The following is a 59,768-nucleotide window of genomic DNA, read 5'->3' on the forward strand; positions in this document are numbered from 1 at the left end:
ACAGCAGAGAACGTGGAAGAGCTTCTGGTGGCTGCAGACCAGCTTCTTGTCACTGGCATAGTACGAGCGTGCTCTGACTTCCAAGAGGGCCAGCTGTCTCTGGAAAACTGTGTCGGCATCTGGAGGTTTGCGGACATCTACTGCTGCCCTGACCTGAAGCGCAAGGCCCATCTCTTCATCGTGTGCCACTTTGAGAAGATGCTGCACGTCTCACAGGAGTTTGTGGAGCTGTCCCTGCAGCAACTGGCGGACATCATCGAGAGGGATGACCTGAACGTGAAGAAAGAGGAGACGGTGTTCGAGGCCGTCCTCCGTTGGATCGACCACTCCCGTGAGGAGCGTAAAACACACATCCCTTTGCTGCTGCCCAAGGTAACTAATTGTATATCTGTATGTCATGTGTGTCATAAATGTCTTGATGAATTGAAAATGGGGGACCCTGATGTAAACAAGACTGAAGTCTTTCTCTGGTCTGCATCCCCTTAACAATTGTGTGTATTGAGCCGTACTGTATTGTAGCCATTCTGCAATATGTTAATAAAGTTCTCAATCAATCAATCAATCAATCAATCAATCAATCAATCAATCAATCAATACAGTGGTTCTCAAGCATTTGGGTCCAAACTGTTCCCTAGCAACAGAATTCCAGTGAAACCGTCTACAACCGCTGTCTAAGTTGTACCAGCTGTCTGCTTGTCTCTTCCCAGGTTCGCATGGGCTTGATGAGGCCTGACTACTTCCCCCCTGGCTCCGCCTGGCTCCGCTGGCTCGCACAGGTCCCAAAACCCCTGACCCGCCCACGCCTGCCCCAGGAGGTCCTATTGGCCATCGGAGGCTGGAGTCGCGGCAGCGGGACCATTCACATGGAGGCTTACGATATCCGAGCCGGTCGATGGATGGATGTGAGTGTTGAGGTGGAGAGTCCCCAGGCCGGCCACGGCACCGCTTATCTCCACGGTCTGGTCTACTGCGTCGGCAGCTGGGACGGCATAGAGCGTCTCAGCAGTGTGCGCAGGTTCAACCCCGTCACTCGCAGCTGGCTGCAGGCGGCTCCCATGCACTCACGCCGCTGTTACGTCAGCGTGGTCGCGTTGGGCGGCTGTATCTACGCCATGGGAGGGTACGACGGACACGTGCATCTGAACACCGCAGAGCGCTACGAGCCTGAAACCAACCAGTGGACAGTGATCTCACCCATGCTGGAGCACAGGAGCGCCGCAGGGGCAGCAGCCCTCCATGGCAAGGTGGGTGGAACTGAGGAACACAGGGTGGGTGGAACTGAGGAACACAGGGTGGGTGGAACTGAGGAGGGTGGGTGGAACTGAGGAACACAGGGTGGGTGGAACTGAGGAACACAGGGTGGGTGGAACTGAGGAACACAGGGTGGGTGGAACTGAGGAACACTGGGTGGTAGATGAACACAAGGAACGTTAGATCAGAAATCATAAATGTCTTTATTGCCAAGTAAGCTTGCACAAACAAAAAATTTGTCTGGGTCCTTTGGTGCATCAACATTAACAGACAACTAGACAATTCCGCACGGGGGAAATTGTGAAAGTGTGGCTGTGCACCGCCGGCCAACGGGAGAGGGTCTCTCTGACAAACGGTTCAAAAGATACAAAAAGGGGGAGGAGCCAAACTATGGGCATGGTCAACATAGACCAATGAAAGAGGACATCCCTACTGAGTACAATGGCACAACCTCCCGAAAAAAAAAAAAATTAATACGTTTTTTTTTATATTTTTTATTTTTCATAAAAAAATAATTTTTTCCCGAAAAATTTTAACAACTCAGAAAAGTTTTAATACGTTTTTTTATATATATTTTATTTTTCATAAAAAAAAAATTTTGACAAAAAAGTCAAAAGTAGTTTTTCAGTCCCATTTCGGGGAAAGTGGTCCAGGGTGGTCGGATCTGGAGTACTGGCCCCTTTTTAGAAATCAGACTTAAGTGTTGAGCTCCAGGCTCTGAAAAACAACTTTTTTGACTTTTTCGTCAAAAAAAAATTTTTTTATGAAAAAGAAATATCTAAAAAAAACGTATTAAAAAAATCTTCTGAGTTTTAAAAAATTTTCGGGAAAAAAATTATGAAATAAAAAATATATAAAAAAAAATAACTTATTAAAAAACGTTTCTGAGTTTTTTTTTTTAAATGTTCAGGACTAAGGGGGTGTGGCCTAAGGGGGTGTGGTCTACGGATCAGGGGAGTGGTCAACATCGACCAATGAAAGAGGATATCCCTACCGAGTACAATGGAACAACCCGCAAGTGTCGACGACAAACGGTTCAAGAGATACACTAAGGGGGTGTGGCCTAAGGGGGCGTGGTCTACGGATCAGGGGAGTGGTCAACATCGACCAATGAAAGAGGATATCCCTACCGAGTCCAATGGCACAACCCGCAAGTCTCGCCGACAAACGGTTCAAGAGATACACTAAGGCGGTGTGGCCTAAGGGGGCGTGGTCTAAGGATCGGGGGAGTGGTCAACATCGACCAATGAAAGAGGACATCCCTACTGAGTACAATGACACAACCCGCAAGACAGAGGGCGCTGTCAAGCAATTCAGTACTGCTACACAGAGGGCGATTAAGGATTAACTCCATGAGAGGTCATTGGCAGGTCAGCTGTAGCCATGAGCCATGAGCCATGAGCCACACACCTGTTACCTAATTAGGCACGAATGACTTGCACTTTCGATCCAATGTATTTCAATGAGGGCAGATGCATGACTGCATTATCACGATGATTAAAAGCAAACGATAAGAGATGAAGCGTTTTTACTTTCAGATGAGCACTTCAAGGGGTATGTGAAGGGTTGTGTGCGATATTGTGGCATTCCGTCGACAATTGTGGCCCCGGTGATGATCAGAACACAAGGGGAGAAAAGCGATAAAACCTGCTTTTTCTTAGAGTGGGAACACATTGGTGTCTATGGGGAGGATAAGTTTCAAAGAAATGGTCATCAGTTGAGATAGAAATGTCCAATTCCATTTATTTTTCTTTTGTGAGCGAGGCGATTTTTCTACGTCCAAAATGTAGGTCACTGTCGCAATTTACCCAAGGTGGTGGAAAAAAAGTATTTCACCTCTTCCACTCTAAATTGCCATTCATTCCCAATGGGACCTACATTTTCCCGCTTAAAGTCGATTTGTAGCCAAACGGTGCTGTGAAACTTTCCGAAAAGCAATAGACACTCGAGTTGGAGCAAGCCGTCGTTTTGATACCTTTTATATGTATGGGGCGCGAACGTTCTGGGAGGAGTTTTGTTGGCAAAATCGGCGGAATAAAGAAGAATAAAAAGAGTATAGATTACTATAGTGTGGTTGCAACCTGGCTTCGCCAGGTCACCCACACTAATTAAAGTAGAATGAAATAAAATGGAATATATAAACTAAATTAGAATATTCTTTCTTATTACAGGTTTACATCTGTGGTGGCTTCAACGGGGTGGAGTATCTGCTCACAGCTGAGTGCTACAGCCCAGACACTGACCAGTGGACTCTGATCGCCCCCATGAGCAGCAAGCGTAGAGGAGTGGGAGTCGCTGCGTACGGAGGACAAGTCTATGTGGTAGGTGCACATGGAGACAAAAGCTTTATACTACATATTTTTATAGATATGTATCATTTGACTTGCAATGCTGCTGTGATGCCCTCATTTGCCTAAGTGGATTAATAACGTGTCTGCCTGCCTTAACCACATACTAAAACATTCCTCTCATGTGTCCTGTCCTCAGGTAGGAGGGTTTGACAGTGAAAACCGCCTGCGTAGCGCAGAGGCCTACAGCCCTTTGACTGACTCCTGGCGCACCCTGCCCACCATGCTCACCCCCCGCAGCCACTTTGGCATCGGGGTGTTGGACGACCTGCTCTTCGTGGTCGGAGGCTACAATAACTTCACCACCCTCTCCAACGTGGAGTGCTACGACCAGAGCAGCGACAGGTGGACTGTAGCCGAGGACATGGAGATCCCGCGCAGTGGCCTAAGCTGCTGCATAATGCATGGCCTGCCTAACATGAGCCAGTACGCCACTCCCCGTGGCTCCCTGTAGTGACCCCTGGTGGAGGAGGAGCAGGAGGAGGAGGAGGAGGAAGAGCAGGAGCAGGAGGAGCAGGAGGAGGAGGAGGAGGAGGAGCGGATCAGCTCCTAAAATAGACTGCGCTTCATTTGACAGAGTTGTAGAAATGAGAGAATGGAGGCGTTATTATACCTTCATAATAGTAACTTTTATTATTATTGATTTTATTTTATCTAAGCCTGCTCTCTGCCCCCCCCCCCACTACACACACACACACACATATTTTAATGTACATTTGTTGTACCCTAATGTATAGTTATTGTGTATTGTCTCATGCCAGTGTCAAAGACTTATTTCAATGTTGTGCTAATCTGATGGACACATCAAGTCACCTGAATCTGTTCTGAAGGACTTTCTGCGGTCTCAAACTGGAGAGAGAGAGAGAGAGAGAGAGCAAGAGAGAGAGAGAGAGAGAGAGAGAGAGAGAGAGACCCCCTTGAGAGATGCCCACTCAGCCAGATGGTTCTGGGACTCTGCTCACAAACACAAGCAGAGCCACCAGACGGAAACCGCACTGGACTAAACCAAATTATAAAAAAGAAAACTACTACGACACACTGGAAAGAATCAGTGGCCCTAAACAGAGAGTACACAGTGGCAGAATACCTGAGCACTGTGACTGACCCAAAACTAAGAAGATCCTTGATTAGGTACAGACTCAGCGAGCACAGCCTAGCCATCGAGAAAGCCCTGGCTCCCAAGAGAAGACAGACTGTGCACCCACTGCACACAAGAAGAGGTGGAAACCGAGCTCCACTTCTTAACAACCTGCCCACTATACCAAGACATCAGAGACATAACTCAAAACCAGGGGTGTAAAAAGTACCCCGAAATTATACTTAAGTGAAAGTATGGGTACCGTCTCAAAATCATACTCAAGTAAAAGTCAGAGTATCTGGCTAAAAACACACTTGAGTAAAAGTCAAAAAGTTTCTACTTTTAAATGTACTTAAGTATGTCGTATATTCTATGTACATATTCTAGGTTAATCACAGTGTACACAGGTTGCTAAACTGGATAGAAGAAGGATAGACATTGTGGAATGGTTCCCCTTTGACTCCACTAGCCAGAAGGGAAATAACGCTTGTAGTCAGGACAACCGAACTAGAATTCAACTCACCCAGAGGCCCAAAAGGTGGAAAGTCAGGTTATGGCATACAGGGATTATTATCATTTCATCAAGCATGATGAATAAATGGTTATTGATGCTTTCACATTCAAACAAGTCTTTACACACATATTCACATGGTTATTCAATGAAAGGACTGTACTGAGAAATACATGTTCGACCCCGGTCCAGTGCAATGACCTTACAAACAACAGTGGTTATAATCATGTTTTTTTTTTTTTTTTAAACTTAAATTTTTTATTAACAGTTTTTAGACAGACAGCACTTACAAAAAATAAATAATAAAAAATAAAGAAACTAGCATCACAATAAAAACAAAAAGAAAAAAACAGTGCACATAAATATTTACATGGGTATCATGGTTAGTTGTCTGGTTCCCCTACTGTTGTTTTCTAGGTATTTGATACAAAGGCTGATTGTGTATCTCCCTTAAACAGGCATAAACAGGTAATTCCTACTCAAAGATGATAAATGCTGACTAAGGCTTGTATGTGTGATCTGGGTCCAGAGACCTTCCTTGAGCTTCTTTCTTCCCTTATCCTTCGTCCTTTCTTTTTTTTTCTCTCTTGTTTATTAACTTTCACTTTACCTTTTGGTTCACCCATACACAAACCACATCATCCCTGAATATTTAATATCACACCGTTAAACAGACATAAATAATAAGGTATAAAAGCATTCAGCAATTGTAATATCCCAAAAACAAAATAGAAAATACTAACTAAAGCACAGGTGTGTGACATGGGTTCATAGACCCTCCTTGAACATCTTTCCTCCTTTACCCTTCGCCTTCTTGTGTTGCATTTGGTTCTTCCTCTGTGATGTCGTTCTCGTTCCTTTTATAATCCTCCCACTTTCCCCATCTTTCCCCAAATTTCTCTTCCTATAACCTCAGCATGTGTGTTATCCTTTCCATATCCTGTATTTCTTCCACTATTCCTACCCATTTTGCTATTGTCGGTGGGTCTTCCTTGTACCACAGTCTCGTTATTGCTTTTCTGGCCGCTATCAACATTATCTTTATTAAATATTTGTCCCCCCCTTGTATTCCCTCGTGTGTCAGGTCTCCTAAGTAAAGCACCAGTCCTGTTTGTGGTAGCCCGTATCCTAATATTCTGATCATTGCTTCCCCTATCTCCTCCCAATACCCCTTCAGCTTCTGACATCCCCAGAATATGTGCGTGTGATTTGCCCCCTCCTTCCCACACATCCTCCAGCATGCTTTTTGTGTTGGTGCATATTTTCCCTTCAGCTCTGGGGTTATAAAGAATCTGATTATGTTTTTCCATCCAAATTCTTTCCATATTCTCGATCCTGTTGTTGAATGTTGTACCTCGCATATGTTCCCCCATTCCTTCCCTGTTATTCCTATCTCTAGTTCTCTCTCCCATTTCCCCCTTATATAATCGGTCGTGTGTCCCTTGCTGGTCATTATAGCCCGGTATATTGCTGATATTACTCTTCCTTGCCCCCCTTCGTATGCCCATACTATCATCTTTATTATTCCATTCTGTTCCTCGTCTTTGGCCCCCCTTATTTCTTTGTTGTAGTAGTCTCTAACCTGTAGATATCTGAAGTGGTCCCTGTTTTCTAGTCCAAATTTCTCCTTTAATTTTTGTAGTGTCTGCATTTCTCCCTTCTCTATCATTTTGCATATCGCTGTTGCCCCCCCCCCCCCTCTCCCACCTTCTGAATCCATGGTCTAACCTCCCTGGTTTGAATCTCTTGTCATGTGCTACCCATCTCAGGACCCCTGACTGCTTCTCCAATTTGTGTGTTTTTACTACTCTGTTCCATATGGTCAAGGTGCATTTGGTGATTGGATCTAATAGTCCCTCTTTCTTTAAATAGTTCCCTATCTCCCACCAGAGCTTGTACCTTGTATCCCTCCCCTTCTTTTTCAATGTCTTTCCATCTTGCCTCATATCTGTCGTTACACCAGCACGTCACTGCTCTCAGTTGTGCTGCATAGTAATAATCTTGTAGGCTGGGTACTGCCATCCCTCCCTCTTCCTTTGGTAGTTGTAGTGTTTTATATCTGACCCGTGGTCTTCTCCCCGCCCATATGAACCTCGATATCAGTCTGTCCCACTCCCTGAATTGATTCTGTGGTATTTGTATCGGTAGTGACTGGAATAGGTACAGTAACCTTGATAGTATGTTCATTTTAATGACCTCTATTCTTGAATTGAAGTCCAAGGGCATTACTGTCCATCTCTCTAAGTCTCTCTTGATGTTCTGATTTATCTGTGTATAATTCGCCTCAAACAGTTTCTCCACCCCTCTCGTGATGTTCACCCCTAAGTATTTAATCTTGTCCATGTCCCATCTTATCCCGTACTGTTCTCTAATTTCCGTCGTTGGGGTATAGTTCCATGCTAAGGTCTGTGTCTTTGTCACGTTTAGTTTGTATCCTGAGTAGTGGCCATATTCCTTCAGTAGATCCATCAGTGCCGGGAAGCTCTTTTCTGGTTGCCTCATGTATACTATCACGTCGTCTGCAAATAGGCCTAGTTTATATTCCGTTCCCTTTATCCTTACTCCCTTGATGTCCTCGGTCTGTCTGATCAGTTGTGCCAGTGGTTCTATGAAAACGGCGAAGAGCGTCGGTGAGAGACAACATCCCTGTCTGGTAGCCCTCTCTAATCTGATTCTATCCGTCAAGCTGCCATTCACCTTAACCCTCGCTGTCGGTTCTTGATATAGCGCCTTGATCATCTTCATCGCCCTCCCGTTCAGTCCGAACCTCATCAATGTTTTATATAAAAATGTCCAGCTCACACTGTCGAACGCTTTTTCTGCATCTAGGCTAATCAGTACCACGCTACCCCCTTGTTTTTGTATCTCCTCTACTATGTGTAATGTCTTTCTCACGTTGTCCTGTGTCTGTCTCCCTTTAATAAATCCAGTTTGATCTTCATCTATAATGTCTGGCATAAACGTCTCAAATCTTTTTGATATTATCGATGTATACATCTTGTAATCTACGTTAAGTATGGACACAGGTCTGAAACTACTACATAATTCCCTATCCTTCCCTTCCTTCGGTATCGTGGTGATTATGGCTTCCTTCCACGAGGGGGGCATTTTCCCCTCTTCCATCGTGTGTCTGAACGCCGCCCCTAACATGGGTGCTAATTCAGTTCTAAATGTCTTGTAGAATTCCGATGGGAATCCGTCGCTCCCCGGAGATTTGTTGTTTTTAGCTCTACTAATTGCCTCTTCCAGTTCTTGTTCCGTAATTATTTTATTTAATTCTTCATTCTGTTCTTTCCCTATCGATGGTAACTAGCTTCTCCAGATATGTTTCTATTTCCTCTTCTCCCGCTGCTTTTGGCTGTGTGTATAATTTCTCATAGTATTCTCTAAATGTCCTCTCTATTTCAGCTGGGTCCCTCAATATTTCATTAGTCTTTGTATCCCTTATTGTGTGTATCGTGTTCAACTTCTGTTGCGTTCTAATTCTCCTAGCCAACAGTCTGGTCGCTTTTGGTCCCCCTTCATAGTACGTTTGTTTCATGAACTTCGCTTTCTTTTCTATTTCCGTCAATAATTCCCTATTTATCCTGGCCTTTACTTCTTTGATTTCTCCGAGCGTTTCCTGTTCTTTTGATATCTGGTGTCTCCCCTCTAGCTTCTTCAGCTTCCCTATCAGATTGTGATATGTCTCCGTTCTGGCCTTCTTCAGCATTGCTGTTTTTTCCATCAATTTCCCCCTTATCACCACCTTCAGTGTGTCCCATAGAATGTTCGGGTCTACCGCCCCGTTGTCATTTTCTTCCTTATATCTGGCTATCTCCTCCTTGATCTGACTCACCACCCCCTTGTTATTTAATATTCCTACATTTAGTCTCCAAATCGTGTTCCTCCGTCTCCCTTCTAGATCTACTGTCAGATATATGGCACTGTGATCCGATATGTCCGCCACTCCTATACTGCTCTCCCGTGCCCTGTAACTGTCCCCCGTCGTCATCAAAAAGTAGTCTATTCTCGCATATGTCACGTGCGGGTGTGAGTAATGTGTGTATTCCCTGTCCATGGCGTGCATCCCCCTCCAAACATCTGTAATTCCCATTTCCGTCATCTCAATATTCATATATCTACTGATTGGTGCCCGTCCTTTTCTAGTACTCGTGGTAGGTCGTGATTCAGTACTACATTAAAATCTCCCGCGCATATCAATATCCCTTCTAGTTCCATCACTATCATATCAAAAATGGTCTCATATAAATCCCTCTCACTCTCTGGGGGTGCATAAACATTTACTAACGTAACCATTTGGCCCTCCATTTTCCCCTTCACCAGAACAAACCTTCCCTCCTTGTCTCTTACTTCCTTGATCAATTCAAATTTGACTGTGTTTTTGATTAACGTGATTACTCCTCTCCTCGGGTTTTGTTCAAAGGAACTATAGTATGCATTTTCATATCCAAATCTCTTCAGTTTCTCATGACCCTGTGCTACCAAATGTGTCCCCTGCAGAAAAATCACTTCCATCTCACTTTTTTTACATTTCAACATCACTTTGCCCCTTTTTATCGCATTATTCATTCCATTAACGTTTAACGACATCATTTTTATACCTTTAACCCTTGTCATCTTTCTTCTTCTTTCGTCTGTCAGTCCCCCCCATGTCACACTCATTCCCCCCTCCGGTTGGAGCCTCCGCTCTCTTCACCGAATACATATAATGATTAACATAAATAAAAAACATAAACTTTACATAAAGTGCTCCCAAGGCGTTCGGGGGGTCCCTGTGTCCCCCCCTGTCCCCTGCTGGTGGGTGAGGGGTAATTGCCCTCCTAGCGAGGGGCCCCCTCCTGACGGCTTGGGGGTTTGAAACCCTTGCCCCCAATCGCTCGTCATATTTGTCCAGCTTTCTTACTGTTTTTTTTTTGCTTTCGAGCTCCTGGTCAAAAGCGCTCTGTCCTTCCTTTTGATCAAAGACCCTCTTTTCTTGGTCCCTCTCAATGTGACTCATATGTTTCATTGTCCCTCCTTCCTCCCATATCCGTGTGCGGTGTCTCCCGTGTACCCCTTTTTACTTTCTTTTCCTCTCCACTATTTTCTATGTGATGTCCATTTATCCCCTTAATCCCTCCCAATCTATGTATCTGTTTCAGTATGTTCTGTGTCTCGCCTATCAAACCTAGTTATATTTCCATTTATTTCCTCCATCAGCTTGTGTATTATGTGTCCATGTATACGTTACGTTCATTTCTATATCCTGCCTCTACCTGGGAATGTGTGCTTATGCATATGTTATTTCAGTTTCTATACTTTGTCTCTATTTGAATAGTTTTTTCAATCTCTTGTGCGTGTACTCATCCGTTCGCCTCCTCCCGCCTCCTCTCCGTCTCTGGCCTCCTCATCCGTCTCCGTCCTCGCTCCGTCACGTTTCACCTCGGCCTTCTCCTCTCTCCTCTCTCCGGTTTCGGTCTCCCGCTCTGATCTATCTGCGGGCTCCCTCCAATCTCTGCTGCAAGCTCCGTGTCTGGTCCTCCCGCCTCCTTCCTTCTCCGTCCTCCGTCATCCGCATCCCTCGTCGTCTCATCTCTCGCTCCGCTTCTCGTGCCGTCGCGTACGTCGCCGCCCCTTCCTCCCAGTGAATCCTTAGCGAGGTCATGGGTGACTGGAATCTCATTCCGTTTTCTTTCAGAGTTTTCTTCAGTCCCGCGTAGGTCCTGCGTGTTATCGCTACCGCTGTCGAGTAGTCGTGATCAAATGATAGTCTTTTCCCTTCGATTTCAATCTTCTGAGGTCCACGCGGTTCTGAGTACCAATTCCTTAACCTCGAATCTCAGAAAGTTAATAATGACCGCCCTCGGAGGTCTGTCCGGTTGTGGTCTCGGAGCCAACGCCCTGTGGGCCCTCTGTATCTCCATGTTTTCCAGTCCCGTTTCCTTCAGTTGTTCTTTGATAAGCTTTTCCACATATAGGGTCACCGATTCCCCTTCGACTCCTTCTTTCAGTCCCCATATTCTGATGTTATTTCTCTGTGACCTCCCCTCCATGTCTGACATCTTTGTCTCCATCTGTTCTTGTTTCTGAATCACACATGTTAATACCTCGTGTATCTCCGTGTTCCATTCCTCCGCGTGTGCCGTCCTAGTCTGTAACTCGGTCACGTTTCTGTCCTGTTCCGCCATCTTCTCCTCCACCCTTTTGAGTTCTGTATTCATTTCTCCTCTGAAGTCCTCCTGTTCCTTCCTCAATTCCTCCCGTAGCTTCCCAATATCATTCCTTATCGTGTCCGTGTTCAGTTTTATCGCCGCTGTTATGTTCTCCAGTATCCCGGCCTGCATGACCACGGCCCATCCTGGCATTCCCGTGTCTGCCTCAGCGGTACCTCCCCCTTCTTCCGCCTGTCTTTTCTCGGCTTCGCTTCGGGGACTCTGTTTCTTCAGATTCTCTCCTTCTCGTATGTTCTCCATTTCTATTTCCTTCACAATCGTTGTCTCTTCCTCACTTCTCGTGTGCATTTTCATTTTGTATTACTTTTCGGGTCTTTTTTTATCCGTTTTTTCGCTCATTTGACCAGGAGCTCTATCGCACGTGTGTTACCCGTCTGCTCTCATACCGGAAGTCTATAATCATGGTTTACTTACGTATTGCAAAGTACACTCTCAGGCGGCAGCGGTTGGAGGCTCAGACCTGGGGGGTCTGGCCTAATGTGATTTAACACTGTTTCTCTTTTTTATACTAGACATGACATCACGGGTTTGACTATCTTTAGCCAATCAGAGTTATATTCAAATATGTCTTGTACCAATCAGGTGTCTTGATACTAAACCAAGAGGCCTGGGTCTGCCTCTTCCAAATATGGTCTTTTGCTGTCTCTTGCTATTTTCCTCTCTGGGCTGCCCCAGAGACCTCCATTGTCCATATATGGGCGTGTTGTCAGCCCAAAGGGGGGTCCTGTGGTCTGTGGCTCTTCTGTGACATCTGGTGAGGAGGTTTTCCTCAGAGCCTTTTGCATGTGTAGCCGTTAAACAATAGAACCTTTTCTAATTTGTATCTTTAATGTAATGAGTTACATATACATCCAGCATTAAACCAATGTAGTCGTTGTCTATAGTTTGATACCAAATAATCCATATGAAATAATCACAAGTCTGTATTTTCCAGACTATTTATATAAACACAGTTTTAACAGAGAAGTAGCAGAATTGTTCCATTCTCTTTATTGCAAATGACATTCAAATATCCCCTGACATCTCATAAGTCATATTCTAATGTAATATTCAATGTGTATGTAATTTCCTTCAGTTGGCACCAAGCACTAATGTGCTACAGATAGTTAAACCTTTTACCTTGATTAATGAAGTATGAATGACATGTTCCTATATGTATCGTGTGGAATACATGATATACAGTTATTACAGTGAATATCCCAGAATCTAACACTTTATAGATATTTATATGTTGTCTCCTTTTATAGTACAGTTTTACACATTAGTCCTGTTCCAAAGAGGCACATCAATTTCCATTTCGCCTCCTGTTTCACTGATACCATGCTCACACCCTGGAATGTGGTGTTTATTTACACAGATTAGCAGTTTGCTAGTGGGGGTTGGTTCCTGTTTCTGCTGTCCTAACCGCGTGAACATTTAAGGCAACCAACTTGTGTTTAGCTTTTTCTCTGATTGGCCATGACCCCCCGCCCCTTTTGCCGCAAGCGCGGGTCCCAAATGAAATGCGGAGCTGTAATCTTTGTCCGAATTGAATCACGTGAATACACAACGCATTTTATCAAAACAACTACGCGATTCACTCGTCACTGTACATCAGTGGAGGCTGCTGACTGATTAACTAGAAACTGTACATTGTAACGTTATATAATGTATAATGTTATTTCGCTTCACGCGTCACTGTACATCAGTGGAGGCTGCTGACTGATTAACTAGAAACTGTATGCTGTAACGTTATATGTTATTTCGCGTTTTTAACGTCATAAACCAACTACCAGATTCACTCGTCACTGTACATCAGTGGAGGCTGCTGACTGATTAACTAGAAACTGCACATTGAGGGGGTTTGAATCACGCTACATCAGTGGAGGCTGCTGACCAGATTATTATTATATTAATTTGGCTTACTGTTACTGTATTGTTTGTCTTGTTTCATGGGCTGCCAAAATGTAATATTTTGCACCAGGGAACTTGAAGGTTCATGCACAAGACAAACAATACAGTAACAGTAAGCCAAATTGATTGTTCATTATTGTTCTGTGTTTAACAATATCTGAGATATTACATTTATACATTCATATATATGACATAACTGTAGCATATAGATTGATAGGCCAAGTTGTCCTGAAAAAAAAATGGCATATCACTTAATTTTGCAATACAGGGTTGAGGTTACACACATGTGCGTTGTGCATGAACCTTCAAGTTCCCTGGTGCAAAATATAACATTTTGGCAGCCCATAAAACAAGACAAACAATACAGTAACAGTAAGCCAAATCTAACAATCTTGAACACATGAAAACCCTGAAAGAAGTCAAACCATCAGCTGATCACCGGCACAGGTACTCATCCATGTTGGGAGCACTGCATGATGAATTTTCAAGGCGTTTTCAAGATTTCAAAAAGGTTGAGGATGAAATGCAGCTGGTTTCCTCTCCCTTTACCTGCAGTGTTGATAGTTGTTCAGCTTGAACTCATTGGCCTGCAGTCTGATTCACTACTGAAAGAGCACTTTAAGTCAGCATCACTGCTAGAGTTCTACTCTGCTCTCAAGGAGGAGAACTTTCCAAACATGAGGAGACATGCTCAGAAGATGTTGGTTCTCTTTGGATCCACCTACATGTGAACAGACATTCTCAGTCATGACGTTTACCAAATCCAGGTACAGATCCTCTCTCACTGATGAACATCTGTCAGCTGTGCTTCGCATCTCCACCTCAGACATTCAACCTGACTTTGATGGACTTGTTAAAGCTCAAAAGAGACTGGATTTCTCACACTGAATGAAAAAAAAAGAACTGAAGAAATCTAAAATGTGGGAATATAACAAGTGAAATGGGACACTTGATCCTTTCCTTTTTTTCTGCACAGTAAAAAAAAAGAACTGAAGAACACTAAAATGTGGAAATATATCAAGTGAAATGGGACACATGAAATTTTTTTTTGCACAGTTCTGAAAACATTAAATGTTTAATATAGGCATGTAAAGTCAAAAAGGCTACACAACTGGGACACTTTTCTTTACACAGTTCAGTCACATGTCTTGTTTATTTTGGCTACAAAGATGATGTGATGTCTTTAGAAAGCTAAGAAAAGCCTTGTTTCAATAGTATATGAAACTCAAAATGCCCTTTGTTATTAATGTGACTGAAAATGAGTTAAATGTTTCACATTTTTCTATTTGAATAAATTATATTTTTGAAAGCTAACCTCACATTTTAATTGCCAAATAATAACATACACTCTTACCAGCGGTCAAAACAATGCCATTTACTGCTTTTTATATAGAAATAAAATGTATATTATGCATAATTGAGTTCGGAATTTTGGCCCGGCCCTCCAAAATATTTTCAGTTGCTCATTTGGCCCCCTGGGAAAAATAATTGCCCACCCCTGCTCTACAGGAAGGGACAGAGCAGACTGTTCCTGAGAGGGCTCAGGTCTTTCGATGCAGATGTTCTACCAGTCTGTGGTGGCTAGTGCCCTCTTTTTCGCTGTGGTATGAATGAATGAATGAATGAATGAATGAAAACTTTATTTAACAGATTGCAGAATGGGTACAATACAGTAAGGCTCAATACATACAATTGTTAAGGGGATGCAGACCTGAGAAAGACGTTTGTCTTGTTTCCATCAGGGTCCCCCATTTTCAATTCATATAGACATTTATGACATACACAACATACATGACATTTATGGCATAGGGACATATAGGTATTTAGTACTGATACATTTGTGACATAAACGGTATTCAAATATACAGTACTGTTACCCCTAGATCCTGACAGAGTATTTACATATGATGGGGAGGGGACTGTACATTAGGAGGGGGTGGGTGGGTGGGAGAGAAATATACATACGGCGGGGAGGGAATATATACATGCGGTGGGGAGGAGACTGTCTATTAGGAGGTGGTGGGGGTTTTGGGCATTTACGGTGGCCAGTTTCGAATTGCAGCCTCCCGTAGGTGCTCTTTAAGAGCGGTTTTGAATGTGGGCAGGGATTCACATTCCTTTACAGCTTTGGGTAGGGCGTTCCACATTGTTGTGGCATAATTGCGAAACGTGTTTAGTCCCTTGTTTGATCCGAATCTGGGTTTAACATGATTTGTTGAGCTTCCTCTGGTGTAGTGGTTGTGGTATTCACTGACCTTTGGGAAGTATTTTGACATGTACATGGGCACCCCGGTCGTATAGTGTATCTTGTAGACCAGGCCCATTGCAAGTTGCTGTACTCTGTCGTCTACTCTAAGCCATCCTAGGTTGTCAAAGTGGGCAGGGGTGAGGTGGGTTCTGGGGTTCAGGTCAAGTAGTAGTCTGACCAGTTTGTTTTGTGATGTTTGTAATTTTGTTTTAAGCGCCTAACGTGTATCTTCAATGATTCTATTTACTAAAGTCTCAGGATCGTATAGTGGATCGCTACCGTATCTCTGCTATTGTACTCACACGTTTTGTTCAAATGTCTTATAAATGATTTGGAGTCGGAGCCAGGCTCTACGGTACAAAGACAGTCTCGCCGTCGTTTATTGGAAGATCCAACAGCTTAAAGTTCTTGCCAACTTCTCTATGTCTAAAACAGCGTCTGCAGCACGTCTCGATTGGATAGTTTTCAGCGCAGGTTGGGGGTCGTCTCAAGATGATGTTCTCCGTGCCTCGACGTGGTCTCCTGGTCTCCGTGCGCGCTCCTTTTGTCTCATCTGTGGTACATTATATAGGACTCACAAGACCCCCCCCCCCCCCCAGTAATCGAGTCTCCGGGATGTGATGTCACATGCCAGAGACTCCAGCATTTCTCTGATTGGTTTAACATGAAAGAACTGAACTCTGACCAAATAAGGAATTTACATGACTATTTCAAACGCTTCTTCCTTCTAATGAAAACGGACTAAACAGTTATTTGTTTGATCAAAATAAATGAATGAATACTTTGCTACCAGATTGCAGAATGGGTACAGCACAGTACAATACACACAACTCTTGCCAACGGGATATAAATTAGCAACCACCCTTTTGGATAAGTTTATATCAGGCCCGCTCCTTTTCAATTTCCTAGTTTTTAACCTTTTTCTTACTAAATGAACACACACTACTTTACTAAATGCTCTTTACTGTTACATTCCAGATTGTGCTAGACTATCTAAATCCTATAGTATAATTCAGATTTAGATCATTGCGGCCACAGTTTTCTTATAACAACCTGTATAATGTTTGATGCAAAACTCCATATCTCTTTTATTTCATAAGCAATGTGTTTAGGAGAAAAGGCCATACTGTTGTTTTACTTATTTTAAGTTCTAAATCCTGTTTTATTTAATTTAGTCTCTCGCTGGTAATGGTCTTTAACTACATTAACTAGAATCTTATTTCCTTGACAATGATATGTTTAATCCTATGTATGGCTTTTTCCTTTGTAATCGAGTCTGGTTATTCCATTTCTCAGTGGTCAATCAGTCTACTTTTTAGTGTCATTGTGCTTGCTTTTTCTTGATGTGTCTCCTATAGTTATCTGTTGATTAATAACTTGCTTATTTAGAGTTTCAACTTTCTGCATTTGTAAGACATAATCTGTTTGGACCAGCTGCATGTTATTTCCTCCTCCTAAGAGTCTATCTCCTACTCAATCTGAACCACCAACTGTCTTACTGTTCTTAAACTGTCACAGGGGGGTGGCATCTTCCGTTTTACCATTAGCATATAGTGGAGGGACCTATTTTATGACCTTTTAGCAAGAATGTCTGCCCCTCACCCTATTATTAACCCAACTGCTGACATGCTGATTCCTATCCACTATAGAGATGCTGTCTTCTTAAATTTCATTACTTAGCACTATTGTACATTTTTGATTCAATTAATTTACGACAGTCCCTTCTCTGAGGGGTCTACCCTCATTATGTAACCAGTAAATTTTCAAAATCAAAAATGATATAATTACCATAAAATATTTAAAAAAAAAAATTAAATTCTCCAAAAACTTAAAAAATCCAAAATTTCACTTACCTCTTCTTCTTGCACAGTTTATACACATTTATCAGTTATTATTATGACATCTAGTCTAGGTCCGTCTCTCTATGCAAAGAGATGATCGTACCATTCTCAACTTCTTTTCGTTTAAGACTATATTTATCCATGTAATTACCACCTGTGTCTATTTGTGTAATGGACTCTGCAAGAAAAGATTTACCTCACCCCAATATAAGACTAACAGTTCTAATAAAAAACGAAGGAGACTTAAACCATAAACATATAAACACTGAATTTCTCCTTCGCAAAAGACCTTCTGAGGTCTACTTCCTTTTAGCTGCAATTCTACCAGTTATCCTCACTGAAACCTCTGAGGTCTATTGATAACCCTTTTTGGCCGTGGCTCTTTCGTTGCAGTTGCGCTAATCGCTCTCTCCTCCAGCGTCCTTGGTTCCGCTGTTGGTACTCCGCCAAAATCCACAGAGGAAAAATCATCATTTTCCAATTCCAATTCATGATCTCCTCTGTCTGGCTCCTGCAAAAATCCTTAATTTCCCCTAGCGGGACCATCATGTTCGCCCCGGTCTGGTTCCCCATAATCGTCTTCATTTTCCCCTTCGTCGTGCATTTCCTCCTGTTCTTGATCAATGAACAGGGGTTCGGATTCCAATTCTTGCCCGTCTTGCAGGGCTTTTACGCAATGCGAAAGGTGAAACCACATTGAAGATCCTTTTACCTGTAGCGCTCTTTCCGTAGCTCTTACGACCTCGTACGGTCCTTCCCGCCGCGCGCCATACCACTTGCGTCTGAACACTTTGACATAAATGTAGTCCCCTGGTACTATCTGGGGAGCATTCCGCCTATCCTCCTCCTCCTCTGTCTCTCGTTTACTAGAGACATAATCATAGATTGCCCCGTGGAGCTTTGACATGTACTTCACGTACTCACGCATCTCGTGGTCTAGAATATCCAAACTCGGACCTTTTCCTGCTGCGCGCAATCCGGGCACAACCATACATCGGCCAAACAACATTTCGTGCGGAGTTAAACGCAGGCCCCGGATCTCGCTTGATCTACATGCCATCAGTGCCAACGGTAACGCGCTCAACCAACTTAGACCGGTGTGTTGACAGATCTTAACCAATTTGTTCTTAAGTACCCCGTTCATGCGTTCCACAGCCCCCTGGCTCTGAGGGTGGTAAACGGACCCGAAACGCTGTTTTATCCCCATCTGTTGGAGTACTAAACGTACAGTTTTGTCGACAAACTCTTTTCCATTGTCCGACGCGATTCTATCGGGAATTCCGTAACGGCTTACTATCTCACGGCATAAGAACTTAGCCACTGAGGCAGCATCCTTATGTTTAGTCGCGCAAGCCTCCACCCACTTTGAAAATCGTCACACCACGACAAGAATGTACCTTTTTTGGTTAATCGGTTTTATCATGTCTACATAGTCAATCACAAGTTCTCTCATTGGGCCATTTGGGGTGGGGATGTGTCCCGGAGACACAACGATCCCTCTGCGCGCATTGTTCTTCAAGCAAATTGCACATCTACTTATTACACAATCAATCTGCCGTAGCAGGTTTGGCGCCCAAAACCCATACTCCTCTATTTTCCTACTCACCTCTCTCCGGTGTGCATGACAGAACTCATGCGCAGTTTGGATCAGCAGTCCGACCAGGCCCGTTGGTGCAACCACAAGTCCTTCATGGTTCCGCCACAAACCTGTCCCATCCCTACTAGCCCCCATTGCTGACCAGAGATTTCTCTCCACCTGACTCGCCTCTTCCTGAAAGGTCAAAACATCTTTGTAAGTAATCTTATCTTCCAACTCCACCTCATGTGTGATAACCAATACCTTACCTGCTCTGTCCGCACCTGTCACTTGCTTGGCAGCAACATCCGCCATGTTGTTACCTCTGGTCACCTTAGACTCATCAGACTGATGGGCAGCACATTTGATAATCGCAATTTGTTTGGGTTTCATTATTGCTTGCAACAAATCGGTTATCTGACTACAGTGTCTTATGGCGGTACCATCTGCTCTCTTAAAACCTCGCCCTTTCCACACCGCTCCGTAGAGAAAACTGATATTCTGTGCGTAGCTACTGTCCGTATAGATATTACAGCTCTTGCCTTCTGCCATTTTGCACGCTTCAGTCAGAGCGACTAGTTCCGCCAGCTGAGCTGAACAGGGTTGTGTCAAGGCTTCGGCCTTTGCTACGACAAACCCATCACCTTGTGATTTTACTACAGAGTAACCTGCTTTTAGGTCCTCTCCAACTCTGTAACATGAGCCGTCTGTCCATAGTTCCAAATCAGGACTGCTAAACGGGAAAGCCTGCAAGTCAGCTCTAAGTCTGGAGTACCTCTCAGCTTCCTCCACACAGTCGTGAGGTTCTCCATCCTCAGGCTTAGGAAGGGTCTGCGCTGGGTTCACTATGGAACACCTAGTCAAAGTAACATCTTCCTGTTCCAAAATCCTGTAATAATTTTTCAGACGGGGTATCGTTAGTGCAGATTTACCAGATTCCAACAAATTTTGGATCGCATGTCCTACCATAATATTGACTGGATACCCCATCATGATACTTGCAGCTTTCTCGTACATCAGGAAGACTCCGGCGCAATCTCGGTAGCACGGAGGCATTCCCATTTCCACCTCTGAATAGGCGATGGAGTAGTATCCTATTGGTTGTGGATGGATCCCCACTCCGGTGTTTTGTGCCAGTACTGCGCATGCATACCTCTGATCTGAAGAGGAAGAGACATACAGTATGAACTGCTTGGTATAATCAGGCAAAGTCAAGGCCGGGGCAGCTAACATACGGGTCTTTATGGTCTCAAATGCCCTCAGGCCCTCCTCAGTCCAGGTTACTTTAGCACTCAACTTATCATTTCCGCAAACTTTTATCATAGCTCTTAAAGGCCCTACTAGTTCTGTATAATTCTCCACCCAAGTGGAACTATACCCGACGATTCCCAAAAACATCATCATCTGTCTTACAGTCACTGGCTTTGGAGCTTTCTTAATAGCCACCAAATGTTCCTCTGTAATAGCTCGATGGCCTTTTGAAATCGTTTGACCTAGATATGCTACTTTAGGTTGACAGTACTGCAATTTTTTCAAAGACACCTTGTGTCCCTTCTCTGCTAGTAGTTGCAATAGTTCGATAGATTCCTTATGACATGTTGTCTGATCGTCGGCACACAAGATAATATCGTCCATATACTGAATGACTCTGGATTTTAATCTCAGGTCTAACCCGTCCAGATCCTCTCTCAAGATCTTGTTAAAGATGTGTGGGGAATGCTTTAATCCCTGTGGGAGCCTAGTGTACTCATAATGCTCATTCTTATAGGTAAAACCAAAAAAATGCTGGCACTCTTTGCTCAAAGGTACGCTAAAATAGGCGCTACACAAATCTATAACCGTAAAATACTCAGCTTGCGGCGGGATGAATGTCAGTAGTGTGTGGGGATCTGGGACATCGGCGGGATAGTCAATTAAAACCTCATTGACGGCCCTCAAGTCGTGTACCAGACGGTACGAGGTGTCAGGTTTCTCCACTGGCAGCAACGGCGTGTTGCTCTTGGGGCTCTTTGTCTTTCGTAGTACTCCGGCTTCTAGAAGTCCTTTGATTTGTGGCTCGATTCCGGCCACCGCTTTTTCCTTCAGTGGGTACTGACTTTTCCAGGGCAGGGTTGCTCCTGGTCTAAGCTCCACCCTCACTGGTTGAGCAGATTTGATCAGTCTAATGTCGGTGCTATGTTTTGACCACAGCACTTCCGGTATGGCCCCCATCATCTCCTCCTGGAGGCTCAATTTCTGGGGGTTTTCTTCTACTGTCTCCTGTGACAGCTGCACCGTCTGGGGACGTCCCATCCCTGTGCCTTGAATCATTATTTTGATGAACCGTTTGTCCGGGCTTATCCATATGAGTCGGTTCTCCGTCGTCTGTTCGAACTTTATTCCTTCTGCCTCTTTCATCATCCTTCCGATGTGTTGTTGGTCGCACGAGTCGGTCACTTTTAACGTCACGTGGGGAACGCTGTCTGTGATCTCGTGTTCCTTTTGCAGATAGTTGCTCCGAGCAAGCCGTATTGCTGCTCCTTGGGGACCCATCACTATGCTGGTGGCGTTGAGCTGCACCTCCTCTGGTTGATTTCTCATCCACTCCTCGGCTTGTCTTTCATCCGCATCTTTATAGTACTGTAGGGTGCAATGGTATGGTGTCTCTGGGTTCTTTGCCGCTGGCATATTGGCGGTGATGAATGTCTCCCATTCCAACGCTGGTCCGAGCAATTCCTGGCTTAGGTTCCCCAACCAGTATACTTCCGGGGGTCGGGGGTCTGTTCTTTGCATCATTTCGTTGTATTGGTCTTCTGGGACGTCAATCACACAACCATCAGGCGTGCATAGAATGTTCATCCCCAACATACCAAGGCCGTCTCTGCCCAGTAAGCCAATGGGTGCGGTGTCGGAGACCAAGATGGAAACCGTCGCCTCTTTGCCTCTGTACTTCAGTGACAGGCTCTGTCACTGGAATCAGCTTCTTTATCCCTTCAAATCCAATGGTCCGTACATATCGACTGGACATGGGCAGGTGTGTCGCATCTTTAGGTTGGACCACAGTGTACGCCGCCCCGGTGTCTGCCATCATCCTGACAGATTTATTATTCACCGCTACGTGCACTATCGGTTCCTCCCTTAAGTGTGACAATGACAGCTGGCACCCCCCCATTGAACTCTCTGGGCCTCGTCAGAACTCCTGTTCCGGCCCTCTGGACGGATTCACTGGGCCCCTGTTCTGTTGCTGGTTCTGGTCTTGCATCTGGTCTTGGTCTTGGTTCTGGTATTGGTTGGGTCCGTACCACTGCTCCTGGGATCGGCCATAACCTCTTCGGCCACCTCCTCTGTTATTTCCTCGACCCCTGCTGCTGGGTCCTTGGCTTCGCCATCCTTTTTCACAGTTCCGGGCGAAATGTCCGATTTCTCCACAATGCCAACACTCCGCCGACGCTGGCCATTCCAGGGGTCCGCTTCTTGGCTGTCCATTTCCTCTTCGTGACTGCCCGTTTGATCCCCTCTGATTTTGTTGTTGAGTGGGTGCCGGTGCTTCCTGTTTGGTGGGCTGTGCTGTTTCCTGGTTGTTCAGTTGTCCACTATTCCCCGTCTCGGCTCTGGGTGGTGTGGCTTGTACCAGGGCTTGGAGGTACTCTACCATCTTGATGGCCTCGACCGGCTGTTGGTACATGAGCTTTCGCTGACTTGCCGTTTCTTTGTCTTTGGCCTGTTGTTCCTTCTTCCTGTGCAGCTCCACTTGATGGCTCACGTTCTCCAGGTATGCATCTAAAGGAAGGCTTCCCAGGCACACCACTTCGTTCAGTTTTTGTCTCACCTCATTGGAGAGGCCCTTCTGTATTTTCTCTCTTAGCATCGCCTCTCCCATTGGATTTTGTGCAGGGTCTTGGCCGGTCATGTCTCTCCAGGTGGCGTAGGCTTGTGCCACATACTCTCTGGGGGGGGTGTCAGGTCCCAACGCACCAATGTGGATCTTATCTGGATGCATCAGGGTGTGATAGGTCTCCCGCAGGACCCGCCACAGTGCTCCTCGGTGAGCGGCGAAGAGGTCCTGGTCGTGAGCTCCAGACACTACATACCGCACCATGGCAGCCTTGGTTAGTAGTTCTTCCATGCCAGCGACTCCTACTTTGTGAGAGAGTAGTCGCTTGACATTCCCGATAGCCAGCTGTTGGCCTACCATTATTTCCTCCAGCTTGGCAATCCATGGAAAAGCCCCATTCTGGAGGGAGGGCAACTTCTCCGATATTTGGGACATGTCTGAAGCATTCCATGGCTGGTACTCCAATCCCTGATGTCTTATCATCAAGGGTTGTATGTTGACTGTAGGCTCTCGGGTACTGGATCTGGTCACTCTTTTTTCTTCCGACCTTTTCAACGCTTTGATTTCATCCTTTGCTTTCTTCATTTGTTCTTCCAATTCTTGTCGTGCTGTGGTGCCCCTTCTCCAGCGTTCGGCGCTTGCTTGGTATCCCGCGGACTCAGTGTCTTGGTCATCGTGGTAGGACTGTATCTGTGCTTCCATCTCTCGGTTTTCCTTACTCATTCCATGATGTCGTCGCTTTAATTCCTCCATGGTATCCGTCAGTTTCAGCAGCTGGTCTCTTTCTTCGAGGGTAGGTGCGGGCACGGAGAGTGGGGTAGTGAATTTTGGAGCAGGTAACCTCTTCGGCGTCACTCCTCTGAGGGGTCTCTCCCTTCTCTCCTCTTCCTCTCGTTCTCTGTCTTTCTCCTGGTACCTGTTCAGGGGCTCCCATGTCTGTTCCTCGTCCTCTGTGTCTTCCCAGTATTCGTGGGTTGCGGGGGGAGAGGGCCGGCGACGGCTGGGAGCTTGTCTTGACCTCTCCTGGGGATAGTCTCTTCTGTGGCTGAGACTCCTGTCGTATAGACTATCTATTTGGTCGTCTAACTCCCTAATGTCTTCGCTTCGGCGTCCCTCTCCTTCCGCCCAGATAATTTCTTTCTTTGCGGCAGTGAGCGGTTCATGTATGCATCGATGTCTCTCTTCGTCTCGATATCTCTCCGCCGCCCTGGGATAAGGAATACTGTGGGACTGAACGTCTCGCTCCCTTCTTCTCTCCCCCTCTGTTTCGTCTGCTTCAGGCGTTAGGGTGATTGTTGTCACTGCCCATCCCATCTCTGTTCTACGGCCACTATTGTTGGTTATCTTGTATTGGCTATCCATGTCTATCATAGGCAGGATAGGGTAGATTGGTTCCTTATTCCTGCTGACATAAGGTGGAGGTGCTATATTTACCTCAGTTGCTCTTTGGGAGGTGACTATTGTCCTTTTAGGGGCCTGGGGAGTGATCAGGATGGGAGCTAGCTCCTCTGTCGGCAGGGCCTCCTTATTGACAGTCGAACTGTCCTCAACCATACTCTTCCTTCTCTCAGCTTCCCGAGCGAATTTTGATAAGGCGTCCATTTCTTGCATGCGTTTTTTCCCTCTGATTGTCATCTTTCCCACTTTTTCCTCCCCCGTTCTATATGTCCTAATTAGAGCATGCAGATCTGATATTATTTCTAAATCAAAAGAGCCCTCAATAGGCCAGGGTTTTGTGATTTTTGGCCATCTTTTATTCCATTTGGTTGATAATTCAATAATTCTTTCCACATAGTAAGGATTGTCCTCTGTGTAAGGATTATTTTTAGCAAGCACTTGTATCGGGTTATCCTCCATCCAACCAATTGGTGTACTCACATCTTTATTCGCCTCTTTTGTCATTTTTCTATATGCGTTTCTTCTTCTCATGTACTAGAGGTTTTTAATTCCTCTTTCTGTGTCCTATTTTATTTTTAAAAATGGCAGCAGGCAAGAGTGATCTTTGTATTCCCTGTCTAAGTGTAGGTGTCTATGCTTTTGTGACTATCTCCTACTCGAACAACCGCTAACGGTACTTGTAGCCCTGTCTATTCTCTTCTTTCCCTGTTCACTGGTGATCTGTAGTCTTACCTGACTTGCGGTGCCCTTGTTGCCTGGCAGAACTGCTGAAAAAATAGAGCACAAAATACAACAGTTCTTTTTAATTTTTCAACTGGAATTTCACTTTACTCCGTTTTTTCAGTATGAATATATCTTCTATCTAATATTCATACCACATCAAATTTTTGAGAGATTTTTTATCAACAGTATGAATAATCCTTTACTTAATTCATACAATTTTTTCAAATTTTTGAGAGATGTTGTGATTGACAGTGGTGTTTGCGTTTCCGGTGTCTACTCCCTTATTTCCGCTTCTATGTTGATCCCTCCTTCGTTGAATTTCCGCTTTCCGATGTTTTCCCCGTGGTCCCGCTCCAATATTCTGTTTCACCTCGAAAATCACAAATTTTTTGATTAGTGTCTCAGCCCTTATTACACTTTTCATTCAATCATCATGTTTCCATTTTTCAATACTACTTCCCCCCAGTGGACATTTGTCCTCCTCAGACACGTGTCCACTAACATTTGTTTTTACGCACCTTCCGACATCACTCCCTGCACGCCGCGAGGCCCCACCCTCTGTTTTCCGAAGCGTCCATTACAGACTCCCCACAGAGGACAGGATAACCTCACCACAGGTACAAGGTAGTTAACGCCCAGGCACCCCACCTTGTCACTAACCCCAGGAAGCCCAGCGCCCTGCCACACGGTCATGCATAACCGTACAGACTCAGCACCAGACCCCAGGGACCTAACAACTCAACACATTCCTCCTCCGTGTACCTACTTACGGAAACAAAACTCATTCACAAAAACAACATTATTTTTACAATATCCCCAGGCACGTCCCCCAATACCATACCCCTCTGCACACCCCATCCCCCACCCATCGACCCAGACTGTCCAGCAGTCCAGATCAAAAAATGACAGACAGGGCGTACTCATGGTACATTGGCACCAACGGAACGCCCACCTCCGCTCGGCCCCCTTTCTCACCCTCCTCTACCGCCATCATCTTAGTCATAACAGGTGCAGCCGAGCGGAGTGACTTCTCCACCGCCGGACCGGCTGCGCAGAGAGTCCTAATCAGATACCCAAAGCATGCTCTAATCACCGACACACACACGACCAATACCACAAATATCACCACTGCATAGAGAACGTACTTAACTATCACCCAACCTATATACCCCATCCAACCTTGACCCCAGCCCTCCCACGAGTCCTCCCGCGCGGGCTGCATCTCCCTAGTAATATTCTTCAAATGTTCTATAACCTCTGGCATCCCTACTTCGTCATTTTCGGGCACATACGTGCAGCACTCCTGACCTATTAACGCACACGTACCCCCTGAAGCTGCCAACAAAAAATCCGTAGCCGCCCTTGTCTGCATCTCCATTAACCTTAATGACCGCATTTCCTCATTTTCTAGGCTAAATCCCTTTGTCGTTGTGATCGTCATCTCCTCAAACAATGCAGCTAAATGATCAATCTCCTGTCCATTAGCATATGTCCCATACGCAGGATATGCCACCTTAAAAAAAATATCTGCACTCACAGCTCGCGCCTTCCTAGCCCCAGGGTGCGTCGGCAAAACATCAGTTATTCTCATCGCCGGTACCAGATATCCCAACGCACACCTTCCTTTCCAACCCGCCGGTAACGCCGCATACGCATTTTCACCACAAATCCAATACGTACCTGGGGGAGCCCGTGCAGCCACCTTTGCAGCCCCCAGGCTCACCCCCCCTACACAATTCCCTAGCGTGCCCACATATTTACCATTTTCGCCGTCCTCACATCTCGTAAACTCCTCTGGCCTAACCGCCACCGGAATAGGCGTAACATCCAACTTAGCCTGCTCCGCCACCGCCCCTAGCAATCCCTTTGTTTTATGATACACCTCTAACCTCTCCTCACTCACTCCCTTACATAGGAAGGGCAGATTAAAACCCTTCAACACAGAGTTATGACACTCAGTGACTGGGTGGGCCATAAGCGGTAAACCGGCTGCAGAAGACTCTGGCGCTAGGCCGCACACATAACAATCAGACTTATTCGCACTTTTCGCCACTTCCCTTGCTATTTTTATAAACATATTCGTGTGAGGCTCACGCAATTCCCGCTTGTCCACATCTATATTTATAAGCTCCGGCCCCTGGGGCCAAAAATAAAACAAAACTCCTGCCGTAAATAACACGAACACCGTCACCAGAGTGCCCAACACCAACACGCACTCCGCACGCCTAGACAAACCAACCATCCTTTTACCGGCCTGCTCTCCTCCGCGTTATCCCTGCTTCCCTCCTCCTGCTGCGCGTTTTCCCACTCTCCCTGCAACGCCCCACAGACAACAACCAACAACATCCCTCATTACAAACTGTTCACCATACAACATATAACCCCTTCCCATTCTCCCCCTAACCAACCCTCCAATATATCCCTAATAGGAGAGTGGAAAAGAGGGGGTGGGAAGGCGCCCCCGGGCCGGGGAGGGGGACACACACTGGGAAAGGCCCGGGAGGGAGGGAGCACACCCAACTCCCCCAGAGGAGAGGAGACCCGGCAAGACCAGAGTACGTCATGCTAGACAGGAAGGGAGGGAACGTCCCGTGAGGGAGTATACCACTAGGGAGGGAGTGACGTACCTAGGAAAGGAGCTAGGACAGGAGGGGAGGGAGAAAAAATACTCGACGAGGGGGGCAGAAACAACAATACCACCACATACCACAACACTACAACACAACCTATCCCTAACTGGAGGTCGGCGGTGCCTCCTAACCTTCCGATTTCGGTGGAGACCGCCAGCCAAATCTATCATGGGTCTTCACCAGTGTTTTAAAGGCTGCCTCCGCCTCTTTTTGACTCAAAGACACCCCCTCTGCTCCCTCTCCCCCCTTAACCATGCGACTCCGACCCATCACCAGACTAGTAGCAAACTGCCTCACGACAGCCTCCATGGTGTAAGCGCTAGACCAACCACTTGGTGTCAACAATTCCATACATATGACCCCACCCTTACTCACATAACCATGTTCTAATGGCGGAGAGAGCACCCGCATGAACGGCGGAGAGAACGGGAAATCCTGAGGGAAAGAGACACCCAGCAATATAAACTCCGTCTTAGTCTCCTTCATATCCTGCCACAACAAGGAGTCCACATCCAACTGAAACAACCTAACCTCCCAGCTGAACAGATTATCCTCAACCAACTCCACTGTAATAAAACCGCCGCCCTGTCGTCTGATCTCCTGAAGTTCCCTCATAAGCCTCTTTGACCGGACCAGGGCACCCCGAGTCATTGGTGATGATGTAGATGGCGTACTGGTTCCCCTCATTCTTGCGATCGTCCTTGCGAACCAGCCCTGTGGTGCAGACCGCCGTTCCACCGTCTGGCCTTTCACCATCTTTCACTAGTCAGATTAGTCAAGCATTAGTCAACCTCAATTGCTCAATTAATCCCCACATTCAACACCCATACCTGTTAGTACCCTAGACCCCGCCTACAATGTCTCAGACCCCAGACCGGATCCCTCAAAAGGGACCCAGAAATAAGGAAAGAAAGCCAGGGCAGAAAACAGCGTGTGGGGGGGGGGGGGGGGGGCAAAAAGCGCACTATTACCGCACGGGGGCACACACCACTCCATGGAGAGAACTGATATCTCAATCCTACAGCGGGGCGGGGGGGCATATACCATAGTATAAACGGGAATGAGGGAACGAGACACTAGGAAGGGAGGGGAGGGAGGCACCTAGGGAAAGAGGGGAGGGTGCATCAATGTAGGGAGGGGGGGGTACTCCTAGGGAAGGAGCCACGTAGGGAGGGGAGGGGGGGTTCACACTAAACTTCCAGTATCACCACACCTCTGCTGCTGTGCACACTGCACCACATAGGGAGGGAAAGAGACGTGAGTGAGATTTGGAAGAGAGAGAGAGAGAGACGGAGGAAGGGAGAGAGAAGTGAGGGAGACAGGGAGGGAATGGAAAGGAGAAAGGGAGAGGAAGGGAGGGAGGGGAGAGGAGAGGAGAGGAGAGGAGAGGAGAGGAGAGGAGAGGAGAGGAGAGGAGAGGAAAGGAGAGGAAAGGGGAGAGGGAGGGAGGAGAGGGAAGGAGGGAGGGAGGGAGGAGGGGGGAGGGAGGGAGGGAGGGAGGAGAGGAAAGGAGGGAGGGAGGGAGGAGAGGAGAGGAGAGGAGAGGAGAGGAAGGGAGAGGGGGGGGGAGGGAGGAGAGGGAAGGAGGAAGGGAGGGAGGAGGGGGGGGGGGGGGGGAGGAGAGGGAAGGAGGGAGGGAGGGAGGGAGGAGGGAGGGAGGGAGGAGAGGGAAGGAGGGAGGGAGGGAGGAGAGGAAAGGAAGGAAGGGAGGGAGGGAGGGAAGGAAAGGGAGGGAGGGAGGGAGAGGAGAGGGAGAGGAGAGGAGAGGAGAGGAGAGGAGAGGAGAGGAGAGGAGAGGAGAGGAGAGGAGAGGAGAGGGAGAGGGAAGGAGGGAGGGAGGGAAGAGGAGAGGAGAGGAAAGGAGAGGAGAGGAGAGGGGGGGAGAGGGAAGGAGGGAGGGAGAGGAGAGGAGAGGAGAGGAAAGGAGAGGAGGAGAGGAGAGGAAAGGAAGGGAGAGAAGGGAAGAGAATGAGGGAGGGAGAGAGGACGCAGGGGCGAGAGATTGACAGCACCTCGCACATTATACCAGGGGGACCGTGGAAACAATAGGCTATAATAATTTCTTAAGACAATATCGCCCCCTGCTGCCCTTTTTCGCACATCACCCCTATTGCACCACAGTACCCCCAACATCCTGCAGGAGGCGCCCCCATCCTTCTAACAATACGTGCGTCATCACGCAGCCACACCTCCACAACGCCAGCCCACGTGCCCACTCAATTTTAACCCCAACTCCCAGAATCCCCTGCACCGAATTGTAGTTCGTCTTGTAGGCCGGCCTCCTACAACGTCGTCACCGGAATTACGTCACGTCCCCAATCCTGAGATCTCGTTGACCACCAGAATAGCACCACGCGAGGCTTTGTCACGGGACTTTTCATTTGTTTACAAAATATCTGTTTCTCATTCATTCCTAACCTTCTAATTCAACTCATCCCCATTCTATTTCATACAACGCCACAATCACACACATACTCTCATCCAGCATCATAATAATCTTTAGCCCTGGGCAGCTTAATACAGTATGTAGCACTTCACATTAGCCCTCGGGTCCCAAACGGCAACCTCAGCAGTCCCCGCCGTAGCAACCCGCGGCGCCCATGTTACACCGGCATTACATACTGAATTAATACCTAGTCAATTTACATCCCTAAACCACATAGTTATATATCCCTACACAGGTCCTTATTAGCCTCGCTACTAAACAGTGCTTTATATACTAACCCCAAACGCTTCTAAGTGCCTTTCTTTTAATTCTATTATAAGCGCAGTTATCCCACAAGTGCCTTATTTCAAGGGTCACTTTCCCCCCCCCCATCACTCCTCTTCTCAAACCTCTCAATCTTCATATTTAGCGCCGTTTGGGGAGCTTTATCTGTCTCTCCCCCAATCGACCAAATACCTCCTTAATAATTCGTACTAAATGGCGAATTCTTTAAGCAGATTGCGTCGGGTCACAATACAACAGATCCGTATGAAAACGTCTTTTTAAACTCGTCTGTTATACGTGCCGATTCTAAGAGTGAAGTCCGCGAATGATGGCGCGGAAAAAAAGCAACAACCTCTTGGACGACGCGGCCCGAACGAACACAATCTAGTCTATTACATTTATGATTGCGTCCGTTTCCAACTGACCGCGACCTCACCTCCTTTTTCAAGCGCTTAATTCTTCATCACAACGGCCGACACCAGTCCAATCTTGTGAGAATTGGAACCAAATCTCGGCCGCTTTGATGTCATTAGTCGCTCCGTTTCAACCCTCGATTCACCGCTGCCCAAATTCCACCCTCCTAAATCCATCTCCCTTGCTGCAACTTACCGTTACTCTCCGCCGTCGTTGGATGTCCGTAGAGTGTATACAGTCATTGAAAACGTCGTTGCTCTGCTCACCGAGAGATCTTGATCTTCGAAGGATGGTATAGTGGATTTTTCAGCTCGGGAAAACGGCTCCAGATTAACGTGTATCTTCAATGATTCTATTTACTAAAGTCTCAGGATCGTATAGTGGATCGCTACCGTATCTCTGCTATTGTACTCACACGTTTTGTTCAAATGTCTTATAAATGATTTGGAGTCGGAGCCAGGCGCTACGGTACAAAGACAGTCTCGCCGTCGTTTATTGGAAGATCCAACAGCTTAAAGTTCTTGCCAACTTCTCTATGTCTAAAACAGCGTCTGCAGCACGTCTCGATTGGATAGTTTTCAGCGCAGGTTGGGGGTCATCTCAAGATGATGTTCTCCGTGCCTCGACGTGGTCTCCTGGTCTCCGTGCGCGCTCCTTTTGTCTCATCTGTGGTACATTATATAGGACTCACAAGACCCCCCCCCCAGTAATCGAGTCTCCGGGATGTGATGTCACATGCCAGAGACTCCAGCATTTCTCTGATTGGTTTAACATGAAAGAACTGAACTCTGACCAAATAAGGAATTTACATGACTATTTCAAACGCTTCTTCCTTCTAATGAAAACGGACTAAACAGTTATTTGTTTGATCAAAATAAATGAATGAATACTTTGCTACCAGATTGCAGAATGGGTACAGCACAGTACAATACACACAACTCTTGCCAACGGGATATAAATTAGCAACCACCCTTTTGGATAAGTTTATATCAGGCCCGCTCCTTTTCAATTTCCTAGTTTTTAACCTTTTTCTTACTAAATGAACACACACTACTTTACTAAATGCTCTTTACTGTTACATTCCAGATTGTGCTAGACTATCTAAATCCTATAGTATAATTCAGATTTAGATCATTGCGGCCACAGTTTTCTTATAACAACCTGTATAATGTTTGATGCAAAACTCCATATCTCTTTTATTTCATAAGCAATGTGTTTAGGAGAAAAGGCCATACTGTTGTTTTACTTATTTTAAGTTCTAAATCCTGTTTTATTTAATTTAGTCTCTCGCTGGTAATGGTCTTTAACTACATTAACTAGAATCTTATTTCCTTGACAATGATATGTTTAATCCTATGTATGGCTTTTTCCTTTGTAATCGAGTCTGGTTATTCCATTTCTCAGTGGTCAATCAGTCTACTTTTTAGTGTCATTGTGCTTGCTTTTTCTTGATGTGTCTCCTATAGTTATCTGTTGATTAATAACTTGCTTATTTAGAGTTTCAACTTTCTGCATTTGTAAGACATAATCTGTTTGGACCAGCTGCATGTTATTTCCTCCTCCTAAGAGTCTATCTCCTACTCAATCTGAACCACCAACTGTCTTACTGTTCTTAAACTGTCACAGGGGGGTGGCATCTTCCGTTTTACCATTAGCATATAGTGGAGGGACCTATTTTATGACCTTTTAGCAAGAATGTCTGCCCCTCACCCTATTATTAACCCAACTGCTGACATGCTGATTCCTATCCACTATAGAGATGCTGTCTTCTTAAATTTCATTACTTAGCACTATTGTACATTTTTTATTCAATTAATTTACGACACGCCTTTGAGGTGCTTTGGTACCATGAGGTGCATGCATAGTCATAGTACCCTTGAATGAGTGCTCCTGCCAGAGTCTTCAGGGTATTCTTGTTTACCAGAAAGGAGATCCGGTACAAGAATCTAGTTCGTTGGTTGACTTTTTTTATTACATTGGATGCCATTTTGTCACAGGAAAGATTTGCCTCTAGGATGGAACCCAGGTAGGTAATTTCGTCTTTCCTTGTGACAATATTGTCACCCACTGTAACTGAGAAGCCGTCGGTCTTGCTGAGTTTGTTATTTGAACCGAAGAGAATGGACTCTGTTTTGCCCATGTGTAATGATAGTTTGTTATCAGCGAGCCATATGCAGATTTTGCCTAGTTCCGAGCTGAGGGTTTTTTCAACCTGCAACTTGTTCTTGTCAGAGACCAGCAGGGCTGAGTCGTCCGCAAACAGGAACAAGTTGCAGTCACAGGCTGACGACATGTCATTTGCATAAATTAGGAAGAGTAGTGGTCCTAGTATGCTTCCTTGTGGAACACCACAGCTCACTGTGAGGGGGGGGGATAGAGTACCGTTTACCTCTACCATCTGTTCTCTCCCCTCCAGGTAGGATTGCATCCAGCTCACTGATAAGCTATCAAAACCAATTGCTTTTAGCTTGTCCATTAGAATGGAGTGATTGACAGTGTCGAAGGCCTTTTGTAGGTCCAGCATGACCATGCCGCAGTATTTGCCCACGTCCACCTCTTGTTTGATGTGGTCGTTCAAATAGAGGAGGCATGTGTCAGTGGAGTGGGACGTTCTAAAGCCAGATTGGAATTCGTAGATTAGATTTTTTTCCGCCAGGTACTTTTCGACCTGTTCGTAGACTATTTTCTCCATGACTTTCGAGATGGAGGTAAGAATAGAAACAGGGCGGTAGTTGCCTGGGTCTAATTTGCTGCCCTTTTTGTGCAGAGGGGTCACTCTCGCAATTTTGAAGTCCTTGGGGACGTGCCCCTGTTTTATAGAGAGGTTTATGGGGTGACTGGGGTGATGGCGGCTGCTGCGTCTCTGAGGAATTTGGAGGGGATGCTGTCATGGCCAGTGGCCTTGTTAGGTTGGAGGGCGCTCAATTTTTTGAGTACCTCATCGGTTGTTACCATTTCAAGTTTGAAGTCGTCTTTGTGGACCCCTAGGTTTTTGTAGTATGCTACTATGTGCTGGGGGGGGGGGCGCAACACCAACACAGACAAAATAAATAAAGTGGTCAAGAAAGCGAGCTTTGTGGTGGGAGCTGACCTGGACAGTTTGGAGGTGGTGGCAGAGGGGAGGACAAGGAGGAAGCTGTACGCTATCCTTGAGAACCCCTGCCTCCATGATGAGCTGACCACAATGCGGAGCATGTATTGTATATTGTATAGTAGTGTAGGAACCAGTTTCTCAGGAACTTAGCATGTAATTTTTTATCATGCACATCTTGTGTCTTACCTATTTTCTTTTTTCCCCCCTATGCCTATTTTTATTATTGTATTTTGCACAATCGATGCAGGCATGACCACCCGCATTTCACTGTATGCCCTGGTATGTATGTGACAAATAAACCTCTTGATTCTTGATTCTAATCAGATGTATGTACAGAGTTGTAGTATTATTATATGTACAGTGATACAGGTATAAAGACACTGTAGTAGTAAATCATACTGGCCAGCAGCGTAACTAGTAAGATAATGACACAGGCCTATTGAGTATGTACTTTTTTCTGTTAATACTTAAACATATTCACATTCCCTTTGTAGTTTTACTTGAGTAGCATTTCCAAGGACTCTTTTACCAAAGTACTAATCTATTAGATTAATTTCGTCAATGAATGATTTTTTTTGACAACTGTATGTGCTTCACTGATGGAGTAGTAGTGCTCTTTGTAAATGTTTATCTTTTTCTTTATTGACAATAATCCAATGAGGATCCTGAAGTAAAAGGGTAAAGTCAACCAGGTGTCCTTGCATGTCTAGATACAGTATATATATTCTCACCGCATATATATCTACCCACACCTGTCTATATTTACCTGCACATAGTCCTTGACCTTTACTATATATTTTTTTTTATCCACTTTTTCTCCTCCTTTTTCTATTTTTCTCCCATCCCAATTTCGCCTCGCCAATTCTCCCTTCAATTCTCCCCTCCCCTGTCTCGAACGTTGCTAGACCATGCCTCCCACTGGTCGGCTGCAATGTGGACGAAGCCTTGCATCACGTGTCCCCTCCGGTACACTAGGAGGCAGCCGTCGCATCTTTTCACCTGTACAGCGCGATCTCTCAGCGGCGAGGAGTAACGCGTGGGAGGCTCACGCTGCCCCCGTTGCTTCCTGATTCTGCTGTACAGGCGCACCAACCGACCTGTAGGAGTCGCTGTCCACAATGTCCGATCCCCACCCACCAGCTTTCCCACCCCTAACACTGCCAATTGTGTTAGTATGAACGACCAGCCAAGCTGGTAGCAACGCAGAGAGCTGGGCTCGAACCCAGCATCTCCTGCGTTAGTGGCGAGCGCCTTGCCCACTGTGCCACTTAGCCGCCCAACCTTTACTATATATGTACATATCCTACTCTTACTAGTTACGCTGCTGGACAGTATGACTACTACCATACTGTCTTTATACCTGTATCACTGTACATATTATACTACAACTCTATACATACATCTGATTAACACTGCACTGACTAGTACTCATTTGTAATGTTGTACCCAGTTTAATCACCTGTACATTGTTTGGATGCCAAACTTATTTTTGCTGTATAATGACAATACATTTGCATCTAATCTAATATATATATACACCCTCCTCTTTCACAAGTCTATGCCTGACGAAGTCCAATGTAAATTAAAAGGTAGGTGATTAACCACTAATGGAGCTTTTCCTATTCATTGACTTGCCTTGTCTGTCCAATGGTTTGTGTGCACTGTGCAGACATGACCTTGCTGTAGAATACAAGCTGCCTAGTATTTCAATGCAGATCTGTTTCAGTTCATTTCAGTGGATCAACTTCCATTCCAGACTTGCAGGGGTCCTGTTGCTGCAATATACACAGCTCCTCTCATAGCACATCTGTTATGTAAAAATAAAAATAAAATAAAAAACACATCTGTTTTTGAAATGTTTTTCCTAAGATTATGGGTTTAGGTCAGCTCTGATTGCATTTGTTTTATCAATCTACCTACAAATCCTGTTTGAAAGGTTTTTTGTCTCTTTTTCTCTTGTTTTATTTTCCATAAAAAATGTTCGCCTTTGCTGATGTTTGCTGTTTTTAACATGTCTGTAAAGCACTTTGTAACTTTGTTTGGAAAAGCGCTATACAAATGAAATGCATTCATTCATAGCCAGATACTGTAGGAGCTGTTCATTTCAGAAAGGGGGTCCAACTCTTGACTTGAACATGATTAACGTGCGAGTCCCAGATAATAAGAAATTGTTTATATAGATGTGATGAATGAAACGAGCCAAATGGTTAACAACACTAGTATTTGAATCCGCTTTTCAGCCGTGTCCCAACAGAGTACTCCATACCTGAACACCACTGTGTTGCCGGTTGTGATTACTGTTTTGACCGTTTTTGGTATATTTAAAACTCGTATTAGTATTAGTTGTCACACTACTTACTTACTGTAAATTAATTTCCTGTCAACCTTCTCCAGCACAATGTATCAGCATTATGCAAGAGTGATGTTTTATTCATGTCTGAATAATGGATTGCAGTTTATACAGAGACTGGATGTAAATGGAAAACTACCTCCCCAAAATTTTTTTATATACCCAATGTATCAAAATTCTTGTGGAGAACAACATTTTGAGTATCAATCAATAAAATCAATCAAACAATCATTAAATAAAACAAACAGTTTATTCTTGTGTTTTTTTTGCTTTGAATTTATCTTTTGTCTGTCCTTATAAGAATAATATGCCATTTGTATGTCATGTCATCTGTACTTTCAATGTTATTTAAAATAAACAAAGTAATCTGTGCAGCAGTGATCAAAATAATATGGTTGTACACTCTAAGCAGGTCCAACTTTGGAGACTTCAGTCACTGATGAGGTCTTCTCACCCATCTCTAACATCTTCTTCATACAGTTTATAAACCCTGGTCTTGTGTCATCGTGACCGACTTCCGGGGCCCGACCCACCAGTTGAGAAACTGAGACAGAAGGTAGACATCACTCACACCACCGTTGGCACAACCCGCCAGTCACCGCGGTCTGCGAGCAACATTAGCCTCCTGTACGGTATGCTTGTGTTGTGTCAAAGTTCCGACGTTCCTTGCCAAATTCCCAAACAGGTCTCTGACATCAAGGCCACCTAATCATCCCTTCCCCTTAATTGGCCGATATTAATCCATCTCCCGAGTCGTTCAGCCATTGTGTAGTGTGATGTGTGCCGGGTGCCAGAGTATGGTACTAGCCATTGAGCCTGCGTAGCCCAAGGTTGGGTGCTACCAGTGGTAGTGAAGGAGGCAATTTACCTAACCCTACGTTGTAAAGCGATTTGAGTCTGAGGAAAGCGCTATATAAATGTAATGAATTATTATTATTATTAAAGTTCTGTGGATGGTTGCTTCATGAATGGGGACAAGTTCTGTGAGGAGATATTTAGGTTTTGAATTCACAAAGATCCTACATAAACACTGGCACATCATCAACTCTGATCCCAAACTCCAATCGGTCTTCAAGGAACCTCCCACCGTAGTTTACAAACGCCCCCCCAACCTGAGAAACCAACTAGTGAGATCCTACAGCCCACCTACTGCGCACAGACCCACGTTCCTAGATAACACCCCGGATGGGAACTACAAGTGTGGTAACTGCACAGTGTGGGTATATTATTAAGAGCAAGACCTACACACATCCACTTAATGGTAAAACCCTCAGAGTCCGTGGCTTCATCACGTGTAGCTCCACTCATGTCATCTACCTAATAAAATGTCCATGTGGCCTGAGCTATGTAGGCAAAACCAACCGGCAACTCAAGACACGCATCAGCGAACACCGTAGCAACATCAGATGTGGTGATGAACATAACCCGGTTGCAGTACACTTTAGACAGGCAGGACACAATATCAGCACATTAAGATACACAGGCATTGAAAAGGTAGAGAGACCAGCGAGAGGCGGAGACCATGGCAAACTACTTTTGCAGAGAGAGACCTACCATATACACACCCTTCAGACTATGGCCCCTCTTGGACTGAATGAAGAGTTTGACATTAAACCCTTCCTGTAAATTCTGTCTGGTTCTGTTTTTTAATTAATTTTTCTGTTTTTTAAGTTCTTATTATATATTTGTTTCTCTATTTTGCATGTGAAGGTGTGTTACATCTAACTACTAATTACGTACTACTGTTATTGTAACTATGTACCGTATGTTCTGGCACTTGAGCTGCAGTATGTTTTGTAAATTTGTAGCCTATAGGCTAATTGATTTGAACCTTGACCTGGTTCAACCTTGACCCCTAATATGTATGTATATATACCCCACCCCTTTTCACATGTTGGTGACACTTGAAAAAGGCCACAGGCCGAAACGTTATGTTAAAGTATATTAAACTTGGGAAAACTGCAGACGGTGTGCTGACTTTTTTTTCTCCACAACTTGAGATATTTAGCCCCATGGCTCTTGGACTCTGAGCATGACATTCAAGTCTTTGCTAGTTTAGTGTGCCTTACTTTTTCTTAATAACCAGTGGTTCATATAATGAAGGAAAGCAGACATATTCAATTCTAATGTTTCACAGCGAGCCTCTCCCTTCTTTTTTTTTTATACTTAAATTTTTATTTCCAGTTTTTTGCTTTACAAACAAAACATCCACATACAATAATACAATTGGCGGTCAAAATTATAAACGACAGTACAATAGAATTCGATAGATAAGAACTAAAAGATATAGCCGATATTAGAAAAATTAATATCGAAATCGAATGACAAGTTGACCTAAAATAAATTCACTAAAGGGGAAAAGGAAAAAACACAGCTAAACAAAAACAAAGAAAAGAGAGAAACAATAAATAAATACAAAAAAAAAATACAAAAAAGTGACATGGGTTCTTTGGTACCTTCATAGTTTATTTTCATTTCGTTTTTTCTTCTCGTCTCCTTTTCACTCTCCTGTGATGTCGTTTCTTTTTTTCCTATACTCTTCCCACTTCTCCCATTTTGATTCAAACTTCTCGTCTTGTAGCCTCAGCCTATATGTGATTCTCTCCATTTCCTGTATCCCACCCACTATCTCTGTCCATTGTTCCCTCGTCTGTGCTTCTACTCTATACCACATTTTCGTCAGTGCTTTCTTGGCTGCTACTAGTAATATCTTAATCAAGTATATATCTTTCCCCTGCATTCCTTCCTGTGTTAAGTTCCCTAAATACAATACTTGTCCTGTCTGGGGTATTTCATATCCTACTATTTCATTTATTATCCCTCCTATCTCTTCCCAATAGTTCTTTATTATCTGACATCTCCAGAATATGTGTGTGTGGTTTGCTATTTCCTGTCCACATTTTCTCCAGCATGGTTTCTGTGTTGGTGTATAGTTGCCCTGTATTTCTGGTGTTATAAAAAATCGAATTATGTTTTTCCACCCAAACTCCCTCCATATCCTTGACCCTGTGGTTGTGTGTTGTATCTTACATATGTTATACCATTCTTCTTCTGTTATCTCCGTTTCTAATTCCTTCTCCCACTTTTCCTTTATATATTTGGTTGTGATGTCCTTGCTGTCCATTATTGCCCGATATAGTGCTGATATCCCCCCCCCCCCCTTCCTTCCTTCGTATGCTTTTACCATTATCTTAATTATCCCATTCTGATCTTTGTCTTTGTCTAGTTTTATTTCCTTGTTGTAGTAGTCCCTAATCTGTAAATATCTAAAGTGGTCGCTATTCTCTAGTCCGAATCTTTCTTTCAATATTTGTAGAGTCTGGATCTCCCGAGCCTCTCCCTTCTCTGATCGGTTAGAGCCTCTCCCTTCTAACCGATCAGAGAAGCTCAAAGGGATTACATTCAATAATAAACAATAAAAAAAACATAATTGAATGCTCTAGTCTAAATGGTCCTCACTTTGCGAAATAAAATTATGTTCTTATTTAACGTAATTCATACGTTTTCTAGTTTCATTTAAAATACCTCACATTATATAGCAGCCTGAAGAAGGCCATGTAGGCCGAAACATGGACTTTTAAAAGATTTTTCTAAATAATGTAAGCCACTTATTAACACTTTCAGTGCCACTCACGAGATTTCTCTGTTTTTTTTATAGGTGGTTGCATGCCACTCACGAGATTTCTCGGAATTATTATTATTATTATTTTTTTTGCGATCTGAAAAATTATTGCATCACCCGAGCCTACCCGAGTATAGCCGAGGGGCGCCGGCGATCACTGTGGAAAAAAGCGCCCCCTGTCGTCTCCCAGATGACATAAGTGATTTTGGAATGGACTCAATGAAAATGAATGGGGAAAAAAATCCGGTACTCCACATTTTCCAGTTCACTGATCCAGCCGGGGTTACTAGAGTTCATTCTGGAGCCTCAGATCCCCACGGATCATGGAGTTCTACTGTATCGCGTTGGATCCATACACGTATCGATTTTTTCGAATGGTGATCAGGAATTGGAATATACCAGTTGGATACCATCTGATGTCAGGTAAGGACTCTATGTTATCAGTGGTAGGATAATCAGAGTAAGTTTGATGAAGTTATAAGCTGTTTTGTGAAATGTCTTCTTTCGGTTTCACTGTAAAAGTCCGTGAGGAAATCAACGGAGCGATTATCAGTGCGCGGCCGTAATGTGCGTGCGTGCACGTATAATATTGATCATCTAGCGTTTATTTGAAAACGATTCATAAAAAGGCCGACGAATATCAACGTTGTGGAATATTCCACTAAAAGACGATTTTCATAGAATGCTCCAGAATGAGCTGTTTTTTATATCAAAACGGGGGCTTTTCTAACTGCTCTGAAACGGCAACGACGCGATAAAAAAACAATCTGCCTTCACAGCACTGACTGGAAAATAGTCTTTGATAATGCGATGGGCAGATTAGACACATAGCCATAATTTAAAACATAGATTAGGCGATATTAACGTTAACATTGGCGCCGATGGTGGCATTCAAGCGGTAAAACGGAAAACCAGGCGTGGCGCTGAAAGTGTTAAAGGCTTTTTAAAAACTGTAGAGCTGCCTTGGATCTCAACCTTTCTTACATTATATAGCAGCTTTAACTTTATATAATTTACTTTACATAAAAAGGAGGCTCCAGGTTGACTAGTGAGAGACAGCGTTTGTTTGCACAAAAGGCAACAAGGTCCAACTTAGAAAATGACAGTAGAATAATTATAATATTCCAATTGTCCATAAGTTCCAATGTTTACAGTTTACATGATGGTGCATCTTAACACCATAAAGTGGCCTTCCCTCGTGTCTGTAAAGACCTTCTTGCACCAAAACCTGCACAGTGTATAAAGATGTCAGAGGTCTGTCATTTAACTTTAAGTTAAGATAATGCCCTTCAATGCATTTGGAAAGCTCAGAAAACTTAGAAACAAAATAACCCAGAGCCATAGATAAGAATATATCATAAGTGTATAACAAATTGTATACTAGTGTATATCCTTCTCGGAGTTCTTTATGGAGCTTATTATGTAACACATCCCTATATGCGCTCAGGACAGTTCTGCGTGTGCTGCTCTCTCCTCCACGTGTGTACTGTCTTCACGTGTGTGTTTAAGTTACTCTTCCGCCTGAAGCTTTTCCCACACTCCATGCACTGGTGTGGTATCTCCCCTGTGTGGGTCCACCTGTGCGTCTCCATGTCTCCTTTCCGGTTGAAGCGCCGGCCGCACTCGCTGCACTGGTACGGTTTATCCCCAGTGTGGGTCCTCCTCGTGTGCAGGGTCAACGCTCCGCTCTGCCTGAAGTTCATGCCGCACTCGTTGCACCGGAAGGGCTTCTCTCCCGTGTGGATCCTCAGGTGATCCCTCAGGTGGCTCGACTCTTTGAAGCGTTTCCTACAGACGGGGCACGTGTGCCTCCTTTCCTTCGCGGGGCCGCTGGCGTGCGCTTCTGTCCTGCCGGTTTCTACACCCTCTGCGCATAGTTGCCTTTTCCTCATCCCCGTCGACACAAGCGTATTCAGCCATTCTCTGTCCTCCACGCCCTCCACACTGTCGCTGTATTCGCCGTGAGTGGCGCGTGAGCGGTCTGGATTCATGGAGAAGATGGTCTGAGAGTCACCGGTCACTCCTGACAGTTTGTATCCCTCTCCATTGGGCTGCGTCATGAGATCCTCAGACGTGTAAAGTCTGTGCCTGAACATCTGGTCTTGGCTGAGATGGAACGGATGAGGTTGATCGTACGCTCTCTCTTCTGAATGAAGGGGGGCCGTGCAGATGTCTTCGGACTCGTTCTCGGGGTCGGACCACACGACTCTCTCCTCTTTGATCTGCGGGGGATCGGGGTCCGCCCGGTCTCCACCGGAACTCCAGTCCCCGTGCTCCTGTTTGGGAGGAATCTCCTCCTCATGGCGAATGCTCTTCAGAAGTCCTGAAAGGAAGAGAATGGGGAAAATAAAACACATTCACTACACACTCAGTGTCATAATGATGCGAGTGTCCAATGCAAAAGGTGAAAAGGACGTTCATTTCTACAGAGAGAATACACGTGTCATCTATGTCCTCTATATAATATGTTGGGAGTTTTTTGGTCCGTGAATCATTTTCAGTTTATTTAATTTCCTAATCCCAGAGCGAAAGCACATGGTCTTTCCTTAAAAGGTACAATCTGTAATGCTGTCAGACAGTGACCTCTAGGCAAAAGAGCCCTGCCTGGTATTACACCTTTTGTGTTTTGGTCTGATGTGTAGGTTGGATTTGAGTGGGGATAGGGGGGGGGGGTTGCTATTGCTGGACAAACCTCAGGCTCTGAATGAATGAATGAATGAATGAATGAATGAAAACTTTATTTAACAGATTGCAGAATGGGTACAATACAGTACGGCTCAATACATACAATTGTTAAGGGGATGCAGACCAGATTAAGACGTTTGTCTTGTTTCCATCAGGGTCCCCCATTTTCAATTCATATAGACATTTATGACATACACAACATACATGACATTTATGGCATAGGGACATATAGGTATTTAGTACTGATACATTTGTGACATAAACGGTATTCAAATATACAGTACTGTTACCCCTAGATCCTGACAGAGTATATACATATGATGGGGAGGGGACTGTACATTAGGAGGGGGTGGGTGGGTGGGAGAGAAATATACATACGGCGGGGAGGGAATATATACATGCGGTGGGGAGGAGACTGTCTATTAGGAGGTGGTGGGGGTTTTGGGCATTTACGGTGGCCAGTTTCTAATTGCAGCCTCCCGTAGGTGCTCTTTAAGAGCGGTTTTGAATGTGGGTAGCGATTCACATTCCTTTACAGCTTTGGGTAGGGCTGTTCCACATTGTTGTGGCATAATTGCGAAACGTGTTTAGTCCCTTGTTTGAGCCGAATCTGGGTTTTACATGATTTGTTGAGCTTCCTCTGGTGTAGTGGTTGTGGTATTCACTGACCTTTGGGAAGTATTTTGACATGTACATGGGTACCCCGGTCGTATAGTGTATCTTGTAGACCAGGCCCATTGCAAGTTGCTGTACTCTGTCGTCTACTCTAAGCCATCCTAGGTTGTCAAAGTGGGCAGGGGTGAGGTGGGTTCTGGGGTTCAGGTCAAGTAGTAGTCTGACCAGTTTGTTTTGTGATGTTTGTAATTTTGTTTTAAGCGCCTTTGAGGTGCTTTGGTACCATGAGGTGCACGCATAGTCGTAGTACCCTTGAATGAGTGCTCCTGCCAGAGTCTTCAGGGTATTCTTGTTTACCAGAGAGGAGATCCGGTACAAGAATCTAGTTCGTTGGTTGACTTTTTTTATTACATTGGATGCCATTTTGTCACAGGAAAGATTTGCCTCTAGGATGGAACCCAGGTAGGTAATTTCGTCTTTCCTTGTGACAATATTGTCACCCACTGTAACTGAGAAGCCGTCGGTCTTGCTGAGTTTGTTATTTGAACCGAAGAGAATGGACTCCGTTTTGCCCATGTGTAATGATAGTTTGTTATCAGCGAGCCATATGCAGATTTTGCCTAGTTCTGTGCTGAGGGTTTTTTTAACCTGCAACTTGTTCTTGTCAGAGACCAGCAGGGCCAAGGTCTGGAGAATTTCACAGTATAATAATTGACTAAACTCCAACCCACACATCAGACTAAAAACAAAAACATTTAAGCAAAGTGCTGTATCAAGAGGGGTTCTTTTGCCTAGAGTTTGACATTTAACGGCATTACATACTCTACCTTTAAGTCTCTCTATGTCTGATTTGATGATGATTGTATCTCCTCACCTTGAATGGCTTCTCTCTGAGCTCCAGAACACTCTGGGTTTACTCCAAGGGGGGACTGAGAACCACAGGTCGGTTCAGACGTTCCAAACTCATCACAGTCGGGTTCTGTTTTGATATCTCCAGTGTTGTTGATGGTCCTGTGCTCAACAGTCAGTATTCGGTACAAGTGTGAGGGCGGAGGAGATTCCTGGCGACACCTGCCTTCTCTTTTAGCAAAGGGAGGAGAGGCTAGTGTATCGTACTTGTGCCAGGAAGGTCCCCGCTGACCGGTCCTATGCTCCTGGTCCTCTTTGACGAGCAGGGGCTCTGCGTCCTCCTCCTCCTGGCTGAGCCCGGGATGCAACTCCTGCTCACAGCGCTTCTGCTCAGGGGGAACTACCTCTTCACAGTCAGGAGCAATGGACTGATGAGGCACTGAAAGAGAAAGAGATAGTATGTCTGATGTAAACTAGGGCTGGGTGATGTGGAAAAAAACTCAAATAAACGTCATGATATTCAGAAAGACTTTCTGATAGTACTAAATGTGTAATGTGTTCTTACATGCACAATAGTATAATGTGCAAACACTATACACTTCCGTTTTTGTACATTTAGGTACTACAATTAGCCCTAGCCGACAAATTACTATATAACAATACACTGTTCACAATTGTGATCGCTACGAGTTAGTGTTAGATATTATTAAGGTCTATGCAAATATCTTCAGGCTACAACACAATGATTCCAGTTCCATAAAACGCATACGGCACACTGAATGCTTTGAGTACGACCGAGGTGATGATGATTACAAGACTCAAACGTTGAAAGTGAAAATGAACCACACACCTGCCCTGTGCAATTTCACTTCAGGCCAGAGGACCAGCGTCCGCAGATGATCCATCTCCTCTTTGGATCGAGAGATCTCTCCCTGGAATTCTATGATAGTTTTCTCCACCGCCCCGAATATATCCACAGCCGCCGCTGTCAAACGCTCAGAAATAAAGGCATTTAGAAACTGCAATGCAGCCATTATTGTTGCTGTAATGTCTTCCTAGAACATCTTCAACGGGACGAATTTATATTGTATTGGACCGTTTGGACGTTAATGTTCGGCCTAAATGGTCTCTGGTGAAAATAAGATTTCATCTCACATGACTTCCTTGTTTATATCCCTCTCTCTCTCTCTCTCTCTCTCTCTCGCTCTCAGTGGCGTTATTTTATTCCGTAGCCGCATTTTGCAGAGACGCTCTCTGATTGGCCACTGACTGCCGCTCTCTGATTGGCCACTGACATGTGCGCCCAATCGCGTGACGAGCTGTGTCTTTGCCCATTTCCGCGTCGGTACCTAACGCCTAGTTTATCACTGGTTAAGCTTAGGCGACTCTTTCGAAGTTGGTTAAGGTTAGAGTTTGGAATCAGGGCTGATGTTCTATCGCCCTGCTCTAAGACAAACTCTAACCTTAACCAACTTCGAAAGAGTCGCCTACGCTTAACCGGTGTAGAAACAGGCGTCACACGATTGGGCGCACCAGAAACGTCAGTGGCCAATCAGAGAGCGTCTCCGCAAAATGCGGCTACGGAAAAAGATAACGCCTTTCGCGTAGTGGTGTTTATCGTCGTTGAGAACATTTGGAAGTCTGCCACCTGCTGGTCAGGAGCGGTCTGTGAATGTCATTATTGAATTGATTGATTGATTGAAAACTTTATTAACAGATTGCAGAATGGGTACAGTACAGTACAGCTCAATACATACAATTGTTAAGGGGATGCAGACCAGAGAAAGACTTTCGTCTTGTTTACATCAGGGTCCCCCATTTTCAATTCATCGTAACATATATGACATACATGACATACAGATAGACAGTACTGCTACATCTATACATTTATGACATACCAGATTTGCAATTACAGTACTGTTTGTGATACAAAAGAGTCCAGAAAAAAGAGTATATACATTTGACGTAGAAACTGTACATTGGATTGGGTAGGTGGGGGGGACTGTACATTGGAGGTGGTTGGGTGGGGGGGGGTTGGGTAGGAGTGGGGGGGGGAGGTTGGGTAGGAGGGGTGGGTGGGGGACACTGTACAACTGTACAAACAAAACTGTACATTGGAATATTGACAAGACCATACTTGGTAATTTACTGTACATTGGAGGGGGTTGTGTTAGGACATTTACAGGGGCCAGTTTCGAATTGCAGTCTCCCGTAGGTGTTTTTTTTTTTTTTTTTTTTTTTTTTTTTTAGCTTTTTTCCCGGCCCTTTTTTGAGGGCACTCCATCCACCCCCCCCCCCCCCCCTCTTGGGGGGACAACTTTATTATTTATTATACGTTTTAATTATTTACAGTACAAAATTAAATAAAAAGTGTAGTAAAATAAGAAAAATATTAAAAAAATATATATTTCATTGCCCTCTCGGAGGGGGGGAACTCAGACTAGATATTGACAAACAAATTACAACTAAGGACAATGAAGGACAACAACGAATACACATGACAAGGGAAAGGGGGGGGGGCAGAGAGGGGAGTAAGTAAAGTAGAGGGGGATTGAGAGAAGGGTGGGTTATGGAGTGGATGGCTCACAGGTCAATCTCCTATGATTAGGAGCCTAGATTATCCACAAGCAATTTCCAGATGTTATTAAATTGTGAGACTTCGATGTGATCCACGGTTGAGATTGTTTCCTGTGATATGTAATTTGAGAGAAGGCCTAACCATTGGCCAGTATTCACCTTTTTTCTTGTCTTCCAGTTTAAGAGGATAGTTTTCTTGGCAACAGCTAGAGAAACAAGTAGGGGTTTGGTGTTCTGGACTAATAAATTGATAGCAGTAGTATCCCCAAGTAGGCAGAGGGAGGGGAAGAGAGGAATGCTGCAGCTCATGACCCGGGATAGTGTATTGATGACGGAATTCCAGAAGTCTAGAACAGGTGCATGGGCAGAGCCAGGTGGCATGGAAATAGTTGTCTGGGGTGTTGAGGGTGCAATGGGAGCATACATCTGTGCTTGCAAATCCCATTTGAAACATCCTGTGCTGTGTGATATGTACTCTGTGTAACACCTTATATTGGATTAATTGAAGGTTAGTGTTGTTAGTCATTGTGAATGTGTTGGTGCAAATTTGTTCCCAGGATACGGCATTGGGAGAGAAAGCCAAGTCCTGTTCCCATTTTGTGAAGGGGAGATGGAATGTAGTGTCTGCGCTTGCCAGTATTTTGTATATTTTTGAAAATATTTTCCTCTGTGATGTTATTTTATTCATTGCTAATATAATTGGAGGTGGTTCAAGATCATTCTGTGTAGTGTTAATTTTTTATTTCAAAATAGATTTCAGCTGTAGAAATTGGAAGTGTTGGTCTGTCCCAATGCCGTATCCTTCAGTCAAATCTTGATAAGTGATTAGGCTGTTGTCTGTGAAGATGTGGTGAAGATGAGTAATGCCTTTTTGTTTCCAAGCTGGGAAGTATATGGGTGATTTGCCGAGTTGAAAGTCAGGGTTGTGCCAGATTGGTGTGTATTTACAGGGGGTTAGTGTGTTACCAGTGATTTTGTTGGCTTTCCACCAGGCTGTCAGAGTTGTGGAAATGACTGTATTCCTAAAACAAGAGTGATGTTTTATGCTTGTGCTAAAGAATGGCAGATCTTTTGGTGAGATTTCCATGCACATGTCCTTCTCAATGTCATCCCAGGGGTTGTATTGTTGGGTAGGGTGAATCCATTTGTAGATGTATATTAATTGGTTGGCCAGATAATAGTTGAGAAAGTTAGGTGCTTCAAGTCCTCCTTGTTTTTTGTTTTTTTGAAGGGTGGTTAACTTAATTCTTGCTTTTTTATTCTTCCAGTAAAACTTAGTAATGGTGGAGTCCAGGGAGTTGAACCAATTGGTGGTAGGCTGGGTTGGGATCATAGTGAATAGATAATTTATTTTTGGGAGAATTGACATTTTGACAGTTGATATTCTACCTATTAGTGAGAGTGGTAAGTTTAGCCATCTTTGTGTGTCGTCTTCTATTGTTTTTAACAGTGGGATGAAATTGAGTTGAAATAACTCTGACAGTCTGGGTGAAATGTTGATTCCTAGATATCTGATATTCCCTGAGGGGAAGGTGAAGGATGGGCTCTGAGCTGCAGGACTCCTATCACCCCCCCACAATGAGAGTGTTTTTGAAAGTGGGTAGTGATTCACATTCCTTTACAGCTTTGGGTAGGGCGTTCCACATTGATGTGGCATAATTGCGAAACGTGTTTAGTCCCTTGTTTGAGCCGAATCTGGGTTTAACATGATTTGTGGAGCTCCCTCTGGTGTTGTGATCGTGGTATTCACTGACCTTTGGGAAGTATTTTGACATGTACATGGGTACCTTGGTCGTGTAGTGTATCTTGTAGACCAGGCCCATTGCAAGTTGCTGTACTCTGTCATCTACTCTAAGCCATCCTAGGTTGTCAAAGTGGGCAGGGGTGAGGTGGGTTCTAGGAGTAAGGTCAAGCAGTAGTCTGACCAGTTTGTTTTGAGATGTTTGTAATTTTGTTTTTAGCGCCTTTGAGGTGCTTTGGTACCATGAGGTGCACGTATAGTCGTAGTACCCTTGAATGAGTGCTCCTGCCAGAGTCTTCAGGGTATTCTTGTTTACCAGTGAGGAGATCCGGTACAAGAATCGAGTTCGTTGGTTGACTTTTTTTATTACATTGGATGCCATTTTGTCACAGGAAAGATTTGCCTCTAGGATGGAACCCAGATAGGTAATATCTTCTTTCCTTGTGACAATATTGTCACCCACTGTAACTGAGAAGCCGTCGGTCTTGCTGAGTTTGTTATTTGAACCGAAGAGAATGGACTCTGTTTTGCCCATGTGTAATGATAGTTTGTTATCAGCGAGCCATATGCAGATTTTGCCTAGTTCTGAGCTGAGGGTTTTTTCAACCTGTAACTTGTTCTTGTCAGAGACCAGCAGGGCTGAGTCGTCCGCAAACAGGAACAAGTTGCAGTCACAAGCTGACGACATGTCATATGCATAAATTAGGAACAGTAGCGGACCTAGTATGCTTCCTTGTGGAACACCACAGCTTACTGTGAGGGGGGGGGGGGGTAGGGTACCGTTTACCTCCACCATCTGCTCTCTCCCCTCCAGGTAGGATTGCATCCAGCTCACTGATAGACTATCAAAACCAATTGCTTTTAGCTTGTCAATCAGAATGGTGTGATTGACAGTGTCGAAGGCCTTTTGTAGGTCCAGCATGACCATGCCGCAGTATTTGCCCGCGTCCACCTCTTGTTTGATGTGGTCGTTTAAATAGAGAAGGCATGTGTCAGTGGAGTGGGATGTTCTGAAGCCAGATTGGAATTCGTAGATTAGATTTTTTTCCGCGAGGTATTTTTCGACCTGTTCGTATACAATTTTTTCCATGACTTTCGAGATGGAGGTAAGGATAGAAACAGGGCGGTAGTTGCCTGGGTCTAATTTACTGCCTTTTTTGTGCAGAGGGGTCACTCTCGCAATTTTGAAGTCCTTGGGGACGTGTCCCTGTTTTATGGAGAGGTTTATTATGTGTGTGATGATGACTGGGGTGATGGCGGCTGCTGAGCCTCTGAGGAATTTGGAGGGGATGTTGTCATGGCCAGTGGCCTTGTTAGGTTGGAGGGCGCTCAGTTTTTTGAGTACCTCATCTGTTGTTACCATTTCCAGTTTGAAGTCGTCTTTGTGGACCCCTAGGTTCTTGTAGTATGCTACTATGTGTTCTACCCCATAATGCCCTGAGTGGGAGGGTAGTTTGTTTACCAGTGTTGTGGCTATGTTTGTGAAGAAACTATTTAAGTAATTGGCTACATCCAGCTTTTCTGTGATGTCCGTCTTTATGTTTATGTTTGAGAATCTGGTTTTAAGTTTTTTACTGCAGCCTAGTTGGTTATTGAATAATTTCCAAAGTTCACGTGGTTTGTTTTTGTTTTCCTCGGTTTTGTCATTGATGATTTTTTTTTTGCTGTTTTGATCATGGAGTTTACATCATTTCTTAGTCTGTTTCTTTCCAGTTTGAGTTCAGTCACGTGGGCTTGGAGTTCACTGCTCGTGCTTATGGTAAGCTTTGACTGACTTTTACGAAACTCAGAGAGCATTTTTTGTCTCTGGTTTTCATAGCGGTCAGTATTTCAGCGTGCATCCATGGCTCCGCGCGATTTTTTTACCCTGGTGGTTCTTAGGGGGGCCATGTTGTTTAGTATCGTTGAAAATTTGGTTTTGAAGCCAAGCCATGTTTCTTCAACCAGTGTACCATTGAGCTCATCTGACCAGTCCAGACCCTCCAGTTCAAGGTTAAAGGCCTCGCTAGAGTAGGTTTTGAGGTCTCTAGATGTGACTGTTTTGTGACAGCCAGCCTTTAGTTTTAGCTTTTTGTGGGTACAGAATATCATATAATGATCACTTAACCCGCATGCTATAACCCTTTTATTGGCGATCTTGGACTTGTCAGAGGTCAGGATGAGGTCAATGGTAGTCTGAGTTGACTCACGTGCACGTGTGGGTTGTGTGATTAGCTGGCTGAGGCCGTGCAGATCACAAAACCTATTGTAGGATTTGAAGACGGTGCATCTTTTTGTTGCATATCCGTGTTCCAATCCCCAATAAGAATCATTTCTGCATCCTCAGCTCCAGCTAAGCACGCATCCAACACATCATAAAAGCACACATCATTTTGGTCTGGCGGTCTGTAAATTGTGCCGACTAGAACAGATTTAGCCCTTTCAAATAGAATTTCTACAAAAACAGTTTCAATAGCCTCATGATCTAGGCCATACTACTGTATATGTTCTGCCGTGTCATATCATACTGTGTTATTGTGTTGATGGGGCGCCGACTCGCTGAGTCATACTGTACAAACATGGTCTGCTTGTGTTTGATGGGCCGAGCCATAGGCTACTGTATACATGTATGTTCTGCCATGTCAGCAATATCTTGCAAGACGCTGAAACGCTCCGACGGCGACATCAGGCCATTCATTAATTTCAACCTAGAACCTAAATGATCTCTCTCTGTCTCTCTCTCTCTCTCTCTCTCTCTCTCTCTCTCTCTCTCTCTCTCTCTCTCTCGCTCTCTCTCTCTCTCTCTCTCTCTCTCTCTCTCTCTCTCTCTCTCTCTCTCTCTCTCTGATTCATAATCAAACCAGACCTCTGTGTGTGTGTGTATATATATTTGTGTTGTGTGTGTGTAATATTAAGAAAGAGAGGGAGAGAGAGAGCGAGGGAGGGAGAAATATATTATATATATATATTATTTGGCTTAAATATGAAGAAAAAAATTATTAAAAGAAAATGTATTAATAAAAAAAAATTATAATATTTTTTTTTGCATCCTCTGTTATTTTACCCATGCGACACCACTGCCCAGATCGGCATAACATGATAAAATGTCTTCTGATTATCAAACAAGTCCATATGGTGGTCTAACAAACGCGATGGTGACAACAGCAATTAATTGATCATGTCTCATAATATTAGCTAAAATGCTAATTTGGCAGCCCCTTTCGTGACGCAAGCCTTGCTTGAATACGCAGTCACTGATTCGACGTAGTAGCCAGGTTAATGTGCACCATCAAGCACTGGTTAAAGACGAGCGGTGGGTCCAAATTATATCACAGTGGTTCTCAACCTTTTTACACCAAGTACCACCTGAGAACGTAGCTGGCTCTCCAAGTACCACCATATGACCCACCGCTCGTCTCAGTGACTGCGTATTCAAGCAAGGCTTGCATCATAGTCACGAAAGGGGCTACTAATTTGGCTAACTAACAGTAAAAGTTTTTACATGAAATACAGCCCAAAAACCCTGCTGACAAACGTTTGCTTATTAAATAGATTGTTGCATTCTATAATATAATAATACAAATGTTTCATTACCTCTCTGTGACAATAAAGTTGTTTAAATAACGGGAGAAAAGTTGCTCAGACAAGACGATGTATTGTGATCATGGGACCGGAAGAAGCCTACACCGCCGGAAGACCTAACCGGATATGCCGATAATGCCGCCTAAAAAAGACTAATTTAATCAGATTAATAATTTTATTATAAATAAATAAAAACTTTAAATATATATATTTAATAATTTGATAATAATACTTTTTTTGATTAAAACGAAGGTTCGAACGTCCGTTCGAAAAACACTGACGAAGTTCGAAGCCCAAAAACAGGCTTCGGGACAGTGCACTGCATGTATAAGAAATACTCGACTTAAAGAAAAAACAATCTCACATTATTTATCAAAATAAATTTAACAAACTTTAGTGATGAAGCTTTTTAATTGACAGTGACATTCACTATATACTTCTGAGATCCCTGATGTAGAAACAGCACTAGACAGCAGCACTTTTTTCTCTCAGTCATTAAACATGCACCTTTCAAGACATTTTGAAAAGATAAATGAACCCCTTGGTTTACTTGTCATCTTTATTTAAGGACTGGAACAGAGTTTGGTCATCCCATTCATTTAGACAGATTAGAAACAAATGCACATAATCTGTGAGGAATGCCAAATCAAATAATTATTTGGACTTAATCACTAGCTTGTATTCACATCTGACAAAATGTTGGACAACAAGGCTACAATTTCTTTACACATGAAATATCTGAAGAGAAGATCTGCTTAGCCTTTAATAAACATTTAGCTGATAGTGATAATTAGTTTGATAATAATTATCCAGGGCCCCTCTTAATAATCATGACCATGTGCACATTGTGAGGTATGCTTCTCCTTCCACCCTTTCTCTACTAGTGTTGTTTTTGAAGCATTGACACCAGGAAATCAACGGGAGAGGAGACAATTATTTACATAGCAAATAAAACATATTTAATATTTCTTTGTCGACAGAAATAGTTCCTCAACAGTGGCTCAACATTGTGCTGCCCTATTTGTCAAAAGCATTTAATATAGTTGACTACTCTTATTTTACAGAGATTACACAGCGTTGGTTTTGATGCAAATGCTTGTAGTTGGTTTCAGAGCTATCTGTCTGACTTCAGTGTGTAGAAATGGGTATGCCCAGACAGAGTTGTTACCCATTACAAAAGGCGTCTCACACAGATCAATCCTGGGTCCTGTCTATTTACCATTTATATTCATAATATTGTCGAATATTTGAGTGATGATGTCAAGTTCATCTTTATGTGGATGACACTATTGTCTATTCGGTAGATAAGTCTGACACCACATGTGACGTATTATCTATTTCCAGGGCCAAATGCTCCTTCAGACAGCGGGAGATAGAAGACCTAATGTGTAGCACATACCCCAAACAAGAATGGCGGACCCTGTGAACCTTTTCACGATCACATCTTTCTTTAATGAGGAACCATTGAGGGTTACAAAGGGTCTAGATTCTTTCAACTCAAATAGAGTGATTATAGCTGTTCTCCCAGGTGGTATAATCAAGGGTAGCATCCAGGCTTCCATGAAAACAATTTTTTACAAGGTTGAGGCGAGTTAGAAGTTAGCAGGTTGACATCTAAAGATGATGTGCTCTGGCTGTTCTGGACACAGAATGTGATGAAGATGAAAATGTAAAACAAAATATATACCAGCCAGGATTTGGAGAGTTAGATTTTGCACGTTGAGATTCAGTCAGGGTTAGGGTTAGGGTGCCCAATCGGCAGAGACAAGTGCCACCATAAATGGTAAATGGTGCATTTATATAGCGCTTTTATCCAAAGCGCTATACAATTTGTTCCTCACATTGTACCCATTCACTCACACATTCACACACCGACGGCGGAGGCAACCATGCATGGTGCCAACCTGCTCATCGGGAGCAATTGTCTTGCTCAAGGACACTTACATGTTGCCCGGGAGGAGTGGGAATCGAGCCAGGAACCTCCGGATTACCAGACGACTGCTCTACCTCCTGAGCCACCATATGGCAGCCTTGTTGATTTGAATACATAGTTTAGGCCTATGATAAATTCAGTTTGACACATGATCAAGGCTCTGGACCTGGCCCTGGGTCAACAGTTTTTTTTGCTGCAGTCGCACCCTCCCTCTGGAATGCCCTCCCCAGCCACATCCAGACTGCCAACACCCTACTGTCCTTTATAACAGTCCTTCAAACCCTACCTTTTCACTCTTGCTTTCGACCATTAACTGTTTTTGTTTTGTTCTATTTTTTGTTGTTTACACTGTAAAGTGTCTTTGAGCACTGTAAAAGCGCTATTTAAATTGAATGTATTATTATTATTATTATGATCTAAACAGATACAGATATGTCTGTAAACCCTTGCAAATCACAGACTTCAGACTGTCCACTTTAATTTAAAGGTATTTTGAATACACTATGTGGCCAAAGGTATGTGGACACCACACTGAAACCTCATTGACTTGCAAGGAAATAAACTATTTTTATTTGTAATTACGGAACACTGTGTCCTTACTTTTAGACTCTCCCTGTCAAGTCGTTTTATGGGGTGGTGAGCAGCCCAGGTTAAGCCCAAGCTGAGGACAAGTCTCTCGCCTTCACTTGCTGTCTACGACCATGAGAAGCAGCACATCATGGTAAGAAAGCACATTAATAATAAAAACATAACAAGGCACAAGCTGAAACAATACAGGATTACAAGCCTGTTCTGCAAGTTCCTCCATTGGGGTTTATCTCTTTTTCTGGAGGGGAACACCTTGTGAGCATTGGGAAAACATGCAAACTCCACACAGAAAGGGCCGGGAGATATACCCTACCTAGGTACCTGGCAACCCGGTCCCCAAGCAGGAATCAAACCGAGGACCTTCTTGCTGTGAGGCGTTAACCACTACACCACCATGCCGCAGAGGATCATGATTGTTTTAACATGTAACTCTAATACCAGTTGTTAAGAACAGCTGGTGAACGCTCTCTCTCTTATTCTGGGTTTCTTTACAACAGGTCAGCATAGTGCATGAAACGGATCACAGCAAGCAACTTTGGTTTGGTCTTGGCAGCAGTCAAGCAGAAGATTTACCCTCCTTCCTTATTCTAAACCCTGCTTGACCACTACAGCCTCAAAGATGGATCTAAAGTGAGTTGTAGGTAATGATTGATTATTTAAACTGAAGACATCAGTGTTCAAGTTTCAAGTTTTGTTTTATTTGTCACTTATAAGGTACATGTACATTATACAGGTAAATGCTTGGTTCTGTATGACCCTCATGAGATTGCGCTTTATACAGTAAAGAGTAAAAGAGTAAAGACCAAACACTATACAAAATATACAATATACTAAACAAAAATGTACAAAATGCTAAAAATAAAATAATAAAATTAGGTAGAAGAGGTAGTGCAAATTTGTAAGAATAAATGGATACAATATGGTGTAATGTTTAAAAACTAACTAAGAATACACTTAATAAGTGGTATGGTCTCATCCACGCTTTCGTCACCTCCCGTCTTGACTACGCAAACTCTGTCCTCATAGGCCTACCCAGTAATGCCCTGAACAGGCTACAATATGTGCAAAATTCTGCTGCCAGGGTTCTCACCCGCACCAAGTCCTGGCACCACATCATCCCCACCCTCATCCACCTCCACTGGCTTCCAGTCAAGTCCTGCATCAATTTCAAGATCATCCTCATCACCTACAAAGCCCTTCACTCCCTTGCCCCACGGTACCTAGCGGACCTCCTCCATCCCTACATCCCGCCCCGGAGGCTGCGGTCCTCTGACTCCGGTCTCCTCTTCATCCCCACCACCAACATGCGGACTGTTGGTCCCAGAGCCTTCTCTGTGGCCGCACCCACCCTCTGGAACTCACTCCCTCCAAACAGCCGTAGTGCTACATCCCTGCACTCCTTCAAATCCCAACTAAAAACCCACCTTTTCACCAAATTTGTAAATTACTCTGCCTGATTTCCCCTTTTTTCTTTCGTTTTTTTTCCTTTTGATTATTATTTTGTTGTTACGTTGTTCCCTGTCCCCCTCCCTTAGCTGTTAAGCGCCTTGGGTCTCCTGAAAGGCGCTATATAAATTTAAGATATTATTATTATGTGCATTTCTTTCCAGGGTATGTGATTGGGGAATCCTCCATGAGCCAACGGGCAGCAATACACGGGGGGCACTGGTGTGGTTATCCAGGAGAGGAGAGGGTTCCTGTCCACAGCGGCCTGCTGTGGATCTGCAGACGGGACAGTTTCTGATGGTTGCATTGTTTTTTTTTTTATCCACTTTTTCTCCCATTTTCTATATTTTCTCCCATCCCAATTTCGTATCATCCAATTTCAACCCTCCCCTGTCACGAACGCTGTTTCTTGCCTCCCACAAGCCGGCTGCAATGTGGACTAAGTCATACATAGCACAAGTCCCCGCCGGTACTTGAGGTAACAGCAGTCGCATCTTTTCACCTGCGCAGCTCGATCTCTCAGTGGCGAGGAGTAACGCGTGGGAGGCTCACGCTGCCCCCGACACTTCCTGATTCTACTGCGCAGGCGCACCAACCGACCTGTAGGAGTCGCTGTCCACAACGCCCGATCCCCACCCATCAGTTTCCCACCCCCTAATACGGCCAATGTGTATTAATACGGACGACCAGCTAAACTGAAAGCAATGTGGAGCGCTGGGATCGAACAGGCGATCCCAGCGTCTCCGCATTCGTGGCGAGCGCCTTGCCCACTACGCCACGTAGCCGCCCTGATGGTTGCATTGTTGAGGTGAAGTGTCCATGGTCTGCCAGAACCAGGACAATCCTGCAGGCAGCAGAGAGTAGGGAGGTTTTTCTGGAGTTGGATGAAGTGACTGGTTCCCTGATACTAAAGTGAACCTGTAACTGGCATCAGATCCAGAACAACCTACACCTGACCAGAGTCGACAGTCGTCATCTGCTTGTATGGACTCCTCCTGACCTTGTCATCCTGCCAGTGCTCATATCTAACACGGGCTGTTAACATCGACACTCTGGAAACATTTTATAAAGATCTTTTCCTACCAAACAGTGTGTGTGAATAGGTGATAAAAGGGGTGGTGACAGTGGCTCAGGTGGTGGAGCGGTCTTCTGGTAATCAGAAGGTTCCCGGTTTGATTCCCAGTTCGATTCCCACTCCTCCCGGGCAGCGTGCTGAAGTTTCCTTGAGCAAGACACTTTTGCACCCCTTACTCACCCTGTCGGGTTTTAAAATCTCAACAATGACCGGCTGGCCATAAATTATCCCTTACTTAAACACCAACAAAGTAGACATGATGAAAAGTCAAGATTCTTTGATCTTCAACCCTCCCCCTCGTGGACCAAAAATTAATAACAGAGGAAACCTCATGTATTTTGGGGCAATAGTGATTTTCTTCTTCTGTTTTGTTTAACAGCGGTTGGCATCCATACATGTTGCATTACCACCATCTACAGGAATGTAACAACTTATTTTATATCCTTTCCTTAAAGGTGCTGTAAGTGGTATTTATTTGGTTAAAATATGAACTTGTTAAATAGCTCTACATTCTGACAGTCATCACTGATAAAGTGGGAACGGGATACCAGAAAATGTATTGCAGAACGGAGGGACTGGGAGACGAATGTTAATGAACCAGACAATCTACTGTAAATCAGTGCTGGCTGTCCAAGTGGAGAGCTATTACTTTAACATGTAGAACACTTATTTCAACAAACAAAAAATACCATTTACAGTACAGCACCTTTAATCATATTTCTCTACTACCTACTCCCCACTTAAAGAGTAACACCACTCAAGTTAAAGACTTGAATGTTATTTCCATGGCCTAAGGCAGTTCAATAGATCTTTGGGAACACAAGTTAATCTCTCCCAAAGCCATAAACCAGAGAAATAATCAAACCTGTGATGTCATCAAGTATAAACCCCATTGACAATGAGTGGGAGACTGATTTTGTGGACCTGGATATTTTTTTTTAATATCCAATGAATGAATGAATGAATGAATGAAAACTTTATTTAACAGATTGCAGAATGGGTACAATACAGTACGGCTCAATACACACAATTGTTAAGGGGATGCAAATTAGCTTTATTCTATAGTACTATTCAGTATAGTATTTACTGAAACATAAAATGTACCCATGTACTCAGAACATTCCCTGGGTGCTCTCGGTGTATATAAAATCCCAATTCATTGTCTATGGAGCAGATTCACACTTCACTTAATACATGATGACATCAGAAGTCTGAGTATTAGCACTCTAGTTTTTGGATTTGGGAGTGTTGCTCATTTTCACTCATATTCTTGTACCGTCTTAGACCAGGGGAAATTGGGCGTAGATCCCCTTTAAAAACCAAAGAAAAAAACTAAAAAGAAGCCTATAGTTAAGCCAGACCCAGATACATGCCAGAGTGAGAATCACGCATGCGCGCTTCAACAATGGGGAATCAGTCACAGCTATACAGTTCTATGGTCAGTCAGTAGTCTCATGTGGTCAGACCGCGTGTAGCTTATTCCCAGCGGAAGAGTGCGTCGCGTTTCTCTGATTGGCCATGTGACCGCAGCAGCGCGAGAGAGCGGCAGTGCGGAAATAGGCTGCATCCTCCACGTCAAGAAAGACAGACAGGCATTCTCTGTGACAAACCCTAAACTTAACCAACTCCGAAATAATGCCTAACCTTAACCCTCCCTAACCTTAACCCTAACCAACTCCGAAAGAATGCCTAACCTTAACCCTCCCTAACCTTAACTTAACCCTAACCAACTCCAAAAGAATGCCTAACCTTAACTTAACCCTAACCTTAACCAACTCCGAAAGAATGCCTAAACTTAACCAGCGGAAGAATGCACGTTTATAGCGAGAGATGATAAACGTAAAAAAAAAAATTGAAGTGTATTTAACTTGTGACCAACCGCACCGCAGGCTCCACAGCACGGCGGCATACCAGTTGAGCTAAGCGTCGAATGAAAAACATCAGGGATTACGGCTACATAATGCCGCTCCGCTCTGCCGCGGGGCGTGTCGCAGCCAATCAGGGAAAACGTGGAAGCACTCGGCAGCACTCTTCCGCTGGGAATAAAGAATAGGCGGTCAAACCCACTGTCTTACATCATCAGTTCTAACAGCTGGCTACTGTGAGATTAGTCAGTTAGTCATCAACATTGCCTCATAAAGTCACTCTTCTTTGCTACTTCCCTGGTGCAGTTAATCACCATAAACTAAAACAAAGACCCATAATTTCCCCATCCAGATACACTCAACGACTTGTTCCTCTCTACCAAACAGTTTACAATTGACAATTCAGTCATTTAGCTGATGCTTTTATCCAAAGCGATTGACAGATTGTGAACATCATGTCACCAGGGAGGGGTACATCTCTGGCAGATAAGAGTCAGTGGTATTGTTCGTCAAATAATATTGAGCTTGAGTGTTACTCTGAGTGCATAGTAGTATAGACATATTAGCAAGATAGGTAGTAGTATAAGAATAGTAGCGTGGTATTAGGGTACATCATAGTAAAAAGGTTAGAGGGTTAGTATTTTTTCTTCAGATATTAATTGAAGAGGTGTGTTTTTAGTCAACGGCGGAAAATTGGCTGGATATCAGCTGTCCTGACTGGTGGAAAGTTCATTCCACCATTGTGGAGCAAGGACTGAGAATAGCCTGCTTCGTTTTAAGGAGCCCCCAGGAGTTTAACCCTTTCACTGCCACACGACAGGTTAGCCCTTTACTATCACACAACCGACGGCGATGCTCCATTGATGCTAATGATGGAGCATCGCCATCGGTTGTGTGATAGTAAAGGGCTAACCTTCTGTATTGTCACAGTGAAAGGTTTAACCTGACTAAACGTCCTGTGCTCCTCCTTCACTGAATCATGACTCATTATCAATTACCTTGATTTTATTTACGGTACCTCAATTACCTTGACGTTCCTTGGCCATTGAAGAGACCTTATGGAAAACAATTGACCATTGAACCAAGTCCTACATACAGAGAGTTAACCCAAACCATA

General features: G+C 44.3%; 2 protein-coding genes across 2 annotated transcripts; one reads left to right on the forward strand and one right to left on the reverse strand.

Annotated features, from left to right (window-relative positions):
- Positions 1–713: 713 nt before the first annotated feature.
- LOC311229720 (uncharacterized protein) lies at positions 714–21,452 on the forward strand (the record flags this gene model as incomplete). The annotated part of the gene is made up of 4 exons (XM_084315795.1): positions 714–1,244; positions 3,423–3,572; positions 3,739–3,944; positions 21,449–21,452. The coding sequence occupies 4 exons, from the start codon at positions 714–716 to the stop codon at positions 21,450–21,452; spliced, it is 891 nt and encodes a 296-aa protein (XP_084171921.1).
- Positions 21,453–40,995: 19,543 nt separating this feature from the next.
- Positions 40,996–44,899, reverse strand: LOC311229721 (uncharacterized protein; the record flags this gene model as incomplete). The annotated part of the gene is made up of 3 exons (XM_084315796.1): positions 40,996–42,039; positions 43,891–44,304; positions 44,716–44,899. The coding sequence occupies 3 exons, from the start codon at positions 44,897–44,899 to the stop codon at positions 41,150–41,152; spliced, it is 1,488 nt and encodes a 495-aa protein (XP_084171922.1). The 3' UTR covers positions 40,996–41,149.
- Between the last annotated feature and the right edge of the window lie 14,869 nt (positions 44,900–59,768).

The sequence above is a fragment of the Notolepis coatsorum genome (assembly GCF_963971535.1).
Source record: "Notolepis coatsorum genome assembly, chromosome: 6".
Lineage (NCBI taxonomy): Eukaryota > Metazoa > Chordata > Actinopteri > Aulopiformes > Paralepididae > Notolepis > Notolepis coatsorum.